A 61,122-nucleotide genomic window follows, 5' to 3' on the forward strand; every position below is an offset into this window, starting at 1 on the left:
ATTTATTCTCAATATCACAATGAGTACAAATTCAGTACAAAGTTGTACTAAACACGGCACTCATGTAGTACATAGTTAGTGCATTACGTGGCAGGGCAATGTTTGTATGTGTTTGTGTGTTAAATTAGTAGTCTAGAATAGGTTTTCCCGGCCAATTTCATCAAAAATCTATTCATTTTAACTCCTGACTCATTCAATCTAGTTTGAAAACGACTGCTCAGTTGAATCAGCATTCAACAGTCAAAAAGAGTAATTAAATTTTACTAGTTTAGCATTCACTGGTCAAATCAGAGTATTCAATTTCACTAGGCCGCAAGAATCATTCATTTTCGTAAAAGTCAGCAGCAAGACCTGGTCAACCATTCAATTTCATTTATTAGCAAACATTTTCCAAATTAACGTTTCCATTCATTTTTAATAGCGTAACAATTACACGCTAAATGTTTTCAATAGCAGTATACTGATTACACGTTGGCCCAATGTTGTACCCATGACGTACCTAAAATGTACCAATAGTGGGTCAGCATCCTATCAATGAAGGATTATAATGTTTCAAGCTTAGTCGTAGGGACATTGGTTGAAAGTTTGATTTAATTTAGTCTGAAAACGTTGGCAAAGCTTGGGAAAAATGGTTGCCGGTGTCGCGTGCAATTATGTCCTCTATGCAATACTATCCGGAGGACAGTACTGCATATACAATAATGTCGGCCGGAAGGTTTTGCATAATCATGCAATTGTGTCCGCCCGGACGCTGTTGCATATTGCAACCGGACACATTTGCATATGCAGTTGTGTCCGCCTCGTGCAAAACCGTCCTTGCAGTAAATTAAACGCCATTGGTCGACGGAACACGTTCGTTACTTTTTTTACAAGCTAAGTGCATGTGCCGTTTGGTTTTCGCTGCAATCATAAAATACGTGAATATTCACGCTGCATATTATACGTAGGTTCAGTGCATGCACGCTCGCTTACGCGCGCACATACATGGACAGTCATGTACATGTCCGCCGGGCGGTTTTTGCATAGCCCCTGACACGACTGCCTATGTAAAAGTGTCCGGATCGGACAGTATTGCATGGCGGACACAATTGCATCTGACACCAGTCTTACGTCCTACTATGGGAGCGTTCATTTTCGACAGATAGTTCTGCGACGGTAATTATAACGTTTGGCGTCATCTGCACATTCGCCGGCTTTGAGGACGGTCGTTCCTCAGTTTCTATGAATCTGCGATGTGCTGAAAACGACAATGTTTTGCTTGAAACTACTTACCGTCGCAGAACCATCCGTCGTCGAAAACGAAAGCTCTTGATAAATGAAGTCACAATGGAGTGTGGACCAATAGGTTTCGTTGGCGTACGTTTAGCGCTGCGACGACTTTTAGTGGCTGTGTCGTCATCACATAGTATATGCGCATGTTATGACGTTTTTCACAATCTGATTAAGTGTAAAGGTTTTCTCGACACGAGTAGCAACGGCAATACACGTAATAAAAAAAAATGAAACTTATTAAAAGTCTGCGAATTCCTCAAATATTTGAGAAGCAAAAACAAACTTACCAATAATTCATTTTATGAGGGTAATGTGATAGTTTTGGTTGTCTGTTTTGCCATTTTGAATATTGCGCTCTCTTTGTAGATGTAAGTAAACATAACCGGGTAGTCGTCGAAAACTGCACAAAGCTGCATCAGAACGGTAACTCGTATAACAGATAGCTAAAGGTTTAGTAGTACACTCGTATAACCGTACGCTAGCGATCGAAACCTCGCTGACATCCACCACAAAAGACATTGCCGACGTGGAGCCGACGGATGCGGCCTTTGCGAAAAATCATCGTTTACGGACACCTTTCCAACGATAACTGCCGACTGAAGCCCTACGTAGGGCCAACGTTGGTGTGTTACCTAGGTTCGGACTGTGCCATCAAATCAGGAATAGCTGGTGACTTGTGCGTGGTTATGATGACTTACTTTTTACGTGAACACCTAGGGTGAGAACAAATATTTTTAGAGGAGAATTGTTTATGGTAAGTCTGCTTTCAGTAGGGTTTGAAACTTGCTTGGTGGAAATACGATATATAAGTACTGATGGTGTGGATTAGCTTGTCTGGTAACGAATCTATACACTGCTTTAATTTACAGATCAGCGTTGATGACATACATATGCACCTAGCAAGTAACATGGAAGGCGTCAAGTTACGTCTTGTGGCTTTTGCTTTCATTTTGTGCGGGTGCATGAGCTCCGGTAAGTAGTATTCAAAACTGTACATGTTGAAGATAAAACGAAGTTAGGGTTTTGCAGAGACGCGATGTTTATATACGATGGGATTGCCTGTTTATGGAGCCCCTTAAAGACCCTGGACACTATTGGTAATTATCAAAGACCAGTCTTCTCACTTGGTGTATCTCAACATAAATAACAAACCTGTGAAAGTTTGAGCTCAATTGGTCGTCGTAGTTGCGAGATAATAATGAGAGAAAAAATACCTTGTCACACAAAGTTACGTGCTTTAAGATGCTTGAATTCGAGACCTCAAATTCCAAATCTGAGGTCTCGAAATCAAATTCGCAGAAAATTACTTCTTTCTCGAAAACTACGTCACTTCAGAGGGAGCCGTTTATCACAGTGTTTTATACTATATCAACCTCTCCCTATTACTCGTAAAAATCTACGGATGTGTAGTTGGTCGCAGCGTGTCGCGCACCGAACTAAGGCTATGATGCTTTAAGGAAGTGTGGGTTCGAGTAATGGTCTTGTGACACTTGTGTCTTTAAGCAATAACCCAACTATCGACCTTTCCTTTGCAACGTCACAGCCCGAGTTTTTGCCAACCCAGATTGAAAAACTATGGAAAGCCATAAGTGCAAATCTAGACAAGATCGCTATTTTGGTAACAATGTAACGAAATTTGTTGATTTTGTTTAAAACAAAACAACTTAATATGAGAGGTGTTTTGATCTAATTGAAAATTTGCAGAAATGTTGAATTTTGTAAAAACATCTGTTTTTACGATTAAGTGTTTAACTAATTAGGCCTACCCTGCCATCCAATGCGGTTGGTTTATCAACAAAAGAAAGGTCTAGTAATGCTTCGTCCCTCGGATGAGACGTAGAGCCAAAGGTCCCGTGTTGTTGCCCTTGTGTCTGTGGAAGTGGGAGCCGCCAGTGCGCCGCGGCACCAAACCCTCGTTGTGCTACAAATAGCCTTCATATTTATTAACCCCGTAACCTGTCTTAACAAGTGTGATGGTGAATTTGTGATTATCTTGTTTACGTTGGAGATTGCCTGTGACCAGCTGCATTGTCTGTAGTGTCCTGATAATACATGTATGCATTACATGCAATGTTTAGTATGCTATGCAAATGAGACCTATGCAAATTTGATTGACCTTCAAGAGTTTAGGGGACACAGTATACTGGGATAGCAGCATGGTCGAGGACCGGGAATAAAGCCGAGACATATTCACCTGGGATTCAATTCGTTATTCATTGGAGTTCAATCTGCCTTTACAATAATACGACATCCCCCCCTCCTTAACAGGATTTAATTTCATGGCCCTGCTTCACCGCCACGTTTCTGCGCTCGCTGCGTAGAAGCAGAGAATCGCTAGCCATGAAATGTGGCCACGTACAGCTGCTGAAGCAACGCATTCTGTTAAACATTTTCCTGCTTAAAATCAAACTAGCAGGTTATCACTCAAGTGGTGACTTTGGTATTTTGGACATGGTATTTTTGGCGTTTTGGCTGGTAACCTTATTCTGATCAGCATTATATTGTTGTGCATAGCTACGTTTTTTACAACATAGCAACTCTTTAACATTTTGGCCAAACTTAAGCTGTTAAGCAGAAAATACGGCTTGACATTTTTTTGGGCTTGGCAAAAATTTAGAAAGGCACCAGCCATAACAATGCAAACTTGAGGTAATTTGGGCTGGTAACCTGATTCTGCTATAAAGCAATACTATTTTGTGTTTAGCGAAATGTTGTGCTTACATCGTGACATTTTATCCTCGGTCGTGAACGAGGCCAACTGAGCTTTGTATTTAATTTGTTTTACCACTTTAGCCCAACTGTGTCCGAATATCGTCTCCCGAGACGTCAGCATCAATAGAACCCAAGCCGTCGTGGTATCCTCAGATGAAATAGACCAGCCACCAGCCAACTGCACATCAGCAACATTGGAACTGAATTTCATCATCAAGGATAATGATTCCGTGACGTCCTTAGACATTCTTGAACTTCGAAGCGATCATCCAGATCTGGAGCTAGTGGTTGAGTTGTTTCCAACTGGTTTCGATAACAACAAGTTGGTCGTGCAGGAGGACACCTACAAACGTTTCATCCTTGAATCAGAAAACCCGATGCCTAGATTTCGTTTGGCGCTCAAGAGGAGAGTGGTGGAAAGTCAAGTCAATGGCAGTTACAGTTTTCGAGCTGGAGTGTCGCTGATCAGCATTGCAGGTAATGCCAATGTATCCATAACTTAGTACCATTGTGGCCTCGCTATATAAACATCATTAAAATAGGCCTTGTCTTCAAAGCACTGGACACCTTTTTAGTAACAGTACTGTCAAAGACCGGTATTCCCACATTTTGGGCTCATTTGGCCATCGAAGTTGCATTTAGAGAATAATGAAGGAAAAACACCATTGCTGCGCAAATTACTGTTTTTATGAGGCTAAAGAAATAATCAGTATACCAGGCCTGGGCCATAAGCACCAATAGCTAAAGCACATCAAAATTGTGCTCACCAGAATAAACTTACCAACCAAAATTACATGTTACAAATTCTACCTTCATGGTCTCATGCACAATTTGTGACTCGATTTCTGCTCATTTCTGGTAAGTAGAATTTTGTTGGGCAATATTTTCTGCTTATAGGCAGCTCTATAAAATGGATTTAGCATGCAGGACACGGAGGTCAGGTCATGGTCGCGTTGCCCCTGGTATTGGCCTCGGTGCCCCTTCATAAAAATCACCCTATACTTTAAGACAAATGGCCTTGCCGATTTTTTTCTTTACCAATTATGTAATGTTCCTTTAACAGAAGATTTTGGTTGCCGAGGTTCGATTAATACAAAATGAAACTGCAACTTTATTGTAATTTAAATGTAAGCCTGTTTAATGTTGATGCCTCAAAAATAATCGTTTTCGTCCGCATGAAATCACTTGTTAAATTTGTATATATATATATTAATTTAGTAAAATGTCGAGCACCTATTTGGTTTGCGGTAACAGCGTGTGTTTATCTATTTGCTGGGTAGTTTTATATGCCCCTTTGAGAACTTATCTTGCTTTACAATTTTTTATGTATACCGCGGAGTAGTTGATTGGAATTCGGGAGACTTCATGAGATTTTATGAAAAACTTACAAAATTTCGTTAAATTCTGGTTACATTTATGGATGAGATTCAGTGTGTTTCTTTCTTTCGAATAAAAAAGTGTGACTCTGTCAGAATGACGACGCGTTTGTATAGGTTTTCTCTGTCAGTTTCGGCAAATGAGCAGCCAATTTGACCACCAAGCTATTCTATTTCGCGCGAAATCGAATGCTTCTGAAAATGGTCATTCGATTTCGTTTTATGATTAGTCAAATGAAATGTTGCGTCAATCGATTTAACAAAATAATCATTCAATTTAAAATTCATCAAAGCAGCATTCAAATTCGCAGACACTTCTTGTGTGTCACGAAAAAGAATGACGGTACGCTAATTTGAACAGTGCTAAAGGAGTTTGACTCGACTCTAAACGAAATTGAATTGCCGAATTCTGAATTTGAAACGCAGTAACAACTGGAGAGGCAAAACAGCTTTAATTCGAACGCATGAAAATGAAATTGATTGCTCATTTGCCGAATTTGACCGAGAAAACCTATATTAATCCGTTTAAAAGAGTTATCATCATAAAAAAAACGTATAAAAAAAGAAAACTCTCATTATTTTTCTAAGCTTGCCAGCACATAATACGAATAATTTACGACCGATTCCCGTTTAACAGCTTTATACACATTTCAATGGCAAGGGTGCGGTCTCGCGGTCGTTACCAATAACCGTGACGGTCAATGGCCATTGGTTAACCCATGGAAAGTTCAACCGAAAAAAAATAGTGGATACGACCGCGAAAACGCACCAATAAGGTACGTGATGCGTAGTCCACCAATAAAACGACATGGATCTGTGGCCCCTTTTTAAATCCACGGCTTCGGCATTGGATTAGGCTCCATCAGGCTCAGTCATCTCGTCTGAAGCCCTCAGCAAGTATACGCAAAGCACGCGGAATTGTCAAAACAACCGCGGGGCCAAGCTAGCCTGAGCCGAATCTCGAGACGAAGCCGTGGTTTCGAAAAGGGCCTATGTGTGGGGTATATCATACGTATAATATATTTTCCTATAAACTGAGTCAATTAAGTGTGTTTCTATAACTTGATGACTAGTTCCCAATGAATCAACCTACAGTTTATCCTGTAAGCAGGGCCCGATTTCATAGCTCTGCTTACCGCCGAATTCCTCCGTATTGATCACCATTCTCCGCTCGGCATCCAAGGCAAAACAGCCTATATCTCGAAAAGTTTCGAGCTGTCTTGCCATAAAACAGGATGAAATTGACAGAAGAGAATAATGCATTCACATCCGTGCCTCTTAAAACCTTTAAACCGAAAAGAAAAAAAAAATCTCTCAACTTACCCAGAAATTACCTTATAACTATTGATAAGAACCCACCATTTTATAGTTAGGCTGTTTGCCATTGAAGGGCCGCGGGTGCTGTGCACGCTGTAGTACTGAATTTCTGAACTAGCAGTAATTATGTCTATAGTAACGTTGAGTATGCTCTCGCAAATGCAAAAATTCCCTGCCAAACTGTGAAATACTGATTTCGTAAGCGCAAATTCTTTGAATACGGTTAGCAGAGCCATGAAATTGGTAGAACACATTGAAAAGCATTACGGCAGTGGCAACTTTGATGTATACAGAAAACAAAATGGCCGGCCGGCCATCATCACATATACCCCTACACTCTATGTTATTAGACCATTGATTGTTTGACTACATCAATTACGACTATACAGTGTATAATTGTGACCAAACTTCATGTTCATTTCTTTTTTTTTCACAGATTGTGGAGATGACTTTATTTGCCACCAGAACGACAGCTTGAAAGTTTGCCTTCACCCAAGCGCAGTGTGTGATGGTCACATTAATTGCAACATGGATTACTCTGACGAAGTCAATTGCGGTAAAAACAAAATTGTTGGTTTGATTTAGTATATTAAGGAAACCTAATAGTGCCATACTAAATACTTTAAATAAAGATATTTATTCGTCGATATTCAACCCATAATTGTTTTGTGAGCCATTCAAGACCAGGATTTTACTCCAAAAAGCCGTGTTTTGTTACCATTGCGAATTGTTTCTCCCAAAAAGTAAACGAAAATAAACAAAACTTGTTAACCTGAAATTTGTTGGCACATTTTGGGCGTCGTTTTAACACTTTCAGTTGGAAATAAGACATTTACAAGTAAAATTTGTATAAAGTATTGTACAATGACTTGCTTTGGCACAGGGGTACCGTTTAGATATGAATTCCTGGGAATAAAGACAGTTTATATTGTCAAATGGTGCGGGGCAAGCTCTTGCATCGTTATAGACCCCCAGATTCAGCTCATTCCCAGCTCATGCTAGACAGGGTCTTTTGTTATTGACTAACGCTGGCTTGGCGGTCGGGGCACCATACCCATTCTTCATTCTTCAACAGATTATTGCGGACAGACGAATTTTGACCTCGAGATCAACCAAGAGGTCAGCATTCAGAACCCAGACGTCACATCGTCTATTTGTGTCTGGCAGTTCAAAGCACCACCCTCTAGCCGGATGCTACTACAATTTACTAACTATGACGTAGTGTATTCGTCTGTTTTTGTAGTCTCTTTATCAAACGTTACCGTTGACGATGCTGTAAATGGCCGCAGCCATCCAGATTATATCGTCTATCAATCCTACTCTGCCGGTCCAGGGGGGAACATGGGCGGACCAAGCGTGCCAAGAGAAAGGGCAGTGAGAAATGAGTCTATATGGGTGATATTTGCAAACGCCATCTTCGAGGATAATCACTCACCGTCGGTATTTAGTCTACGTGTAACGGCACTAAATGAAAGCGGTAAGAATTATAGGATTTGAAACTTAGCATGGTGAAAAACACGACATAGTAAGGCTTGCGGGAACACTATGACACGTCTATGGACACCTACTTACAAGAGTGCTTTCAGTAAAACAGGCATAACCTTTCTTAGAAAAAAAATCAATTCTTTCCATTCCTTTTTTTGGGGGGGGGGTGAGAAGCAGGAAAATATGCTTGTTTAATAAGCCGTGCTTCACTGGGGGTTTCGAGTGTCAGTTGTTTGTTTTTAAGTCATAAATCTCGTTCAACTTCCTTTTGACTCGCCCTGTACACAATGGTTACTCAACATTTGTCAAGTATTTCGTGGACAGCATGCAAAATGAGTACCTTTATTAAAACACCCAAACTCCTCTTAGGATTGGTCAAATTTCTTTCATTCTTTTCTTTTCAAAGAAGCAGGAGCGAGGGCTTGCTAAATACAACTTTTGCTGAACTATTGAGTGTCATTTTTTTGTTTTAAAAAAAAACATCACCAATCCCCCGGTCAACTTCTTGTTTCACTCACCCTGTCTTACTATACATATTTTCTTGTGACAGTCACGTGTAGCGGAGATGAGTTTCTATGCGACACTGGCATTCAGTGTATATCGAGCAATACGAGATGTGATGGTCTGCCCGACTGCGACGACTATTCTGATGAGATAGGGTGCAGTGGTGAGTTAATAACGGATTCCATAATGACGGTCTGTAATTAATGGGAAACTTTACACTATCTGCCATTCACCAAGAGAGGGCGCTCTTCACCAGGTAATGTCAACAACTTAGGAATAGGAGAAGCATGAGTGACGGTCACTGACAGCAAATACCATGTGTTTTGCGTGTTTTTGATTTTGTATTTAGATTTAGCCAAACTGTATTTTGTTTTTCATAACACAATGCCAGCATAAACCGCACTGTTCTGGAACAGGACGTACTGGACACGAGTTCCCCTATGATAACAAGCGGTGTGCATGAGGTTTTGGGAGTGTTTCTTCTAGGGTAATTAGCAAAAATTCCAAAATGCTGACCTACAAAAATCTGAAGTTTAGTGTATGACAATGTATCTGATTTAGTTTTCAAGAGGCTGAGAGACTTCTAAATATTTTTGAGTATTTTTGAATTTGTATTGGTATAGGAGTTGTGCACCCTTACCAGGTAGGTCTGCTGCCCTCTAGCGGCAGAGCTTTCGAAAAGTCTCCCATTGGCCAAGTTCGAGCAGCTACCATTTTTGTCAACCGTCAAAATTCAATGATTACCTAGGTAAGACGTACATTCTAGGTACCAGGCAAAAGCGCCCAAATGGGCGTATTTTTAGCCCCTTGCTCTACCTTGACCAACGTGTTGCTAACCACAATACCTTTTCAAACCCAACCAATAGATATGTGCCAACCCACGGAGTTTGCGTGTAAGCAAAATACTGTGAAGGAGTTTTGGCTGTGTTCCTCTCCAATCATCATCTGTGATAACATCAAGCAATGCTACAATCTGGAGGACGAAATAGGCTGTGGTGAGTGGTAGGGTAGGGTTAAGTTTAGGGTTTGGGTTAGGGTTAGGGTTTGGGTTAGGGTTAGGGTGAGGGTAGGGGTTAGGGTTAGGTAGTTATGGTGTAGGTTAGGGTTAGGGTTAGGGTTAGGTTTAGAGTTAGGGTTAAGTTTAGGGATAGGTGTTTTAAAGGATTGGGTACTTTTTGTACGACACAAAACACAATGTTCACAGATTTACATTAAACTAACACGCTTTGAAGATAAGGGTGTCAGAAGATTTCCCATAAAAAGGTTACTTGCTGAGTTGCTGAAGTTTTGGAGAAAATGAGTAAAAACAATGGCACAAAAACAACTAATTACAAAAATCAAATATGCGTTAAGATTCATGAAATTCGGCCCATGCAGTATTGAGTCCGTATTTTGACCATTCTTTTTTTGTAGCCCCATCATGTGGGAGTCACGTCATTCATCTACAACAAGATCAAACTCATCAGCTGCTATCTCCAAACGCTCCAGCTTCATATCCTAACAACACCAACTGCATCTGGTTCATCACGGCTCCTCCGGGAACTGCAGTTTTTATCCAAACCGTCAAATTCAACATCTACGATGCAATTCTAAGGGTAGGAAACGGTCGACTGGTCAACCAGAATCGTATTATTTGGGAAAGGAGGGGAGGGACAGCACTCCTTACTGCTTCATCAGAGGGGAACGATGTTTGGGTTACCATGGAGGTTTCTAGAAACAATCTTGTCGATGATGCGTACTTCATTCTTGAACTATCTGTACTTGATCAGTTAGGTAAGATGGTCTAAAACTAACTGGGACTCCTGGGGATTCGGCGGATGGGGGAGAATTCGGCAGGATATGCTGGATCCCGGCGGAACCCCGGCTAGTGGGAATCCCGGCAGGATAATGATTGGATTCTGCTTGTATTTTGGCATGGTCCTAGCGGGATTCTGATGGAATCTCGGTTAATCAAAACGGAATCCCGGTTAATTCAAACGAAATCCCGGTTGATCCCGGCAGAATCCCGGTCAAATCAACCGGAATCTCTGCTATTACTACGAGAATCCTGTTTGATTTCGGAGTAATCCCGGTTTTTATTCTGCCAAAATCCCAGTTATCGACCGGAATTCCGGTTGATCCTCGTGGAATCCCGGTTTACTCAACTGGGTTTTCTATGGGGATGGTCTAAAATGCTGAAACAGTTTTCAGTATAGACTCTGCAAGTCTACCACGTCTTTTGAACATGAGTGCCTGTTAACCATATACAAAATGTATTGCTTACTTAAAGTCACCTGGAAATAGATTTGTTTTTTCTTTCAAACATAAGAGTATACGCTTACGAACAATAAAACAATTTTTTTAGTAATTGTTTGTCACGATTTATATGTTTAAAAAATATATAAAGTTGTTTGGGGGGCTGACTCCGCCTACCCCTTTTGTAACGTCAATCGAGGCAGACAATGCAATGCGTATAGTAAACACACGTGCAAAGTACATGTACGTCCAAGTCGTGAGTTGGTACATTTCAAAAAGTGTTTTTCTGCGTTCAGCAGCAATACACCCGGTCGGCATTGCCGGAAAAAAACCAAAACATTTTTTTTTGAAACGTACAAACTCACGATTTGGTCCGTACATGTACAAAATGCAATTGTTAAATCTACTACTCTTGGGGATGATCAGGGTCGCGTTCTATTTCACGAACAGAAGGCTAATAAAAAAAATAGCACAAGATAAAAACAGTAATTATTTGTGTGACAACACCCAATATTTTGGCCTAGAACTCATCATGGCACCAAGAAGTTGCTGTAGCTATGCGTGCAGTACATCGGTTGCTACGTGATAGTACGTTGGTTGCTATGAGATAGTTCATTGTGCTGCATAACACGTCATAATAATAATATCGAAGTCTTATATAGCGCACGTATCTACCAAACAAGGTACTCAAGGCGCTGAGTATATACAAACCTTTCAGAAAGATAGGTAATTGCAGTGATGAATTCTGAGACCCAATTATTTAGCACCTAATAAGGGTTTACAAGGTGCTACGGCGCATACAGCAGCCACAACCAGGAACACCGGGGCGAACCCCTTCTCTTTTCGATAAGTGCACTGGGTTCTTTTACATGCGTTACACAACACATTGGACCAACGGCTTTACGTCCCATCCGAAGGACGAAGCAATGGTTAAGTGTCTTGCTCAAGGACACAGTGTCACGGCTGGGGATTCGAACCCACACTCTGCTGATCAGAAACACCAGAGTTTGAATTCGGTGCTCTTAACCGCTCGGCCACGTCATGTTCGCACGATTGTAGTAAAACAATAAATTTGCATTACCAAAACCACCATTTCGTATTAATCTTATCGGCTGCAAGATTTTATTTTTGAAAGTACATAAAGTTACGGGTTTTTGATTTTAAATTTCAGAGGCTGTGGTTTAACGTTCATTATTTGGAATAAGGCCAGAAATTTGTAACGTGTTTTACACAAAATAATTGAAGGACTTTTGTTTTTCTTTTTTTTTCCCACCATGCAGTGAACTGTTCCGGGGAATACGAAGTCGCTTGTAAGAGCGGGTACCAGTGTATCAACGAATATAATGTATGTGATGGCATATTTCACTGCTGGGATAAATCTGATGAGCTATCATGTGGTACGTAGGCCTACAATGTACATAAAATATGACAAAGAGAGTGACATTATTGAGCGGAGCTGTGTATAAACCCTTTCTTTTGTGACGTCACGTGGTTGTGCTGAATGCCATTTTCAGTCCAAAAGGTAGCACATTAACCCAATGGGCAGACTAGTCTGGAACCCAATGGGCAGACTAGTCTGGAACCCAATGGGCAGACTAGTCTGGAACCCAATGGGCAGACTAGTCTGGAACCCATGTGTGCGCCCATTCCTTGCTCTATCATTGCTGCCCATGGTAGCGAGTCTGTCAGTAAGTGGACTGTTTTGGGCTAGTGACGTCATGTGCATCATAGTAGGCCTACTTGCGATTTCACAAGCGCGTGCTTAGTATCCAAAAGCGCAATACAGTGACAAGAGGTATCACTACGTGCCTGCTGCCCATGGTAGCGCAGTGAGTCGACTGTTTTGGGCTAGTGACGTCATATGCAAGGGGTCTTTGCTTTGGGAAGTGTCGTGGCCGAGCGGTTAAGAGCACCGAATTCAAACTCTGGTGTTTCTGATCAGCAGAGTGTGGGTTCGAATTCCACAGCCATGACACTTGTGTCCTTAAGCAAGACACTTAACCATTTCTTCGTCCTTCGTATGGGACGTAAAGCCGTTGGTCCCATGTGTTGTGTAACGCATGTAAAAGAACCCAGTGCGCTTATCGAAAAGAGAAGGGGTTCGCCCCGGTGTTCCTGGCTGTGGCTGCTGTATGCGCCGTAGCACATTGTAAATCCTTATAAAGGTACTACATACTTGGGTCTCATAATTCATCACTTCAATAACATGTTTGTCTGAAAGTTTGTATATGCTCAGCGCCTTGAGTACCTTGTTTGGTAGATGCGTGCGCTATATAAGACTTCGATATTATTATTATTAGTCTGGGGTCATACGCCATTATGAAGTGTGGTGGACTAGTAGGTTAATTTTGGGGTCAATTTCTCTGTTTACACCCAATCCAAACAATGCACTCCTCTAGTGTCCGCCATATAATCAAGAAGGCTAATGAAGCGCCAGCCGTGTACAAAATGTAACGCGAGCCTATAATGTAGACCAGAACCTAATCCCTATAAAGGACTCTTCCTCTGGGCTGTTCACAGATACTGTAGTATAGTACAAAAGTGCAAGGCCGCCAGGGCTACCCAGAACCTTTATGTATAGCTCTTGATTTTCGGACAACATTTAGGTACTGCATTCACCTCAAAAGTAGTCACATTATTTGAAGCGAATTCTGGATCAACGCTGACCCGGAAGTTTTTGGAGTGTAACATCCTTGACGCTCAAGTAATCCTCTGTACATTTTGCCATGCTGTGTATAATAGGTCAGTGTGACTCCGGCCTACAGTGTAACCAGTTCTGTCTTCCGGAGAGGTATATCTGTGATGGACACTTTCATTGCAACAACTTTTTTGACGAGGTATCATGCTGTAAGTAAAGTATTAATGAACGGGAAGAAAACAGAAAAACAGAGTCTGATCAGAACTGTTACGGCAAATTTGAGAATCCTTGAAATATGAGGGTTATATCACACGAGGCAGTTTACAGGCAAACCAATTCCTTCATGAAGGAACGGCATTCTCATTTGAATATTCACTCTACATTTTGGGGCATCGTAACACATTGTTCTGAATAATTACACGTTCTATCCAATGGTCCGTAGAATGAACTGCAGTTGGTTGCCTTGAGTTTCCTGTAAAAGTTGCCATGTATCACACGAGGCAACTTGCAGGCATCTGGTTCCAGGCAATCTCCATAAAGGAAAGGTCATAACATTTGATTGTTTAAGTTTTAGTCTTGTAGATCGTAAGACATATTTTGAAAAATAATACTCAAGTGCTAGCTACCAAAGTGATTCCGTAGCATGCAACGAACGCAGCTGGTTCCTTCAAGTTGCATGTAAAAGTTGCCTTAAACTCGATCATGTCATCTGTTTGTTTTCTGTAAGATTTATTATGTTTCATGCCCGTTAATCCCTTTCCTAATTCTTTCTTTCTGCAGCAAGTTCATTTTGTGGAAGTGAGAGATATATCACTCTTGAAGACTATCCAGATAGAACGTATAACATTTCATCCCTTGAAACGGGAATTCCACCACACACTGCCTGTCTCTGGATCTTCAGTGCAAGGCCCGGATACAGGTGAGCTGTTTATAAAAGAGATAATTTAATTATATTTTTTATTATAATTAACAGAATTTTAATAGAAAACCCCTTTTCTGAGCGGCTACAAAGCGGTACAACAAAACAAATTAAAACCATAAAGGAAATACATTATAAAACATAGGAGTGAGTTTTTAGATGTTTTGTTTTTAACTGGGAAGTTGATGCCACACAATTGCTTACGAACCAGGTACTGATTTCTAGAGTGTATGAGTTACGGAAATACACATTCAAATCAAAGACTTAGGGATTGGGAAAAATGGCACCAGGACAGTCAAAACTACAATTTTTTATGTTGGGAAAAACTAAAGGGAACATCCAAACCATGGGACAGCAAATGAAAGTACTATAAAGTTTAATGTGGTGTGTTTTGAACACTTGGTGACACCATCATAGTAAACTAATACACGCTTACCAAAACAGTAAATTTTTGTTTTAATGATCTGACAAGTACTTCAGGACGATTAAGTAAAATGTAAAAGGTTCTCACATGTGCGTTGGAGCGTATGAGATATATGTAACAAACGGAAGTGTTGAAGCTTATTATAATGATAACACACATGGAGGATATTACACTTTTCAACATGCCTTTCATCGATTGTTATAAACACCCCATACCAATATTTTGCCTTTTCATTGGTTTAGAGCGCGTCACGTGATATTTTTACTAGACGACGGCCGTGTGATAGTGCATCGGTTTGCCGTGCGCTATAGTCTGAAGACTATCACACGGCGTGCAGTACCCAGACGTCCGTTGCGTGTATGATGATGATAAATTAATAGTCTTTTACCATTTCGGATTACATGACACTTCATGCAGCACAGTAACAGTTTTTTCAATTTGCATTCGCGTCGTCCGTGGAATTGTAGCATTCAGGTCTTTAACTTAATAGTACAGTATTTAGAAATGTTTTGGGTGTTATTTCGCCACGGGAAAAAAAGTACGCTCCGGGGATCACCTCGGGAGTCATAGTTTTAACCATAGCACTCGAAGTACTCAGTATTTGTATAATATCAAACATCAGATGGTAGGATTTGACTTCATAATACATCTAGCAACCTATCTGGAACAAATCTATTAATGACAAGATCGATTACATGCAGGCCGGGGTGACAGTATCAGAAAAACCTGACACACTTCACTATGGTACTATTTTAAACAGTACCTTTTTAACATAGTCTGGTGACATTTTGTACAATGCCTATTGGCATCCATAACTGTTTTGGATACAAGGAACATGACAACGATTATGAAAGTATATTGCTTTCTCGAATGATAAAGGATTCTTCTAGACGTTAAACAACAGAACATAACCGATGGCACCTTTACGACTGTAGGGAGTGGCGTAGACCCAACAGTTATATCATCTCAGCTGAAGTCTCTTGGTGGGTACTCACAACCGCTGTTGATCGCCTCCGTTGAAAACTCAATGTGGTTGACACTGGGACAAGGAGGACCATTGTGGTATCAAGTAAGGGAGTTCGACGACTCGAGTAAGTAATTATAACGTTGACACTTACAATCACTCTTTAAAGAAACTGGACACTATTGGTAATTGTCAAAGACAAGTCTTCTCACTCGGTGTGTCTCAACATATGCATAAAATAACAAACCTGTGAAAATTTAAGCCCAAAATTGGTTGTTGAAGTTGTGAGATAACTGTGGAAGAAAAAAATACCCTTGTCACGCGAAGTTGTGTGCTTTCAGATGTTTGATTTCGATACCTCAAATTCTAAATCTGAGGCCTCTAAATCAAATTCGTGGAAAAACACTTCTTTCTCGAAAACTACTTCACTTCAGAGAGAGCCGTTTCTCACAAAGTTTTATAATATCAACCTCTCCCCATTACTCTTTACCAAGTAAGGTTTTATGCTAATGGTTATATTGAGTAATTACCAATAGTGTCCACTGCCTTTAAACTGACCGACTGCCCTTGCATGCTACGTCACTAGTCCCCTTACTAAGGTGAATGAAGGGCTTTCATTGGCTTTTAACTTCCTGAGAAAATAGTTATAAACTGGAACTTCAAAAACCTCGAGTTCATCCACATTGGTACACGTCGCTGTTCGTGAACGGACACCAGCCCTCAGAAATCTCAGAGACGATTCCAAAACTGTTTACCAGATTCAAATGTTTGTAAGTGAAAATAAATTAGCAAAACCATAATAATTATTTCCTTTTCCATTTCCATTGCCAACAACTGTCAGTCGTATCATTTAAACGCCATTTTAAGACTTGTCTTTTTAATATTCGTTTAAACCACAGTGACTTGCTAGCGTCTTTGATTGGTCATCCAGATACTGTGCGCCAATCTTTGATCTTACCTTTAAACTAAAATAATGTTTAATTGCACTGTACTATAAAATAAACATTTAAGAAATTTTGAACACTCAAAATATGACCGATTGCGTTGTTTTTATAACACAAACTTCTTACTATTTTTAGTCCCCTGTGAGGAAGGAAAGTTCAGGTGTGAATTGTCTAGTCTGTGCATACATGCTCGCTTCCAATGTGATGGCATCGCTAACTGTGGAGACCTCAGCGATGAGCTTGGTTGTGGTAAGGTTCCATACCCTTTTGTCGTCGCAATGTTAAGCTATTTACGCCCTCTCTTGACTTTGTTCCGTTACCGTGTAGTGCACGTAGCCTGAATACCTGACATCACACTTTGTGGCCTGTGAATCCTACATATTGTGTATAACAACGTTTCATTCATTTACATGGTTACAGATAAGCTTGCGTCACTGAACACTTATCCAGTGACACGATTGTATTTAATACAAATTTTGGGTCTGTAGAGCTAGTGCCTGGCCCATAGAAAATGAAGCTTTAATTTCGCCAGATATCTGCCAGGATCCTGCTGGGAATAGAGAAATCCTCGCATAATCCTGCTGGGGATAGAGAAATCCTGGCATAATCCTGGTTTCTAATTAGGATCCCGGTTTAGGTCATTCGGAAGAACTGGGATTCCGGGCAAAATAAGTCACAACCGGGATCCCGGTAGGATTTATGTCAAACAGGAACGTGGTGAAATTGTTCTTCATAGATTTGTCTTCATTTGAATTTTTTACTAGTTTAAATACTTTATTTCCCACCGTGGGAATCACGCCGGTAATCCCCATAAAATTGTCTTAGAAGACCGGGAACCAGTCTATACACGTATAAGAATGCAGAACAGTTAGCTTGGAAGAGTAGGGATCAACTCCGGTTTGTCTTGTTCATACCACAGGTGTCCTTGTTTACAGGTTTCCTTGGTTTAATAACCAGAAAAATAATAAGATGATCGGTAAATGGCTCAGAATACTCACTAAACAACCCCTGTACCATGTTTAAGAATTGTTCTTGTTTGTTAAAAACACATGCTTAACTCTAATGGGTGTTTTAACGCGGGTAACTAAAAGTAAGCTTTGCATACCTGCTTGAAGTTGGACACAAGGTTTATACAGTGACTACTAATGTATACGCATCTAATGGGTTTAACGGCTTTCGTAGTTTCGGCCCTACTTAGGCCACCACCTGCCATCATGCAAGGGGCAACGTTATTAAAAAGGATGAGACACTTTTTTAAATGGTCATGATCGATTTTATTTCCTGGGGACGAATTGCCAATCGTTGGTATTCTGTAAATTGGCAAATGCCTTTCATTGAATGGTTACCTTACCTGTTTGCAAAACAAGTGTTTTCTTTGTCGCATTGAAAGCCAAATTTGTTTAAAGAATTCATTAAAATATCGTCGGGATTTTTGATGGCATCCCGTTGAATCCAACCGGAATCCTGGTTAATCCAACTGTAATCTCAGTTAAATCAGTTTCCAAAGCGGCTGATGATCTTCTGCGTGACTATCAAGTTATTATTATTGATTATCAAGTTATAATAAATTATAGATTGATTAACAACCAGATCCATTAATCCAACAGATGTCTGCAACGGTCAATCAACAATCAACATTACCGACGACTTAGTTCATACTCTGCATGCTGACATTGTAGAAGACTCGATCAAATTTCCCAATGGCAAATCGTGTATTTGGCAAATTTTTGCCTCTGTGGGACACCGTATTCAACTCACCATAGTTGAACTGGACTTGAATGAACCTTCCGGGAACGTACTTGACTTGGGCACAGAAAAACCAGACTTCATTTTCAGCGATGGGACTCGGTTTACACTTGGACGGGACACCTTCCACACGGAAAATGATGCAGTTTCAACAATAGCTGTAACGTCACAAACAAACAATGTACTGGTGTTATTAGTACCCACTTACAGCTACAGCACTCGGTTTACCGTGGAACTGGAGCAGTTCGAACCATTGGGTGAGTAGTTTATGCAGACCAAAAAACCATGTTGAATGGTTTTGATACCTTTTGTAGATCAAGTTTTTGGCCATGACATAAATCAACTTTGGATGAAGATATAAATTATGTAATGTATTTTACTTGTAGAAGTTTCAGCTTCATTAGTTGTCAAGTTGGGTTTTTTTTAGCAATGTTTTCAAGAGAGTCGCGTACAATACATTGTGTATGCTGAAATGGATTTTGTGAAATTGTTCAATTATTTTTGAAATACTACAGCACATCAGCAAGGATTGTTTTAAGGGTAACTTTCTGTCATCATTAATGTTCAAAAGGTGTAAGTTTAATGTTAATCTGTGGACATTGTGTCTCGTGTCGTACAAAAACCCTTTCATGCTATGGACTAAAGTCATGATTCAACGATTGCAATGATAAGATCTAGTGCTTTTTTTTTAATTAATTACAACTGTTACCAATTTGCTGCAGCAGGTAGGACCAGGTAAAAAGTGTTTTAGAATAACGCTGAAGATCATTTAGAGTCTTATCTAAAAACCTACCGATAGCCCATTATGACATGAAACATAGGGCGCCCTCTCAAATAGGCCGAAAAGGTTCCCAAATTAACCATCCTACAGCGTGCTTCACCGTTTTATTGACACCGTGGCTCCTATGACGATTGCGTCAAGATGACGTCATTGCCTAAACCTCACACGTATCAAACATCTCTCGTACTATGTGTTCCACTGTACAGTTTATGTGCAAAGAGAAACAAACTCACACAATGGGTCTACGGTCAAAATGTGCACGTTTTTGTATAACCTGAAACAGGAACCGAGCTCTTTCTTGTTTCTTATCATCAAATAAACACAGGTACAGTGTGAGCATTGACCACATAAATTGCCTCCTTTCCCCAACCATATGGTGCGTTCGTTTAGCTTCCCCGCCGGGTCAACTCCGGTGTGTGGTGGATTTTTTCCAGGACAAAAGTGTGCAGATAATTACGTTCATCCTGGCAAAAAAAAACGCCACACATCGGGGTTTACCCTGGGAAGCTAAACGAATGCACCCGTAATAGGGGACTTATTTGACCTTCCCTGTCCGTCGCTTAGATATAAAGAGAAGGAAAAAAGACCTATCGTTTAATGTTGTTGTTTTTTGTGGTCATTGTGGGTTATGGTTATCACCCGTTATTGTCTGTCACCGTCGTGTGCTTAAAAGAGGATCGGCACTTCTTGGGTGTTTAAGTAAGAAAACCTTTTTTTGAACACTGTTTCTTCCTGCATCCTTTTTTCAGAATGTGGAGAGGGTGATGTTGTCTGTCCATCTGGCCTGGCTTGCATAGCTCAACATGAGGTGTGTGACGGTACACCACAATGCCCGCTACTAGGTGACGAGGTCGGCTGCGGTAAGTTACTTATTGTGTCGGGCAGTGATAAGAGCAAAAACTACATATAGCGATAAAGGTCGGTTTGGTGGTGTATTTCCTCGCATTATGCCTCTTGGACCCGGTTCGAATCCAACCGGGGGTACCATGTGGATTGTGTTTTCAGTCCCTACTTGACTGCGTGGGTTTTCCCTGGAATAATAATTCTCTGGCGTTTTTATCCCACCTCATTGTTGTCCATAACTGATCCTGTTCAAAGAGATTGTGTGTCTCCATTTATGTTCTTACATCGTCCTATCATATTTTATAATTTTCCTAGTTTGTGGAAGCCACCCAAGTTTTGTTGTACACCATTTGTTTTGCGGGCAGTTTGTCCAGCTCTTCTCTATTTTAGCTACTTTTATTTTCCTTGTGATTTCAACTTTCGAAACTTTCGGGAAATTACAGGTCATTAACTATTGTTTGTAGATACAATATGAACAAAGGGAATACAAAATAAATTGTTTAACTTACGTTCAATAACATAACGCCTATTGCACCAAACTGCCTCAGTGTACTGATGGGTTCATTTGCAGTGTGTATGCAAATTAAAGTTAAATATTTTCTTAGCAAATATTTGTTCTTCCCTTCCCCGATTTGCAGGTAATTGCAGAAGTGAGGATTACCGGTGCGACGATGTATGTATAAGCACAATGCAAAGATGCAATGGATTTCGAGATTGCGCAGATTTTTCAGACGAGTATAATTGTTGTAAGTATTGAAACAGTATAGTACTGGGCCGTAAAACTTGAGAACTTTAAATATTACTTGTCCATTCCTAGGCTCCTTTGGTTTTAAAATGAGTTTGAGGAAATGAGAGTTTATTGGCTTTATTGGAAATTGTATACATGAACAAATATGGACTAGAATAATATTAAAGGCAGTGGACACTATTGGTAATTACTCAAAATAAGTATTAGCATATAACCTTTCTTGGTGACGAGTATTTGGGAGAGGTTGATGGTATAAAACATTGTGAGAAACGGCTCCCTCTGAAGTGCCATATAGTTTTCGAGAAAGAAGTAATTTTCGACGAATTTGATTTCGAGACCTCAGATTTAGAACTTGAGGTCTCGAAATCAACCATCTAAACGCACACAACTTCGTGTGACAAGGATGTTTTTTTCTTTCATTATTATCTCGCAATTTCGATGACCGATTGAGCTCAAATTTTCACAGGTTTGTTATTTTATGCATATATTGAGATACAGCAAGTGAGAAGACGGGTCTTTGACAAGTACCAATAGTGTCCACTGCCTTTAACTACAACTTTTATGAAGTGAGTTTTTAGCTTTTTAAACAAAAACACAAGTAATTTTTTAAATTAATTGTATTGAAATAAAATCAAAGCTGTAGGTTAAGAATGCTGATTAAGCGTTAAAAAATGTTGTTGTTTACCCTTAAACGCCTTTATAATGTGCGACCACTAAACAATTACAGCGTGATGCAGTTCATAAACCTGATGCTTCGCCGTTTTCCAGCCACCATCTTAAAGAAGTAAACGGATGAAGGAAAGCACAGGGCCAAATTTCATAGAGCAAAAAAAATCCTTGCTTAGTAAAATCAGATTACCGGCCAAGACTCCACTCAATTGTTATGCTAAGTTAGCATTAGCTAAATAGCAGTCACAAGCAATGTATATGGCATGACATTTTTGCCCGTAACATGTGTAAAATAAGCGAGCTATTTTCATGCTTAAGCAAATTTGTTCCTGAAATTTGTCCCTGATTTGTACACGCAGCGCACAGAAATCCACAATGAACAACCTCCTTTTGATTATTTGTATAACTTATAAGGCGTCCTTTTATTCATTGCCTGAAATGTATAGGACTAAAAATACGCTTAACTGGATTTATTTAATAACAACTCCCCTGTTACTATTTGAAATACTTTTAAAACTCAGTATTTTACTGAGTTTTAAAAACATTTCAAATAGTGACAGTGACGACAACATTAAATCTGTAAAGATATGCATATATGCTTATATAAGAAGAAACTATATACAAATAGTAAACTTGCGGGTACAACCATGTGTAAATCTCTTAGGGTGAATGTTGGCTCTGAAAGAGCCGGTTTGGTCTCGACGTTTCGAACAGTATACTCTGCTCGTCTTCAGGAGAATGTCGCTTAGATAATAATGCATCTTTATCATTCACAGTGCCATGTGGGAAAACTGAAATTGTGCTGCAGAACGGAACCCAAACTTCGTCGCTCTTGTTATCACCAAATTATCCAGAGAACTATCCGAATGATCTTGCGTGCTTCTGGCTCATCACCGCCGAAGCAGACGCCGTAATTTCGTTCGAATTTCCCCTCCTTGACCTGGAGCTACACCACGACAACCTCCTCGTTGGCAACGGGGCACATGCCCCCGACGAGGCATCCACCATTGTGACGTTAACGGGCAGGCTAGGCAGCGTCCGTGTCCTGACCCAAACTTCAGAAGCCTGGGCTTATTTCCAAAGTGATGAATCCAATATTCATCCTAAACAGGGATTTTCATGCACGATATCGCAGATAAATCCGAAGTGTGAGTATTAGCAATACTGTGTATAGTAGCGTTTTCAACAGACACATGTGGTTTACCCTCTGGGGCCTTTATGGTAAAACAGCTTAACTCAGAAGTGTTGTTTCCTATATTATCATCATTTCTTTGCTAATTGAGCTGATTTTTCCTTATTCAAAGTATCAAGGGGCATACTATGTATGTGAAATATAAACACAATTTATTTTATTTTCTCCGAGAAGGGCTTCGGGCATGTTGCCTTCCCCTCTTCGGGCAGCTGTGAGAGGAAACACAATTCTATGCAACAGAGGGTGTCTTTTCTTCCATTGTTTTTTTTTTTAACTTCAATGACCATGTCAGCCAAACATTTTCACGAGTTGATTTTTGATGTACTATTGGGGGTACACAAAGTAAGGATACGTCCCTTTGACAATAACCACAATTATATTCTGCATTTAAAAGTGGAAATCAAAAAGGAGAAGAGTGTTGTGCTCACATTAATGTCGTCATATTTAACCAAAAGAATCTGCGAATAAACAAATAAAATCAACTGAAACGTCGAGTGCTTAATGATTAATACTTTTTAATTTGTTTAGGGGTTTGCAATTTTGTTACTGTTATTGTCTCTATGCATATTGTGCGCATACTGTTTATTTGTTCGTTATTGTATGCCTATGTGGTTTTAGGGTTTTCTGTATTTTTTGTAATTTTTGATTGTTAATATTTTAAGACTCGCAAGCCGAAGTGAATTTCACTGTATATGTATTTATATGTGTGACAATAAACAATTGAATTGAATTGCTTGTTATTGAGGATTTTATCTTTTGAAAAACAGCAACAGGTGTTTGTCGAAACGATGAGTTTTCCTGCAATGATACTTCAGCTGGCACTGTCTGTCTTGGCATGGAGGAATTGTGCAATGGGTACGCTACTTGTAAAGATAAGTCTGATGAGCAGAATTGTGATTACGGTGAGTTGAACAATATAATGGAATACCATCTCCTTGTGTGGGTTTGTTGTTTTTACTATTTTATTCAAGACTGTGCCAGCATTGTTAAAGGCACTGGACACTATTGGTAATTACTCAAAATAATAAAAAAAAACTCCGCTGGAATAAAGCAACAGTGAGCTGTTCATATTGAAACACATTGTGAGAACGGCTCCCTTTGAAGTAACATAGTTTTCGAGAAGGAAATCATTTTGTACTGAAATATTTTAACTTTGATTTCGAAACCTCAGAATTAGATTTTGTGGTCCCGAATCAAGCATCTGAAAGCCCACAATTTTGTGTTACAAGGGGGTATTTTCTTGTTTTTTATTAACCTCGCAACTTCGGCGACTAATTGAATTCAAATGTTCACAGGTTTGTTATTTTGTGCACAAACAAACTCTGTTGACGTTTTGCTTGAGTTCGATTGGATGCTGTGAAGATGTATTGTTTCGGTGGATGCCAAGTGACTTTACACTCTATACATGTTCTGTATTGACTTAGCCTTGCTCAAGGCAGTCGAATTATTCACTCCGAAAAAAGACCACCGCTGTATAAAAACCCACCCGTATTCACTGTGCGTAACATCGCACGACACGATGCCCCTGTACACTATCCGCATGCGGAGGCCGTCAGGCCGACAGCCTTGTAGGGTCTGTGTTGAAGCCACTGACCTCATTACTATAATAAGCGAAGAGTTCCCACGGTCAGCTCATTACCATAATGCCCGCGAAAGACGAAACATGTTTACATCACACACTACTACCACTACGGACGCATGATAGGGTCCAAAGGTCGTGATAAGGGAAGTGCGTGATTGGACGTGAAAATGAATAATTCATTTGCCTCACATCCTGTGTTGTCTGATAGGTCTGACGAAAGATATACATATTCATGGCTGCATACTAGCATATCCAAAAGCCCCCCAATTTCGTCCACTATTGGAATTTTTTCAATACAACACATTAAAACGGGAAGATACAGACCCGACAAGGCTGTCGGCCTGACGGCCTCCGCATGCGGTTAGTGGTACGAGTGCGATTACTTGTGTGAACAGTATTCGTACGATGTGACAGTGTGTATACGGGTGGGTCATGCGGTGTGATCGCACACACCATGCACAGGGTATACGGGTGGGTTTACAGCAGCGTCTTTTCGGAGCGAATAATGCGACTGCCTTGAGCAAGGCTAGTATTGACTGAACATTTTAAAATAAATTTCAGCAATGGTTGCCGCTTTCGTTCCAGTGGGTCTTCATTACGACACTAGCGACAGCCTGGTTTATGTACTTTTACCTTGTCATTTACAGTCTGATAAATAAACTTTCATCACAGAGTTTCAAGACATTTGGGTGAGCAAACTTATAGATTCTAAGACAAGAAAATAATCAATCGGAAGACAATTTCTAAATTCTACTTTAAGGCAGTGGACACTATTGGTAAGTTTTCAAAATAATTATTAGCATAAAACCTTTCTTGGTGAAGTAATAGGGAGAAACGGCACCCTTTGAAGTGCCCTAGTTTTCGAGTAAGAAGTAATTTTCGACGAATTTGATTTCGAAACCTCAGATTTAGAACTTGAGGTCTCGAAATCGTTTACCGCTCGATAGTCCGAAGGTTCAATAGTTCGAAGGTCCGTTAGTCCGAAGGTTCAATAGTTCGAAGGTCCGACAGTCCGAAGGTTCGATAGTCCGAATGGCCTGTTAGTCCGAAAATAGGATAAGGTTAAATATTCCGAAGGTTCGATAGTCCGAATTGACAATAAGGTCCGATAGTCCGAATTGACAATAAGATCCGATAGTCCGAATTGAACCCCGGTTTCATTTTTTATTGGCTTGACAACAACTGGTTCTGAAATCTCGGGCATAACAATTTTGTATGTTGTGTTTGTGTTTCAGGCAACTGTGGAGTCCAGATAATTTTTGTCTTCGAAAAGCAAATCAATTTCACTTCTCCTGCGTTTCCAAGCCCTTATCCGTTAGGCACTCTCTGCACATGGGACGTCACTTCATTTACGTCGTCCTCACTGGTCTTTAGAGTTGTGGAGTTCGCTCTCGAAGACGGATTTGATTTTGTGAGATTTTACTTCGGGGACTTCCCTGCTATAACGGACGTGTTCGTACTTACTGGTACAGATATCAAGATTAGGAGGCTTGTCTTTAAAGGCTCTGTCCGGGTAACCTTCAGCAGTGACCTGTCGGGGGCTCATCGGGGATTCTTCTTCTTGGTACATCATCTCGATGTAGATAAGGAAGGTAAGCTGTTTGAGGTGTCAAAGCCTAAGGGGTGTTGAGCCAACCTCGCTACCATGGGCAGCGCGCCGTATCCGCTAGCTCTGCGTACGTGTATTCCAGGAGTGCGTTTTGGCGACCCCAACCAAAGCTTAACCAACTCAACAAGTCGGTTACCGGTTGGTCTGAACAGCATCGTCAACGCTCAACCGATAACCAATGTTTCTGGTTGGTGTCGCCAAAACGCACTCCAGGGGTTATGATCGAGCAAGGCGTGCTGGGAAAAAATGGCGCGGCGAGATCGATCACCCATAGGAACGAGGTTTGTGCTGAGCATATGAAATTCCCGTGGAAAACATCTAATCGGTTCCTGATGAAGTGATGTCAATGTCAAAATAGTAAGAAAGCAAATGGTATCATTTGGTGGTTTTTATTAGTTACAGATTGCAATGTGGGTGTTTTGATTGTGAAAATGCATACCAATGGCTCTGGTAATTCAAGTTTGAAGTGGCAAACCTGTTGTTAGTTATGGGTTCACATGAAAACTGATGTCAATGTCAAAAACAGTAAACAAGAAAACAACTTGTGACTAATTCGTGTTATTGATTAGTAACAGATTGCAATGCGGCTTATAACTTTAATTGTGAACACGACATTCCCGACGTTGCCCTATAGTCAAAAACGCAAGGTTTAAATGGCAAACTTTTAATCAGTTACTGATTTACACGGAAACTGACGCCAATGTCAAATCAGTAAAAAAAAAGTATAACAATATTGTTGAGTATTACGTATGAGTTACAGATTGCGATGTGGACGACTTTGATTGTGGTAATGGGATCTGCATCGACCCGACCGCCAAATGCAACGGTTTCAACGATTGCCGAAATAACCGAGACGAGTATGATTGCGGTAGGCCATTGAAACATTTCACTTAAAGACAGTATTGGTAATTAATATATATAGAAATGTGTTTTTTGCGTAAAAATTTACTTTGTAACAAGCAATGTAGTAGTGCAACACATTGTATCAAACGGCTCCCTCCGTGAAGTAGTTTTTAAGAAAGAGGACATTTTGTTTTCATTCAAATATAAAAATAAAACTCATCTGAAGCCTTTTATTATGCATTTGATAGCACACGCACAAGGAATGTTTGTTCTTCCATTATTCTATTGCGAAATCGGTGACCATTATTGAGACCAACATTTTTCAGGTTTGTTCATTAATTATGCATACATTGGGATAAGCTGAAGTGAGAATACTGGTTCTTTGACAATTACCAAATGTGTCCGGTGCCTTATTAAACTCAAACTAGATTCAGTGTAGGTTGCAGAGAGATATGATCTAGAGTAAAGATGGATTAGACATTAGTTTTGTTATTTTCCTTATTTAAAAAAGTGTTACATTTCACACCAGCAAAACACTTCAAAAAGCTTACCAAAAGTGCAATTCACAAAATAGAACTTTGACTGAGCAATACAAATGAATAAAAAATAAAATAATTAAAAAAATACTAGCCTGTGTTCTCATAATTTTTTGGGGCAGGTAGAACACTCCGAAAATTACTCCCACCACGAAATCTGGAAATGTTAAAATAATAAAACATTGTTGGAAACGACTCCCCTTTTTGAGAAATGTATAGTTTAAGAAAGAAAAAAAACCTGAACATTTTTAATAAAAGAAAGCTCGGGTCATATGAAGCCTTTCTCAGACATCTGAAAGCACTCATTTTGATGAAATGAGGGTGTTTCTTTCATTATTTTCTTTCTTGCAATTTTGATGACCAATTAGGCCCACTTTCCATAGGTTTAAAATTAATAATATGTTGGGATCACCAAGTGAGGATATTGGTCTTTTGTAATCACCAAAAACAGTATTCCCTGCCTTTTCAATCTATCAGATGATGTCGTGTGTCCCGATGCATACAAGTGTGACAGGCTTTTGTCTTCGTCCGTAATGTTATCACCCGGAACATCCTTGCCGTCGACACCGAGTTCCAGTTTAGACAGCAGTAATAGTTTACTGTTCTCACCATCCCCGTCGCCATCACCAGATGGTTACATCAGCAGCTCTCGATGCGTGTCTGTAGCGAAGGTCTGCGATGGCAATTTCGATTGCCCTGCCATGGACGATGAAACTGAATGCGGTAAGACATAGCATCAATGTAGACAAGTATACGAGTACTTTGGCCCAAAGGGTCAGGGTACTTTTTGTAGGACACAAAACACAATGTCCACAGATTTATAATAAAGGCAGTGGACACTATTGGTAATTGTCAAAGACTAGCCTTCACAGTTGGTGTATCTCAACATAAGCATAAAATAACAAACCTGTGCAAATTTGAGCTCAATCGGTCATCGAACTTGCGAGATAATAATGAAAGAAAAAAAACACCCTTGTCGCACGAAGTTGTATGCGTTTAGATGGTTGATTTCAAGACCTCAAGTTCTAAATCTGAGGTCTCGAAATCAAATTCGTGGAAAATTACTTCTTTCTCGAAAACTATGGCACTTCAGAGGGAGCCGTTTCTCACAATGTTTTATACCATCAACCTCTCCCCATTACTTGTTACCAAGTAGGGTTTTATGCCAATAATTATTTTGAGTAATTACCAATAGTGTCCACTGCCTTTAAACAGCTACTTGAGCGGAATGTTTTTTAACGGAACTTCTATTTTAACTTGTTGTAACACGTTTGTTCACCATTTAAATGTAATTTTGATATGTGTACACCTCTTATTTTTCCGTAATTTTCGATTAAAAAATCAGGCCCCAACCTCAAGGTTTTGAAAAACTAAACACACTTCTACCGTTGACGGTGCACGTCAAAAGGACAATGCTTTGACGTCATGTCTGGAAGTTTGCTTTGTTATACCTCCACGCTACAACAAAGCGGCTATACAAATTGGAGCTCCTAACTATGACGTAACATGAGTGATTACGTAACGGAGCTTTTCGCGAATCTTTCAGAAAAGCCCTGGATAAGGGTATACAAAATGATTTTTTTTTACACAATTAAAATATATTTATAGTCATGTGACTCGATATCCTTATTGATTGAAAACATTCTAAATGAAATCCACGACTCCATTAATTTCGTTTAAGCAGGTCTCTCACACAGTTTGCAGATAATGGTGTTAGAAAGCTGAATTGAAAAATAACTTGCTGAGGTTCTGTAGTTTTTGGGAAATGAGTAAAACAAGTCACACACAAAAATAGTGTTGTCTCATGAGACGAACATTATTTCAGCATGTAAAGCGTATTAATTTTGTAAAATTGTTTTGCTCAGGTCTCAAAAATTACAGCACCTCATTAAGTAATATTTTAAAGTAACATTTCTACTTTTATCCTCAAACGGTATAAGTTTAAGTAGGTAAATCTGTGTACCAAGACTCTTTAAAGCAGAAAGTTTTTATCATCTTTTTTGTTTTTTACCCGTGTCACTACGTGTGTTTAGCACTGTACATTCAGTATACTTTCCCGGGTTCTGTGAAAAGAATCATAGGCATATAACTCGGGTTGGATTCAAACCAACGACTTCTGCCATTCTAAAGCATTAATAATAATAATAATAATAATCGTATTTATAACGCACCTTTTGCCAAAGGACACAAAGCGCCATAAATTATTACTGCAAGGAGTTGGGCGAATTTTGAGCTGTAAGACCTAATCCCTAAGCACCTTGTAATGGTTTACAAGGTGCTGTGGTGCAATATGCTGCCAATCCAGCCAGGAACACCGGGGCGAACCCCTTCTCTTTCGATAAGTGCACTAGGTTCTTTTACATGCGTTTACACAACACATGGGACCAACGGCTTTACGTCCCATCCGAAGGACGAAGCAATGGTTATGAGTCACGGCTGGGGATTCGAACCCACACAGTGCTTTACATATATGATTGTACATTTGAAGCCAATCGAAATACCACATGATATTTACCATAAACTGAATCGATGTAAATGTTTGACTATTCAATGTCTCAAATTTACTCCTTGAGATATGACGTCAAAAGATAAAACAGCTCTCTCACAGTGGTCAAAGGCAGACCTACCATTGGTTGAGAGTTGTCTGTGGCGCATGGCCGCTACTGGCATGTGTCCATTGTTTGATCTATATTATGTCTCTTGTATTGTACTTGGTTTTTCTTCTCTTTTCGTTCTGCCGTAGATGTGAAAAAGTGTCCTGCTGATTGCGAATGTAACTACCGGGAGGGTGAGTTGAACGTCACATGCGCAAATGGATGGAACAGCAACAGCACACTTTTGTCAGGAATCGCCGTGACCACAAAGTTGTTGTAAGTAGATGAAGGGTCGCGTGGTCCATCCAGAAGTGTAGCACTTTAAGGCCGTTTTTCAGCATCCCTGCGCTTTGTTATATAGTTTTTGTTTATATTATTATTATTAATATTAATTAATACTATTGTTTTATGAAACACAATGCTTTTCCCCCTATTTTATTTTCATAAAGGCAACTATCTGGAGTAAACATCTTTTCGCTTGAACCAGGAACTTTTAAGGCATTGAGGAACCTCAAAGTGCTGTAAGTGTTTAAAACAAATTAATGTTAACTCATTTTTACAGAGCTCCTTAACCTTGCATGATGCCATTGCCGAGTTATTGAGATGGGTTTTTATGCAGTCAGTGCTCCACCCATTTTTTCTTCGTTAAAGGGAAGGTTCACGTTTGGTAATTAATCAAAACAAATATTATCTTAAAAACTGACCGGGTAACAAGCATTGGAGAGCTGTTGATGGTATAAAACATTGTCGGGAACGGCTCCCTCTGACCTAGCATAGATTTTGAGAAAGAGGTAATTTATCACTAAAATAATTAAAGACTTCTAGCTAGAAGTCATTTATTCCTATCTGAAATCACACAAATTCGTCCAACAATGGTGTTTTTTTCTCTCATCATTTTCTAGCAACTTCAATGACCAATTTAGCTCAAATTTTCACATACTTGTCATTTCATTATACACCAAGTGAGAAGACTGGTCTTTGACAATTACCAAACGTGTACCTTCCCTTTAAAGAAATAAAAGTTTCATTTTTGTTTTTGCTGAAGACTAAATCATTCACTGACCAGCTATTAAGAAATTTCCATAGGAATCGTACAGCAATTATCTTTAGCCTTGTTGTTTACAATATCGACTTCTGTTCTTCGGTATATTGGTACAATAGCTGCAAGCAGTGCCCTGGTTGTTTATTTGGAAATGAGTGGCGTGGTGTTGATAATGATAAGTCAGACCATGAAGCTCAATGTATTGCACGCTAATATAAACCAAATGTTGAAAACGGTCGTAATGTAAGCATAATATACATTTCTTAAAGGCAGTGGACACTAGTGGTAATTACTCAAAATAATGTTTGCCCTCATTGGTAATTGTCAAAGACCAATCTCCTCACTTGGTGTATCTCAACATAATGCATAAAATAACAAACCTGTGAAAATTTGAGCTCGATTGGTCGTCGGAGTTGCGAGATATTTATAAAAAAAACGTTGTCACACGAAGTTGTGTGCTTTCAGATGCTTGATTTCGAGACCTTAAATTCTAAATCTGAGGTCTCGAAATCAAATTCGTGGAAAATTACTTCTTTCTCGAAAACTACGTTACTTCAGAGGGAGTCGTTTCTCGCAATGTTTTACACTATCAATATCTCCCCAAGTGAGGTTTTATGTCAATATTTATTTGAGTAATAATTACCAATTGTATCCACTGCCTTTAAGACAATGAGGGCAAAAACGTGTCATCTGCGTACCAACTCACAGAAACAACACTTGTTGTATTGTTCTTTTAGCAAAATTATGCGTAAGTGTAAGCACGTTGTTACGTTCGCCAGAGCAATTTCTTTCTCCATACAGAGTTTTGACCTCTGGTTTCTTTTATCCTTCAGCAGCATTAATCTGTTCGCACTATTCACAAAAAAGGGGGAAACATTAAAACTATTTACCTTTCTTTCAAATGTACGTACAGGTCTTTGAAGAACAACGGTATATCTGAAATAACACAAACCACCTTCACAGGTTTGGACTCTTTATTGTGGTTGTGAGTATTACATGATACCAGCACTATAACAAACTAACTAATTTTTTTTATATTTTTTTTTATGTTTTTATTATTTTTTTACGTGTACTGTGAAACCGCAGTAAAAAGACCCGGTCAAACAGGCCCGATAACGAGAACGACAACCAGAACGATAACCAGTACGATAAAAATGCACGCCCTCGATTGGTTGAATTGCTCCACGCAGAATACGCCCACGCTCATTCAACCAATCGGGGGCGTGCATTTTTATCGTTCTCGTTTTCGTTCTCGTTATCGGGGCCTGTGTGACCGGGCCTTTACACGAATGCCCTAGTGTACTGCAGCGTAAAGTGAAGACAATTTTTCCTATTAAACTGGACATTCCGAAACCACGAGTCTCCAGCCGTGACACTTGTGTCCTTTAAGCAAGACACTTGAAACCATTGCTTCTTCCTTCGGATGGGTCGTAAAGCCGTTGGTCCCATGTGTTGTCCGAAGACGATCAACAAAATTGCTTAAAATGTAAGCGTATTGCACAGGTTAGCAAGAACATTAATCAGCCAACCTGAGCGTTCACCGTGGTTTTGCATTGTTGCTCCATACATTTTCATTAGCAGTAGGGTGCATTTTCTTGTGCTCTGAGCTTTATTAAAGGCAGTGGACACTGAATTGGTTATATGACTCAACATAATTATTATCATAACACCTTACTTGGTAACGAGTAATGGAGAGCTGTTGATAGTGTAAAACACTGTTGGAAACGGCTCCCTTTTAAGTAATGTAGTTTTCAAGAAAGAAGTTAATTTTCCACGAATTTGACTTCGAGACCTCAGATTTAGAATTTGAGGTCTCGAAATCAAGCATATGAAAGCACACAACTTCGTGTGACAGGTAGTGCTTTTCCTTTTGTTTTATCTCGCAACTTCGACGACCGATTGAGCTCAAATTTTCACAGGTTTGTTATTTTTAGATGCACCTTGTGAGAAGACTGGTCTTTGACAATTACCAATAGTGTCCATTGTCTTTAGGTAGGCCCCAAGTTTGATTTATACCCACAAATGACAATGATATATTATGTATACTCACAGCTATCATGATCAATCATGGGCAATATATTGTATTAGACAGTCGCCCTTTTTAACCTGTTGCATGTGGTGATAACGTAACAACAAGCTCTTCTAAGACGTTGAGCACCTAATAAGAAGAAATCGCTAAAAGATAAAAAAAAATATTAAAAAATAAAACTTGCAGGTACTACCATGTATTAAATCTCTGTTGTGGGAGCGTTGGCTCCGAAACCGGGATTGTCTCGGTAATTCAAACAGTTTCGAACAGTGTTTTCTGCTCGTCTTCATTCTGCATCAGACAAAATAGGCTACTGTTTGAATCTTCGAGACCACACCTGCCAGCTCTTTTCACCAGAGCCAAAACTCATACAAAAGAGATGGGTGCATTCGTTTAGCTTCCCCGCCTCGACCCCGGTCTGCCCCGGTAGGTTTGAATAGCTTTGACGGGGCTCACCTGGGTCAGCCCCTAGTGCCCTGCTTGTGGAGTGTGGAGTGTGTCACTTGGGGGTGACCTGAGGTGCATGCCGTCACCACGAGAGGGCGAGTGTGATCGTTCGATTAGCTCTTTTCAGGGGCTCACCGAGTGAGCACTGCGGGGTCGACCCAGGGAAGCTTATCAAACGCACCCAATACACGGTTGTTCCCACAAGATTACAGTACAAATATATGTTGTTAAAGTTGCTTCTTTTTTTGTTTTTCACACCACGAAAAGCTTCAAACACTACTCAAATAAATGTGTTTTTTTAATTCCCCTTGATCGCAGTTTAAAGCCATTGGACACTTTCGGTAAAGAGTATTGTCCAAAGGCCCAAACCTCGTGTATCACAACTTACATGTTTATATAAAATAACAAACCTGTGAAAATTTAGGCTCAATCGGTCATCGGAGTCGGGAGAAAATAACGGGAAAACCCACCATTGTTTCCGCACGTTTCGCCGTGTCATGACATGTGTTCACTATAAATCCGTAATTCTCGATGTCGAGAATTGATAATTGTTTTAACGTTTTCTCAAAAAGTAAAGCATTTCATGAAATAATATTTCAAGAGAAGTTTTTTTACCATTACCTTCTTTAAACCCTGTAAGTTATTTGTAAATCTGTAAAATTTTATTTTATATTTTTCTGTTCCGAAAGTGTATAATGGCTTTAATGTCTTTGTCAACAGAGATCTGTCCAACACGTCATTGATTGAGCTGCAACACTTTACATTTGTTGAAATGCGCAGCCTAAAGGGGATGTAAGTTCATGTATCTTTTTGGTATTGGATTCAAGCGATCCTCAGTAATTTCCCGAGTTATGTGATATAAATGATTGTATTCTTTATCCCCGATACAAAGCTAACATCTATTAAATATTTGCGGTGCCCGCTGCTTAAAGGCAGTGGACACTATTGGTAATTACTCAAAATAATTATTAGCATAAAACCGTACTTGGTAACGAGTAATGGGGAGAGGATGATAGTATAAGACATTGTGAGAAACTGCTCCCTCTGAAAAGACGTAGTTTTCGAGAAAGATTTCAAGACCTCAGATTTAGAACTTGAGGTCTCTAAATCAAGCATCTGAAAGCACACAACGTCGTGTGACAAGGGTATGTTTTTTCTTTCATAGTTATCTCGCAACTTCGACGACCAATTGGGCTGAAATTTTCACATGTTGGTTATTTTATGCATATGTTGAGATACACCAAGTGAGGAGACTGGTCTTTGACAATTACCAATAGTGTCCAGTGTCTTTAATCACAATATTATGATTCAAACCGCCCCTAGCCACCGGGCTGTATGTGGCTAGGTGGTCCAGTTGTAATATATCTGATCAAGCAAGCGATGGTCATGGGTACGAATCCTGGTTAAGTGACTTGTCTGTAGATTTTGTAAGAACTCGGGAAAGTACCGACTGGGGCCTCAGATCTAGAGGTGACAGAAAGGGCGTTCATTAAAGTAAATCCGCTAGTGTTGAAAGTGTTTGGTTCATTTAACTTCAGGGAATGGATAAGTTTTAAAATTGTCTTTTTTTAAAATTCTCTTCCGTTTTTTGTTTTATTGTTTGAATACTATTATTTGTGTTCTATTATTTCCTATTCTAGAACTATATTTGATGTTCCACTGGAAACAATTCGAAATTCTGCATTTTTTGGACTAAGTCAATTGGATACTTTGTGAGTATTTTATACACTTATAGTTGTACAACCAACTTCTATCTCCGAACCTTAAATGTGGATTTTATTAGTCTGTCTCCTCGTCCAAGTCTTGTTTGTCGGTGTGGCAGGAGATCCTGTCCCTCAAAGGCAAACTGCGTAACGACATTTCTTCGTATAGCGTCCTCTTTTGAATCGAGCTCCATCAGCCCTAGCCTGAACGTCTGACGTCATTCTTTGAGGCTCGTGAATAGACCTTCCTTTTGTTGATAAACAAACCGCCTTAGTTGGCGTGGTCGGCCGAATGTTAGTAAAACACTAAATCTTAAAAACAGATGTTTTAACCAATTCAGCATTTTCTGCAAACTTTCAATTAAATAAAACACCTCTCATAATTATTTGTTTTGTTTTTAACAAAATCAACAAATTTGGTTACATTGTTACAAAAAATAGCGATCTTTTCTTAATTTGCACTAACGGCTTTCCATAGTTTTCCAATCTGGGTTGGCAAAAACTCGGGCTGTGACGTTGCATAAGAGAGGTCTATAACGCCAGAGACCGGCCTCAAAAATTGCAAAACCGGCGTGTAGTTTGACCTTTGACCTCGGTCATTTCACATAATTTTTATAGATACGCAGTCAAATTCCATTGCGGACTTGAGAGCAGTGACTATTTGGGCATCTTTGGGTGCGTTCGTTTAGCTTCCCTGGGTCGACCCCGCGGTCCTCACTCGGGTGAGCCCCTGACAAGAGCTAATCGAACGATCAAACTCGCCCTCTCGTCACCACAAGAGTGCGAGTGTGATCATGCACCTCGGGTCACCCCCAAGTGACCCACTCCACAAGCAGGGCGCTGGGGGCTGACCCAGGCGAGTCCCGTGAAAGCTATACGAACGTACCGGGGCAGACCGGGGTCGACCCAGGGAAGCTAAACGAACGCACCCTTTGTCAAAGCACGTATCCAATGATATCATTGTATCCAATGGAATCACTGGATTTATAACACCCCTTGCAAGTGTTCTGCCTGCTCATTGGTTTAGAGCGCGTCACATGACATGTCTTAGTTTTTCTAGACGACGGCCGTGTGATATTGCGTCGGTTTGCCATGCGCTAGTCCGAAGACTAGCACACGGCGCCGTTCGCTAGTCCGACAGACTAGCACATGGCATGCAGTACCCAGACGTCCGTTGCGTGTACGAGGATGATAAATTAATAGTCTGTAACCATTTCGGATTGCACGACACTACATGCAACACAGTAAGTAAAAGTGTTTGCAATCTGTATTCGCGTCGTCCGTGGATTGTAGCATTCAGGTCTGTAACTTAATAATAATAGTACAGTATTTAGAAATGTTTGGGGTGTTATAAAACAAATATTGACTGCTTTTACTCGTGCAATGGTTAAAAACTATGACTCCCTCGGTGATCCCCGGAGCGTTCTATTTTCCCTCGGCTTCGCCTCGGGAAAATAGAACGCTCCGGGGATCACCTCGGGAGTCATAGTTTTAACCATAGCACTCGAAGCAGTCAATATTTGTATACTAGCGGCAGCGACCTGTCTTTATTCTTGCGGATAAAGACAGGGGCCCAGTCTACATCAGCCCATGCTAACTTTTTAATACGCTGAACATCTGACGTCACACTGAATAACGCCAGATAGGCCTACCAGCCTTAAGGTGCTTTGAAATAAGTGGTTTTTCTTTACACAAGCACCCGACAACAGCTGCAATGTTTCTTACAAGCATTACTCTTTAATTAGCCAAAAGGCGTTCATTTTGAGTGTTTCCTTCCCAGGGGTTAGTGACGAGAGGTATCAATACAGGCCTGGATTTTTTTTCCTTTTAAAGGCCAAGGCCATTTTCATTGTGAAAAGGGCACTTCCGATAGATATATGAAAGTCAACGGGAGACTTTTGAAGGGGCACCAAGGTCAAGACTGTAATTCCAGGTCTGTCGACATGGCGCACTGCCCATAGGCTGCCTGTCTTTATCCTTGCAGAAAGACGGAGGGACAGATTTGCCTATGACACTGGATCTAATGAATATAGCGCGAGTGTACAATCAAAAATGTAAAAGGAAAAACAATTTTGTTCTTAGTTTTAATCAAGCGTCGTCTGTAAATAGTTGCATTCTTCTTCTCTCTTTCCTCGTTTATTTTTTCTATAGAATTCTTGTGCGACAAGACAACAATTTACCTCAACTGAAGTTTGACCGTTATGCATTTGAAGAACTTGTAGGCCAGCCAAATCTAAAAAGTTTGTGAGTATTTTTGATAACGGGGAAACAATACAAATATAATCTAAGAAAGCAAATACAGGACCATTCAACAAGCTTATAGTCTTTCAACAAAAATGTAACAAGCGTGGTGTTACCTTTCCCCCCCCCCCCCCAAAAAAAAGGAGACGACGGAATTGAGTTGAAGATATTTTTACAAGATCTGCAAAGGATAAAAGCGTCATTGTTTAATTTAAAGGCACTGGACACTTTGCGTATTCAAAATAAATGTTAACATAAAAACTTACTTTGTAACAAACAATGGAGAGCTGTGGATAATATAAAACAATGTGAGAAACGGCTCGCTCGCTCCGAGGTAACTTAATTTTCGAGAAAGAAGTAATTTTCCACTAAAATAATTGTTTAGATTTGATTTCGAGACCCGAATGCAACTATCTGAGAGCACACATCTTCGTGTGACCAGGGCGTTTTTCCTTCAGAATCCTCGCCCCTTCTACGACCATTGAGTTCAAAGTTTCACAGGTTTGTTATTTTGTGCATAATGTTGAGATACACCAAGTGGGAAGACTGAACTTTGTCAACTACAAAAGGTGTCCAGTCTGTAAACATTGATGAATTTAACAGCCAAATACTTCCAGTGGATAAGCATTGTAGAAACCAATTGTATAATTGAGTCATTGTCCCGTCCCGTCTAAGTGTTTTTGCAGGTTATGAAGACCTTAACATTTTTTTTTTTCAACAAACACCTGCAAAGAAGAGTCATAATAAATTTGAAAAAAAAGTTTATATGAAAGTGTTATAAATGAGCTGGTTTTGGGTTGTTACAACCAAAATTTAGGACAACGTGTATACATGCTGAACATTGTGTGCATTGTTTTTCAACATTTTCTGGGTCAAACCCAAATTTCCACGGGTTTAGTATTACATATACACAACAAACATGGACACTGTATGCGACTAAATTGTAAGCTTTACCAATCCTGTAAAAATTCCTGTATTAAAATTGTTTACTTCAAGATTATTGCCCCAATTGGGTCTACATGAACGTTGTTTACTATTTGAGGGGATGGCGTAGTCGATATATAGCACGTCCAGTCACAGTGCCAGTCCGATAAGGAACCATTTTGTATAAGAGGAGACCAAGGAATCAACACCCAAACACACTCACACAATACACACCAGTCAAAAAAATTGTTATAATTGTGATAAATTTGTAAAGCCTTCTTGCTTTTGACTCGAACTCCGATTTGTGTGGCCTCTCGGGCGTATGCATTGGGTTACCACTGATGACGAAAGTGGCGCGATATGACACAGGGGATGCGGGTGGTGTCGCCAACATAGCCGTTGAAATACCGAACGCTGCTGGCAGAAGTCATAAGCCAATCATTCTTCTAAAAGTTGTCACGAATCATACGATAGGTGGCTATTGTTGTGCCATTTGGTTGTGACCTCATACCACTTTTGGTCTAACGATTAAAAATTCGGGTGATTTCTAATTTCAATGAAACGAGTTTGTGAATTGTTTTCCATAGGTACGTAGATGATCATCGTATTTGCTGTTTCTTCAAAGATGAAAACGTTGAATGCAAGACGCTAGAACCGGAACCTCCCTTGTTCATGTGCAGCAATCTCATGCCAAACCTTGTCTTAAAAATCTTCATGTGGATCTTGGGGATAAGCGCCCTCGTCGGCAACATATTTGTCATGATCTGGAGATGCCGTGAGGAGACGGAAGGTCGAGACAGTCGGAAAGTTCACTCGCTTCTTGTGTTTAACCTAGCCGCCTCCGATTCTCTTATGGGCTTGTACATGATGATCATTGCAGTTGCTGATGTGCATTTTGGTAACACTTATTTTGAGAAATCTTCGGAGTGGCAAACAAGTGTCCCTTGCAGGTTAGCTGGCTTTATTTCCATTGTTGCGAGCGAAGCTTCGGTATTTTTCTTGACTCTGATTAGCATTGAACGATTCCTAGCCATCGTGTATCCTTTTAGCAGCAGACACATTCGCCCCAAGATGGGTCGCATTATTTCCGCTTTGATATGGATTTGCACCCTGATTGTCGGCGTGGTTCCCACCATACTTGCTTTTGATTCGAGCTCAGATTTGTATGGCCTCTCTGACGTATGCATTGGGTTACCACTGATGACGAAAGTGGCGCGATATGAGACAAGAAGCCAGACAATTGATGCGGGTGGAGTCGCCAACATAACCGTTGAAATACCATACGCTGCTGAATATCGCGCCTCTTGGTTTTTCTCTATCGCGCTTTTTCTTGGCGTCAACCTGCTCTGTTTCGCTGTGATTCTCATATGCTATATTTCCATATTTGTCAGCGTCAAGATGTCAATGAAGCGAGTTCGACGTCACAAAAGTAGAGACGATGAAGTTCGCATGGCAATCAAAATGGCGGCAATAGTCATGACTGATTTCATATGTTGGACACCAGTGATAGTCATGGGTATCCTGTCTCAAAGTCGCATCGTGGAGATACCACCCGAAACCTACGCCTGGGTTGTCGTCTTCATCCTTCCCATAAACTCCTCCCTCAATCCTTACCTCTACACCATTGCGGATCTTTGCTCCAAGCGTCGACGTTTTGCCTCAACCCAGAAGAAGGACACCTCCAACGAAAACAAAAATAGCAACTCCACCATGAATACTGTTTTTACTATTGATGTTGCGAGCAAACAGGAGTAACTTATTGTTCAATATTAATATAAATATAAATGCACAATTAATTATAGCCTCTATGTTAACCTGCCATTGATCGGATCTCGATGCTTGGCATTAACCTTTTGTGCTTAGCCGAAATAAGCAGCTCAGGATAACAGTCACAGATTGTATAACATAAATTATTGTTGTTTGGCTGGTAACCTTAAAGGAACACGTTGCCTTGGATCGGACGAGTTGGTATATAAAAAACGTTTGTTTTGAAATGCATATGGTTAGAAAGATGTTTTAAAAGTAGAATATAATGATCCACACAAGTATCACTCAAAATTGCACAGTTTTCTTTTTACTTTACAAACTAACACGGTCGGCTATTATGGAAGTCAAAAAATTGTCTCCCATAAATGGCCGACCGTGTTAGTCGACGAGTTAAAGGCAGTGGACACTATTGGTAATATTGTCAAAGACTAGCCTTCACAGTTGGTGTATCTCAACACATGCATAAAATAACAAACCTGTGAAAATTTGAGCTCAATCGGTCATCGAACTTGCGAGATAATCATGAACGTGTTCCTTTAATTTGGTAAGCAAACCCTCGTTGTGCTTAGCTACTTCTGAAGGTGTATAATGGAGCTGCTTTTACAAATTTTAAAAATGAGTTTGGTTTAATTAAAGTAGCGTCAGTAAGACATCGTAGAACTTTGTACCATTCATAAATGCAGAGCCCCCTTTCAATTCTTGTAGTGTTTGGTACAAATATTTTATTATATCCATAACCAATAGTCTTTTTTATGCAATAATATGACCATTATGTATCGATGGTTTCTTGCTTAACTATTGACTGTTTTTACATGTATCTACATTTTGTCAAATAGTTTTAGAGGACCTACACAACAGTGGCCTTTTGATAGGTCACAATAAACCTTTAAAGCCATATACCCTTTCGGTACAGGAAAAAAAAGTTCGCAGATTTACAAATAATTTACAGGGTTTACAGAAGGTAATGGTGAAAGACTTCTCATGAAAATTGTTACATGAAATGCTTTACTTTTTGAGAAAACATTAAAGCAATATAAATTCTCGTTAGCGAGAATTACGGATTTATTTTAAACACATGTCATGACACGGCAAAACGGGCGGAAACAAGAATGGGTTTTCCCGTTATTTTCTCCCGACTCCGATGACCGATTGAACCTAAATTCTCACAGGTTTGTTATTTTATATATTAGTTGTGATACACGAAGTGTGGGACTTGGACAATACTGTTTACCGAAAGTGTATAATGGCTTTAAGTTATTTTCTTCGGAAGTACTCATTAAGGGGAAGGCATTCGTTTGGAAATTATTGGTTAAAGAAGCCTACAGAGCTTTCAGTAGTATAAAGCATTTTTTTAAGAGAAATTTTACTTCAAATTATTGTGGTTTTTGTAAAAAGAAATCAGTTGAGAAGCGGTACTATCGTAACGCTTCTCAGATTGTGTATTCCAAGGATTATTTTTCAGCGTGATATCTCCTGAAAAACGCGACCACTTGTAAGTTTTATTGTATATACCGTAGGTCTAGTGTTAAAACACTCGAACGGTTCCAAAAACCATAGGTTATTTTATGCTTATTTGTCATCTTATTTTGTTCGATAGTAGCAGTGGTAGGCCTACATCCGTCTCGAAAGGCGATGGACTTGTAACTGGGGGACATTGTTAGGCTAGGGATGGCACTTGCGGCTGTGGCTTGTTCGATAAAGTGTGTACTTTCAGATGCATGAGAACGGCCTGATGCCCGAAGGCTTTCCTATAAAATTTATAAACTTTTGTGAAAAATCCTTTCTTTAATATGGATCACTTCAAAAGCGGTTGTTTCTACAGGAGTGTACAATATCAACAGCTCACCGTAGCTTTTATAATTAGTTGTATTGTCACTCACTAAGTAGGTATATAGATGCCGTTATAATATTAAACGGCAGCACTTGCCAAATAAAACTTAAATTTGATTTTAGAATTCTTGATCGTTGACATCTATTTTTCACAAGATCTAGAAAAAAGGAAGTTACTTTGCTGTGATTACCAACACACCGTTTATGCCCCATGCTAACTAGGCATACAATAATGTCACTGCAATACAAGCAAGGTGTGTACTGCATCATAATCTCCTTGCTAAAGTTTCGAACTTCACCTAAAGGAACATTACAGAAGTGGTAAGAAAATAATACGTCTAAGATCACAAATTTACATAAGTCGTACACAGTCTATTAGATAATTATGGTATAGTACATTGTAGAAAACATCCCTTGAAATATTTCTGTCTTAAATGTCATTTGAATAAAATTGATGAGAATTACATATAAAACTAATTTCCCCTTTAGAGTTTATCGCTAGTGAGCGTTTTATTCATTTTGTTTTAAAGACAGTGGACACTATTGGTAATTGTCAAAGACTAGTCTTCACAGTTGGTGTACCTCAACATATGCATAAAATAACAAACCTGTGTGAAAATTTTAGCTCAATCGGTCGTCGAAGTTGCGAGATAATAATGAAAGAAAAAACACCCTCGTCATACTAAGTTGTGTGCTTTCTGATGCTTGATTTCGAAACCTCAAATTCTAAACTTGAGGTCTCGAAATCAAATTTGTGGAAAATTGCTTCTTTCTCGAAAACTACGTCACTTCAGAGGGAGCCGTTTCTCACAATGTTTTATACTATCAACCTCTCCCCATTACTGGTAATCAAGAAAGATTTTATGATGATAATTATTTTGAGTAATTACCAATAGTGTACACTGCCTTTAATCTATGTCATGCCAAAAAATTATATTATGCGAACTGACGGTGGTGGCCATGGAGTCAATATTTTTACCCCCACAAATGGTGTGCCGTGTTGAATCACGACGTCGGGAAACCGTCCAATTTCGAGGCATTTTTGTGTGGATCACAGTATTCTTTTAAAAACATCTTTTTAAAGGCAGAGGACACTATTGGTAATTACTCAATATATTTTTTTTTCATAAAAACTTACTTGGATGCAAGTAATGGAAAGCTGTTGATATAATAAAACATTGTGAGAAACGTAGTTTTCGAGAAAGAAGTAATTTTCCACGAATTTGATTTTGAGACCTATTTAGAATTTGAGGTCTCGAAATCAACATCTGAAAGTACACAACTTTGTGTAACACAGGTGTTTTTTTCTTTATTATCTCGCAACTTCGACACGACCAATTGAGCTCAAATTAAATTTCACAGGTTTGTTATTTTATGCATAATGTTGAGACCCACCAAGTGAGAAGACTTGTCTTTGACAATTACCAATAGTGTCCAGTGGATTTAACCATAATATGAATGTAAACGTCTTTGTTTAGACCAACTCGCTCTATGTATGAGGCTATCGTCGTCATGCATAGAACTTAAACAACACACGAGACTGAGTCGCTGAGATGGCAAGCTTGTACAACAAAAACTTCGCCCTGGATGAGAAAGACGATGGCAATACCGCCCTCTGCTGTCAGCATGCTTTTAGGAAGGGGAATTCCCGCGATGTGTAGCCTGAACATGTCATGCATGTTGTCACACTTCGAGGCTCGCGGATACTACACTGTAGTCTACAGTCTACTTGATGGAGCAACGGAATCACGTTCACGTAGACAACACTTTTAATTGGTGAGTCAATTTATCTGCCGACTTTAAAGAGTAATTTATTTGAGAAGAGTGCGTTTATTATTATCGGGTGAATGAAAACCATGTACAGCGGAATAAACCTTGTTTTTTCATTGAAGTTCCAGGACTTGTTGTGGGGATAGGAGGGTAAGTTTATTTTAAAGAGTAGTCTGTTTAGTTTGAAGGAGTCGAGGGCATGTCACACGAACTAACACACACTGCTACAGCACACCAGATTGTACTTTCTGTTGTTCCTGTATTGAGGCAATTCCCCTTGGTTTTGTACACGAATGACTAGTTAGGACACCTGAAAACGAATTGTCCCTTTTATTAATAATAATGTCATCGGACGTAAGACAATACAAACACACAGTCACACGCAGTACATCTTTACAAGTATTTTATCTGTTCTGTTGGCTTTTTTTCCTCTCGGATTTCTTGTTGTGTTTGATACTTTTGTTTTACTGTTTGCTTTGTAAAAACTGGTTTAATAACATTGACTCCTTACAATAGAACTCTGTGCACTAAAAGAAGATCAAAATATAGTTCATTTTTTCAGCATACATGTATATCAATATTTTTTACAATTCTTTCACAAGTTTTGTGCTTGATCTTCTCCAGCACCGATAAAAATGGCGGAGGCAAAGAGACCACGAAACACACGAAACAGGAGGCGGTCAAGGAAGAATGGTTCACGAAGAGAACTTCCAAAGCTTACCCAAGAGGTAAAGGTAACTCAAATTACAGATGAAAGATCCTCAGCTTCAGGAGAAGCCTCAAGTCCAACAAGTTCTTCATCAGCTGATCAGGAGCTGATGGTGGCACCTTCATCCAGGCTAGAGGTTTTCTGTTTCTACTTTTAGAGAAAAATGCCATTCACATCAGAGGAACATGGGACCCAGGTACATTGTTTGCAACCATTTCAGTGGCAGGTTCTAGAAGCTAGGACGAAGAGTAAGTCTTGGCTGAACCTATCCAAGCAGGCCAACAGTCATCTTAAAAAACTCTTCTGTGATGTCAACAATAAAGAGTACACTGGGGCCATCCTCGTTCGGTAGGATATTTACTACTTTGCTGTCGCGGCTAAAATCCCATTTGTTTCTTCTTTCCCTTACATTGCAAGGGATATGTTACTATATCCATCATTGATTTTTGGGGGAGAGTTTCCTATGTATAAAAACTAAAGCAAACAACCACTCTGTGAAAATTTAATCAAATGGTGTCTTTACAAATTCTAATGATTATATTTTTGGTTTAATAATCAATATTATTATAACTTGATTCTTGAAAAAAAATAATCAAATTTGACTGCTATACGGCCCCTTGGGGATTGGTTTATATAATTAATGTTCATAGCACACATTGCTCAGCTTTGTTGAAAGTTTTTATCACTTGGTAATTTGTGTTCGGAACCTGTTTATCAACTTTGTACAACCTACTGATGACTTTGTGAGTTTGAAATAATAACAGTCCAATTTTCCGATGCGCTGTGTAACCCATGTAAAAGAACCCAGTGCACTTAAAATTGAATGCTCCGTAGTGCCTTGTAAATGCTACATTTGGGTCTCAGAATTCATATAGGCCTAGGCCTAACAATCAATAACCAATCTAGGCCTAATCAATCAATCTTTCTGTATAAATATACTTTAAGCTTGAGTACCTTGTTGGTAGATGCGTGCGCTATTTAAGCCTCACTTTGATATTATAATAAATGAACAACATTTTGATTTAAGACTGGCATGAACTGAAGATTTAGCGGCAAAAAAGTCAACACATAAAAACTAAATTTAGTTGTAAATGTATATTAAGACTAATTGAGTCTGTATCAAAACCAGGGTTTCCTTCTGAACTTGACCATTAACTGAGTCCCAAACATCAACATTTTTTTTATTATTTTTTTTCACGTTGGAGTAAATGTCATGGCAGAGCAGTCTAGTAGATAATCATATATATTTTCTTTTGTTATCAACAGAGAGTGGGTTGGAATCCCGGCTTCGATGTCCAAACCTTGTTTCCTTTTAAAGCAAGTGGTACTTTAATCACTTTGTCCTTCACTTGGAATTGGGGCGTATTATAGGTCCTGTGTACTTTGAAAGGTTTGGAAGTTCACATTGAAGAAGCTGGAACACTTATTATTGCAAAACACTTATTATTGCAGAGTGCCTATTAGGGGGGTACCTTGATGCTTCTGGTTTATTACAAGAAGACTTACTTGTTAACAGGTTTCTTAGGGTTTTTTGAGAAACTAACAGTGATTTTTTTTATTTTTTTTTTTTTTGAGGCAGTATTTGTCATATGACAATGTAACAGTTATAAGAATTTGATAATAATAATAAAAAGTGTATTCATTTTATTATGCACAAGTTTCATAAAAAAATATGTACAGATGCGCATTACAAAAATATACAGATATTAACAATAATTGTAAAATGGACAATTGTAAAGTAACATATTTTGTGTCTGTGCTTTTCTCATCAGTAAGAAAACCATGATGGTCGTCATGCATCACGTTACCATAACGTTTGGTAAACACTCCTTCACAAACCACGATGGATTCAACCAGGTTTTTGATGCGCGTCGTCTTTCGACCCTCTCCTCTACTCGGGCAGGAGGCTGGAGGAAGGAATACAGCACTCATTTGGATGTGGTATTGGAAGGACGGAACCAAGAAGTAGAGGGAATACCCAAAACAGGTATGATATTGCAGCCATGATAGTTCAAAGAGCCAATAAATGACTCCTTGCCCATGATCATATATGCCCCCATGCCCCCATGCCCCCTGATCATTGTTGCCTCCATTCCTTATCCTTAGTCATAATTGCCTTAATGGTCCGCTCATTATTGCCTCCATGCCCCTGGCGTATGTCCGTGGGCATAAATGCCTCTATGACCCTGCTGATCATACTTGCATCCACTGGTCATAACTGTCTCCATGCCCTTTACTTGGTCATATTTGCCTCTATGTCATTCATAATTGCCTCCACTTGTCATAAGTGCTTCCATGCCCCTGGTCATAAGTGCCTACAAGCCCCCTGCATCTGTTCATTAACGCCTCCATTGCCCTGGTCATAAGTGCCGGCCTCCATGCCCCTGGTAATTATTGCCTTCATGTCACGGGTCATGCCTCCATGCCCCATGTCATAACTGCTTCCACTAGTCATAAGTGTATCCATGCCCCTGGTTGTAATTGCCTAAATTCCTCGGTCATAATTGCCTCTATGCCCCTGGTCATAGTTGCCTCCTTTCCTCTGTCATAATTGCCTTAATGGCCCGCTAATAATAGCCTCCATGCCCCTTGTGTAATTGCCTACATGTCCGGGACATCATTGCCTCTATGCCCCCGATCATAATTCCATTCATGCCCCAGGTCATACATGCACCTTGATCGACTGGTCATGCCTCCGCGGGTCATAATTGTCTCTATACCCCTGGTCATAATGGGCTCTATGAATGCCCCTATTCATAATTGCATCCACTTGTCATAAGTGTTTCCATGCCCCTGGTCATAAGTGCCTACATGCCCCTATGCCCCTGTTCGATTATACCTCTAGGCCCCTAGTCATAATAGCCTCCATTGCCCTGGTCATAAGTGCCAGCCTCCATGCCCCTGGTCAGATTTGCCTGCATGCCCAAGGTCATCAGTGCCTTCGAGACCCTCGTCATAATTGCGTTCATGTGCCTGGTCATAAGTGCATCCTTGTCCCTGGTCATAATTGCCTCCATTGCCATGACCATAGGTGCCATCCTCCATGCCCCTGGTCAGATTTGCCAGCATGCCCCAGGTCATCAGTGCCGCCGAGACCCTTGTCATAATTGCCTTCATGTCCCTGGTCATAAGTGCATCCTTGTCCCTGGTCACAACTACCTCCATATGCCCCTGGTCATAACTGCCACCATGCCCCATGTCATAATGGCCTCCACTGATCATAAGTGTATCAATGCCCCTGGTCCTAAGTGTATCAATGCCCCTGGTCATAATTGCCTCGATGCCCTGATAATATCTGCTTCCACACCCCCTGGTCATTAGAACTTGTCTCAATACCCTGGTCAGAATTGCCTCCATGCCTCTGGTTATAAGTTCCCACATGTTCATTGTAATAATTTCCTTGATTCACCCCTAATTGCTTCCAGTCCCTTAGTCATAATTGTGGCGCCCCATGCCCCTGGTCATAAGTGCCTCCCTGCCCATGTCAGACATGCTTCCATGCCCGTGATCACAAGTGTCTCCTTGCCTCTGGTTGTTATTGCCTCCATTTTCCTGGTCATAAGTGCATCATGCCCCTGACCATAAGTGCCCCAATACCCCATGGCATAATTGCCTCCATTCCTCTTGCCATATTGGCACTGGTCATAGTGCAGCCTTGCCCCTAATCACAAGTGCATCCATGCCCCTGGTCATAAGTGACTCCATGTCATTGGTTATCAGTTCATCCATGCCCCTGGTCATAACTGCCGCCATGCCTGAGGTCATAATTGCCTCCACTGGTCATAATTGCCTCCATACCCCTGGTCATTAGAACATGCCTCAATGACTGTTTCTAAATTGCCTCTATAAAAACTGGTCATAAGTGCCTCAATACCCCTGGGCATAAGTGCCCCCATACCCCTGGGCATATTTGCCTCCATGCCCCAGGTCATAATTGCCTCCACTGGTCATAATTGCCTCCACACCCCTGATCATTCTAACATGCCTCAATGCCCCGTCATAACTACCTCTATGTCCCTGGTCATAAGTGCCTCAGTGTCCCTGGTCAAAAGTGCATCCACGCCCTGATCATAAGTGCCCCCATGTCCCTGGTAATAACTGCCTTTATGTCCCTGGTCATAATTGCCTCCATACCCCTGGTCATTAGAACATGCCTCAATGCCTGATCTTAATTGCCTCTATGCCCCTGGTCAAAAGTGCCTCCATGCTCCTGATTAGATTTGCCCACATGCCCCTGGTCATAAGTGTCCTCATGCCCCTGCTCGTAACTGCCTCAATGCTTCTTGTCATAATTGCTCTGTCTTGTGCTTTATTATATTCTTTTATAAACTGCGCCAATAAAGTATCTAAACACTTACAAATGGTCAGATATATCGGAACCTGAAATAGTATGCCAAAAAATAATTATTCATTTCTATTCACCGTTAATTTCTGCACATTTTGACACATCTTGTGTTGCGCTACGATGTTGTTTGGTGGATTTCTGGGCACTTGAGTGGCTTAAGGTCGAATTTCAAAAGTTGCAAAAGCCCCTATTCAAGCTAAATCGTTGTATTGTGACGAGTAAGATCAGCGTTTCTTTTGCCCGCCCTTTATAAATGATTTGTTTGTCGCGTTTTGGATAAATCGGTTGCGATGAACATCAGCAATAATTGTCAGTAACCAAGCAAAGGGGTCAAAGATGGGAGGCATACAACAAAATGGGTTAAGAGCCAGAATCCCTGATTATGGTAAGACAGGGAAAGGTGTTTCAAGATAACAGGAAAGATGGCTCAACTGACCAAACAGGAAAGAGGACGGATCGTTGGTTTGATAGAAGCCGGTATGTCGATTCGAGCTGCAGCTCATCAAGTTGGAACGTCACCAGCGACGGTCAGTAAAATGGTGGAATGGCTACCAAGCTCAGGGAAATGTGGACAACCTGCCAAGGAGTGGCCGCCCGAGTGTGGCTTCTGCAGCAGAAGAAAGTGAACAAGTCCATCAAGCCTGACACCACTCTCGAGGGATTGCGACGCATCCTGATCAGGAAATGGCAGGGGATTGACCAGGGACAGATCAGATGTCTCGTTTGGAGTATGAGAAGACGACTCCTTGCCGTTAACAGTGATGGAGGACACACCAAGTATTGAGGACAGGATATCAGCAGTTTTAGAGTTAAAGATACGGCCATAAATTTCATGGTCAAGTAAACGAAACGAGTTTGTGTCTTTTGTCTTGATTTTGTCTGAGTGTGATGCTTATGTGAGTTCCCTTCTGGAATTGGGGTGAATAGGGGCTTTTGCAACTTTTGAAATTCGACCTTAAGCCACTCAAGTGTCCATAAATCCACTAAACAACATCGTAGCGCAACACAAGATGTGTCAAAATGTGCAGAAATTAACGGTGAATAGAAATGAATAATTATTCTTTGGCATACTAATTCAGGTTCCGATAAATCTGACTATTTGTAAGTGTTTAGATACTTTATTGGCGCAGTTTATTTTTAAGTAGAGGTTAAAGACATATCATTGTGTCCCAAAAATGCCTTCCTTCCTTCCTTCCTTCCTTGTTGAGTGCAGCCTTCAATTGATTGAAGATAAGTACTGTTTGAAGCTTTGCATGGTGTGGAGAAATAAGAAGAAAGTATAAATAAATAGTAAGTGAACTTGCGGGTACAACCATCTCTTAGTGTGAGTGTTGGCTCCAAAAAGAGCCGGTTTGGTCTCGAAGTTTCAAACAGTACACTCTGCTCGTCTTTATTCTCCTGAAGACGAGCATAGTAAACTGTTCGGAACGTCAAGACCAAACCGGCTCTTTCCAGAGCCAACACTCACATGGTTGTACCCGCAAGTTCACTATTTATTTAAAGTTTCTTCTGATTGAAAATAGGTGTATCCTGGTTTTTTTTTTAAATATGCATTTATGGTACAAGTGGGACTTACTGAGCACTTTTGTATTTGCCCATCTAAAGGCTGAAGCTTTGGTTTGGATTTGATCTGGGTTTTTTTTTAGTCATTATTTGTGAAAATTTGTATCATCTTCAGCAATGACAGAAACTTCCATTCTGATATGACCATCCAATTTTATGTCAGCCCCATGACCGGTATTATGGATTCCGGATAGCAGGTTGATGTCCGGAGACTGGGGACAGTGTCAAGCGTCCCAAAGAGTAACAGGGAAAAAGCGTTTTGCATCGAGTGGATTTGGTACTGGCTGGTTGAAAGACAACGATGGAACTTTTACTCAAAGCAGGTGGGTGTTTTATAATGATAATAATAATAACTCAAATAATAATAATAGTGGCTTCTTATATATAACATCACTCCGTCATGTAGTGACGCTTATGGCGCTCCAACATTATTACCCCTGGTCACTGGGCCTTAAATCATTTCTTAAACCTCAGCTCCCTGGGGAGTAAACAGCCTTGTCTTTTTCTTTGTGGCTCAGGTTCTAATAGGAGACACAATCAAAGGAATCTCCTCTGACGTAAGACCTCGGCCTAAAGACTCGAAAGATCCACATGGGGAGCTGTATGACTCCTGCGTCGATAAGATGAGTAACCCTGATCTGTTGTCTTTGAAAAAGCACAGGTGTATCCCAAGTATTTGATCAAGTATAAATTGAAGTCTTCATTTAATGCGGCTAGTGCAGGGTACATGAGCCAATGATCTTCATGCACCATACAGTAATTCAATGTTTGCCAATCTGATTGAAAAACAGTGGGTCTCGCTGCGAAAGTTTCCCCCATCCACTCATGGACTCAAAGAGATGTGTTTAATACGAAGAGAAACGTTGGTGTTACAACTTAATTAAATCCATAAGACCATAAGTCCGTTGTTCCATGGTGGTCAAAGAAACGAACTCTCGCCAAGCTTTGCTGTCAAGAGCTGTATGTCGTTAGCTCATGCATGGTATGTCTTTTCAGTGCTTAATTTTGTCAGTCCATCTGGATTTCGGTGTCCCTCTTCCAGCGCCACCATAAACACGTTCTTCCATGCGCTGCTCCTCAAGATACCCCTCCTATCTCCTTGTATTAAGCCCAAAATAGTGGATACCACAAGCCAGTAAAAAGTACTCAAAAGGGTGAGCCTTGCTGTTCATTCCTTTTGATGTTTCATGTCATTTTGAAAAAAAATTACAAGGGGTAAGCCTTGCTGCTCATTTCTTTTGATGTTTTATGTCAGTTTGGCCTCAACTACAAGGGGTAAGCCTGCTCATCCCGCAGATGTTTCATATTTTGTTGGTCAACACTTAAAGGGGGTAAGCCTTGCTGTTTACTCTTTTTGATGTTTCGTGTCATTTTGGCCAATATTACAAGGGGTTGTTGAGCGAAAAGTTGATGAGGCTATAACCTTGTACCATTTTTCGAGCAAACAGTTCACAAGGCTTTTTTATAGCCTTGTACACTTTTTTGAGCAAAAAGTTTACAAGGCCTTGAACACTTATTAAGCGAAAAGTTCATATGGCTTGCCTTGTGACCTTCTCAAATTTTGCCGAACAAGTGTTATACAAGGCTATGAACTCAGCAAATTTTACTGCAAAAGTGTACAAGGCTATATATAGCCTTGTGAACTTTACAAATTTTGCCGAAAAAGTGTACAAGGCTATATATAGCCTTGTGAACTTTTCAAGGTTTGCTTAAAAAAGTGTACAAGGCCTTGTTAACTTAGCAGGTTTTGCCAAAAAAAGTGTACAAGGCTATTATAGCCTTGTGATCTTTGCCAATTTTGCCGAAAAGTGAAACTAAGCAAACTTTGCCAAAAAAGTGTACAAAGCTATAGCCTTGTGAACGTTTTAAATTTTGCCGAAAAGTGTACAAGGCCTTGTGAACTTTTCAAATTTTGCCAAAAAAGTGTACATATATTGTGAACTTTGCAAATGTTGCCAATTTTGCTGGAAAAGTGTTCAAGGCTATAGCAAATTTTGCCTTGTGAACTTTGCAAATTTTGCTGAAAAAGTAACAAGGCATATTATAGCCTTGTGAACTTAGCAAATTTTGCCGAAAAAGCGTACAAGGCAAAAGCCTTGGGAACTTTGCTAATTTTGCCAATTTTGCTGGAAATGTGTACATCAAGGCCTTGTGAACTTATATAAGCCTTGTGAACTTTTCAAATTTTTTCTGAAAAAGTGTACAAGGCCTTGTTCAAGGCTTATATATAGCCTTGTGAACTTAGCAAATTTTGCCGAAAAAGGGTACAAGGCCTTGTGAACTTTGCAAATTTTAAGTAGGATTTGAAACTTTGCATGGTGGAAATAAGATATAGAAGAGTTTGCGGTAACACCATGTAATAACAATCTTTAAATGAGTTGGGGTGGTTTTGAAAGAACTGTTGGATTAACTCGACGTTTCGATCAGTATGCTCTGATCGTCTTCTGGAGAATGCTGGACTCTGATGCTGCATGCCAATTTTGCTGGAAAAGTGTACAAGGCTATATATATAGCCTTGTGAACTTTGCAAATTTTCCAACTTTTGCTGGAAAAGTGTACAAGGCTATATAATAGGCTTGTGAACTTTGCAAATTTTGCCAGTTTTGCTTGAAAAGTGTACGAGGCTATAGCCTTGTGAACTTTTCAAATTAATTTTGCTGAAAAAGTGTACAAGCCTATAACCTTGTTAACTTTTTAAAGTTTGCCGAAAAGGGGTACAAGGCTATAGCCTTGTGAACTTTGCTAATTTCGCCAATTTTGCTGGAAAAGTGTACAAGGACTTGTGAACTTAGCATATTTTTCCGAACTTTGCAAATTTTGCTGGAAAAGTGTACAAGGCAGCCTTGTGAACTTTGCAAACTTTGCCAATTTTGCTTGAAAAGTGTACGAGGCCATAGCCTTGTGAATTTTGCCGAAAAAGTGAACAAGGCTATATATATAGCCTTGTAAACTTTGCAAATTTTGCAAATTTTGCAGATTTTGCTTGAAAAGTGTACAAGGCTATAGCCTTGTGAACTTAGCAGATTTTGCCGAAAAAGGGTACAAGGCTATAGCCTTGTGAACTTTGCAGATTTTGCCGAAAAAGTGTACAAGGCTATATATAGCCTTGTGAACTTAGCAGATTTTGCCGAAAAAGGGTACAAGGCAGATTTTTGTGAACTTTGCAGATTTTGCTGGAAAAGTGTACAAGGCTATAGCCTTGTGAACTCAGCAGATTTTGCTGGAAAAGTGTACGAGGCTATAGCCTTGTGAACTTAGCAGATTTTGCCGAAAAAGGGTACAAGGCTATAGCCTTGTGAACTTTGCAGATTTTGCCGAAAAAGGGTACAAGGCTTTATATATAGCCTTGTTAATTTTGCCGAAAAAGTGTACAAGGCAGATTTTTGTGAACTTTGCAGATTTTGCTGAAAAAGGGTACAAGGCTATAGCCTTGTGAACTTTGCAAATTTTGCTGGAAAAGTGTACAAGGCTATAGCCTTGTGAACTTTGCAGATTTTGCTGGAAAAGTGTACAAGGCCTTGTGAACTTCGCAGATTTTGACGAAAAAGTGTACAAGGCTATAGCCTTGTGAACTTTGCAGATTTTGCTGGAAAAGTGTACAAGGCTATAGCCTTGTGAACTTAGCAGATTTTGCCGAAAAAGGGTACAAGGCTATAAGCCTTGTGAACTTTGCAGATTTTGCCGAAAAGTGTACGAGGCTATAGCCTTGTGAACTTTTCAAATTTTGCCAAAAAGGGTACAAGGCTATAGCCTTGTGTACTTTGCAGATTTTGCCGAAAAAGGGTACAAGGCTATAGCCTTGTGAACTTTGCAGATTTTGCTGGAAAAGTGTACAAGGCTAGCCTTGTGAATTTTGCCAATTTTGCCGAAAAAGTGTACAAGGCTATAGCCTTGTGAACTTTGCAAATTTTGCTGGAAAAGTGTACAAGGCTATAGCCTTGTGAACTCAGCAGATTTTGCTGGAAAAGTGTACAAGGCTATAGCCTCATGAACTTTTCAAATTTTGCCGAAAAGGGTACAAGGCTATAGCCTTGTGTACTTTGCAGATTTTGCCGAAAAAAGGGTACAAGGCTATAGCCTTGTGAACTTTGCAGATTTTGCTGGAAAAGTGTACAAGGCTAGCCTTGTGAATTTTGCCAATTTTGCCGAAAAAGTGTACAAGGCTATAGCCTTGTGAACTTTGCAAATTTTGCTGGAAAAGTGTACAAGGCTATAGCCTTGTGAACTCAGCAGATTTTGCTGGAAAAGTGTACAAGGCTATAGCCTTGTGAACTTAGCAGATTTTGCCGAAAAAGGGTACAAGGCTATAGCCTTGTGAACTTTGCAGATTTTGCCGAAAAGTGTACGAGGCTATAGCCTTGTGAACTTTTCAAATTTTGCCTTGTGAACTTTGCAGATTTTGCCGAAAAAGTGTACAAGGCTATAGCCTTGTGAACTTAGCAGATTTTGCCGAAAAAGGGTACAAGGCTTTATATATAGCCTTGTTAATTTTGCCGAAAAAGTGTACAAGGCAGATTTTTGTGAACTTTGCAGATTTTGCTGAAAAAGGGTACAAGGCTATAGCCTTGTGAACTTTGCAAATTTTGCTGGAAAAGTGTACAAGGCTATAGCCTTGTGAACTCAGCAGATTTTGCTGGAAAAGTGTACGAGGCTATAGCCTTGTGAACTTAGCAGATTTTGCCGAAAAAGGGAACAAGGCTATAGCCTTGTGAACTTTGCAGATTTTGCCGGAAAAGGGTACAAGGCTTTATATATAGCCTTGTTAATTTTGCCGAAAAAGTGTACAAGACAGATTTTTGTGAACTTTGCAAATTTTGCTGGAAAAGTGTACAAGGCTATAGCCTTGTGAACTTTGCAGATTTTGCTGGAAAAGTGTACAAGGCCTTGTGAACTTAGCAGATTTTGACGAAAAAGTGTACAAGGCTATAGCCTTGTGAACTTTGCAGATTTTGCTGGAAAAGGGAACAAGGCTATAGCCTTGTGAACTTTGCAGATTTTGCCGAAAAGGGTACAAGGCTATAGCCTTGTGAACGTTGCAGATTTTGCTGGAAAAGTGTACAAGGCTATAGCCTGGTGAACTTAGCAGATTTTGCCGAAAAAGGGTACAAGGCTGTAGCCTTGTGAACTTTGCCAATTTTGCCAATTTTGCCGAAAAAGTGTACAAGGCTATAGCCTTGTGAACTTTGCAGATTTTGCTGGAAAAGTGTACAAAGCCTTGTGAACTTTGCAGATTTTGCTGGAAAAGTGTACAAGGCTATAGCCTTGTGAACTTAGCAGATTTTGCCGAAAAAGGGTACAAGGCTATAGCCTTGTGAACTTTGCAGATTTTGCCGATAAGTGTACAAGGCTATAGCCTTGTGAACTTTTCAAATTTTGCCGAAAAGGGTACAAGGCTATAGCCTTGTGTACTTTGCAGATTTTGCCGAAAAAGGGTACAAGGCTATAGCCTTGTGAACTTTGCAGATTTTGCCGAAAAAGGATACAAGGCTATAGCCTTGTGAACTTTGCAGATTTTGCCGAAAAGGGTACAAGGCTATAGCCTTGTGAACGTTGCAGATTTTGCTGGAAAAGTGTACAAGGCTATAGCCTTGTGAACTTTGCTGATTTTGCTGGAAAAGTGTACAAGGCTATAGCCTTGTGAACTTTGCAAATTTTGCCAATTTTGCTGGAAAAGTGTACAAGGCTATAGCCTTGTGAACTTTGCAGATTTTGCTGGAAAAGTGTACAAGGCTATATATAGCCTTGTGAATTAAGCAGATTTTGCCGAAAAAGTGTACAAGGCTATAGCCTTGTGAACGTTGCAGATTTTGCTGGAAAAGTGTACAAGGCTATAGCCTTGTGAACTTTGCAGATTTTGCTGGAAAAGTGTACAAGGCTATAGCCTTGTGAACTTAGCAGATTTTGCCGATAAGTGTACAAGGCTATAGCCTTGTGAACTTTTCAAATTTTGCCGAAAAGGGTACAAGGCTATAGCCTTGTGAACTTTGCAGATTTTGCCGAAAAGGGTACAAGGCTATAGCCTTGTGAACGTTGCAGATTTTGCTGGAAAAGTGTACAAGGCTATAGCCTGGTGAACTTAGCAGATTTTGCCGAAAAAGGGTACAAGGTGATTAGCCTTGTGAACTAAGCAGATTTTGCCGAAAAAAGTGTACAAGGCTATAGCCTTGTGAACTTTGCAAATTTTGCCAATTTTGCTGGAAAAGTGTACAAGGCTATAGCCTTGTGAACATTGCAGATTTTGCTGGAAAAGTGTACAAGGCTATAGCCTTGTGAACTTTGCAGATTTTGCTGGAAAAGTGTACAAGGCTATAGCCTTGTGAACTTTGCAGATTTTGCTGGAAAAGTGTACAAGGCTATATATAGCCTTGTGAATTAAGCAGATTTTGCCGAAAAAGTGTACAAGGCTATAGCCTTGTGAACGTTGCAGATTTTGCTGGAAAAGTGTACAAGGCTATAGCCTTGTGAACTTTGCAAATTTTGCCAATTTTGCTTGAAAAAGGTACAAGGCCTTATGAACTTTGCAAATTTTGCCAATTTTGCTTGAAAAGTGTACGAGGCTATAGCCTTGTGAATTTTGCCGAAAAAGTGTACAAGGCTATAGCCTTGTGAACGTTGCAGATTTTAGCCTTGTGAATTTTGCCCAAAAGCGAACAAGGCAGATTTTTGTGAACTTTGCAGATTTTGCTGAAAAAGGGTACAAGGCTATAGCCTTGTGAACTTTGCAAATTTTGCTGGAAAAGTGTACAAGGCCTTGTGAACTTAGCAGATTTTGACGAAAAAGTGTACAAGGCTATAGCCTTGTGAACGTTGCAGATTTTAGCCTTGTGAATTTTGCCCAAAAGCGAACAAGGCAGATTTTTGTGAACTTTGCAGATTTTGCTGAAAAAGGGTACAAGGCTATAGCCTTGTGAACTTTGCAGATTTTGCTGGAAAAGTGTACAAGGCTATAGCCTTGTGAACTTTTCAAATTTTGCCTTGTGAACTTTGCAGATTTTGCCGAAAAAGTGTACAAGGCTATAGCCTTGTGAACTTAGCAGATTTTGCCGAAAAAGGGTACAAGGCTTTATATATAGCCTTATTAATTTTGCCGAAAAAGTGTACAAGGCAGATTTTTGTGAACTTTGCAGATTTTGCTGAAAAAGGGTACAAGGCTATGTGAACTTTGCAAATTTTGCTGGAAAAGTGTACAAGGCTATAGCCTTGTGAACTCAGCAGATTTTGCTGGAAAAGTGTACGAGGCTATAGCCTTGTGAACTTAGCAGATTTTGCCGAAAAAGGGAACAAGGCTATAGCCTTGTGAACTTTGCAGATTTTGCCGGAAAAGGGTACAAGGCTTTATATATAGCCTTGTTAATTTTGCCGAAAAAGTGTACAAGACAGATTTTTGTGAACTTTGCAAATTTTGCTGGAAAAGTGTACAAGGCTATAGCCTTGTGAACTTTGCAGATTTTGCTGGAAAAGTGTACAAGGCCTTGTGAACTTAGCAGATTTTGACGAAAAAGTGTACAAGGCTATAGCCTTGTGAACTTTGCAGATTTTGCTGGAAAAGGGAACAAGGCTATAGCCTTGTGAACTTTGCAGATTTTGCCGAAAAGGGTACAAGGCTATAGCCTTGTGAACGTTGCAGATTTTGCTGGAAAAGTGTACAAGGCTATAGCCTGGTGAACTTAGCAGATTTTGCCGAAAAAGGGTACAAGGCTGTAGCCTTGTGAACTTTGCCAATTTTGCCAATTTTGCCGAAAAAGTGTACAAGGCTATAGCCTTGTGAACTTTGCAGATTTTGCTGGAAAAGTGTACAAAGCCTTGTGAACTTTGCAGATTTTGCTGGAAAAGTGTACAAGGCTATAGCCTTGTGAACTTAGCAGATTTTGCCGAAAAAGGGTACAAGGCTATAGCCTTGTGAACTTTGCAGATTTTGCCGATAAGTGTACAAGGCTATATAGCCTTGTGAACTTTTCAAATTTTGCCGAAAAGGGTACAAGGCTATAGCCTTGTGTACTTTGCAGATTTTGCCGAAAAAGGGTACAAGGCTATAGCCTTGTGAACTTTGCAGATTTTGCCGAAAAAGGATACAAGGCTATAGCCTTGTGAACTTTGCAGATTTTGCCGAAAAGGGTACAAGGCTATAGCCTTGTGAACGTTGCAGATTTTGCTGGAAAAGTGTACAAGGCTATAGCCTTGTGAACTTTGCTGATTTTGCTGGAAAAGTGTACAAGGCTATAGCCTTGTGAACTTTGCAAATTTTGCAGATTTTAGCCTTGTGAATTTTGCCCAAAAGCGAACAAGGCAGATTTTTGTGAACTTTGCAGATTTTGCTGAAAAAGGGTACAAGGCTATAGCCTTGTGAACTTTGCAAATTTTGCTGGAAAAGTGTACAAGGCCTTGTGAACTTAGCAGATTTTGACGAAAAAGTGTACAAGGCTATAGCCTTGTGAACGTTGCAGATTTTAGCCTTGTGAATTTTGCCCAAAAGCGAACAAGGCAGATTTTTGTGAACTTTGCAGATTTTGCTGAAAAAGGGTACAAGGCTATAGCCTTGTGAACTTTGCAGATTTTGCTGGAAAAGTGTACAAGGCTATAGCCTTGTGAACTTAGCAGATTTTGCCGAAAAAGGGTACAAGGCTATAGCCTTGTGAACTTTGCAGATTTTGCCGATAAGTGTACAAGGCTATAGCCTTATGAACTTTTCAAATTTTGCCGAAAAGGGTACAAGGCTATAGCCTTGTGTACTTTGCAGATTTTGCCGAAAAAGGGTACAAGGCTATAGCCTTGTGAACTTTGCCTTGTGAACTTTGCAGATTTTGCCGAAAAAGGGAACAAGGCTATAGCCTTGTGAACTTTGCAGATTTTGCCGAAAAGGGTACAAGGCTATAGCCTTGTGAACGTTGCAGATTTTGCTGGAAAAGTGTACAAGGCTATAGCCTGGTGAACTTAGCAGATTTTGCCGAAAAAGGGTACAAGGCTGTAGCCTTGTGAACTTTGCCAATTTTGCCAATTTTGCCGAAAAAGTGAACTTTGCAGATTTTGCTGGAAAAGTGTACAAAGCCTTGTGAACTTAGCAGATTTTGACGAAAAAGTGTACAAGGCTATAGCCTTGTGAACTTTGCAGATTTTGCTGGAAAAGTGTACAAGGCTATAGCCTTGTGAACTTAGCAGATTTTGCCGAAAAAGGGTACAAGGCTATAGCCTTGTGAACTTTGCAGATTTTGCCGATAAGTGTACAAGGCTATAGCCTTGTGAACTTTTCAAATTTTGCCGAAAAGGGTACAAGGCTATAGCCTTGTGTACTTCGCAGATTTTGCCGAAAAAGGGTACAAGGCTATAGCCTTGTGAACTTTGCTGATTTTGCTGGAAAAGTGTACAAGGCTATAGCCTTGTGAACTTTGCAAATTTTGCAGATTTTAGCCTTGTGAATTTTGCCCAAAAGCGAACAAGGCAGATTTTTGTGAACTTTGCAGATTTTGCTGAAAAAGGGTACAAGGCTATAGCCTTGTGAACTTTGCAAATTTTGCTGGAAAAGTGTACAAGGCCTTGTGAACTTAGCAGATTTTGACGAAAAAGTGTACAAGGCTATAGCCTTGTGAACGTTGCAGATTTTAGCCTTGTGAATTTTGCCCAAAAGCGAACAAGGCAGATTTTTGTGAACTTTGCAGATTTTGCTGAAAAAGGGTACAAGGCTATAGCCTTGTGAACTTTGCAGATTTTGCTGGAAAAGTGTACAAGGCTATAGCCTTGTGAACTTAGCAGATTTTGCCGAAAAAGGGTACAAGGCTATAGCCTTGTGAACTTTGCAGATTTTGCCGATAAGTGTACAAGGCTATAGCCTTATGAACTTTTCAAATTTTGCCGAAAAGGGTACAAGGCTATAGCCTTGTGTACTTTGCAGATTTTGCCGAAAAAGGGTACAAGGCTATAGCCTTGTGAACTTTGCAGATTTTGCCGAAAAAGGGAACAAGGCTATAGCCTTGTGAACTTTGCAGATTTTGCCGAAAAGGGTACAAGGCTATAGCCTTGTGAACGTTGCAGATTTTGCTGGAAAAGTGTACAAGGCTATAGCCTGGTGAACTTAGCAGATTTTGCCGAAAAAGGGTACAAGGCTGTAGCCTTGTGAACTTTGCCAATTTTGCCAATTTTGCCGAAAAAGTGTACAAGGCTATAGCCTTGTGAACTTTGCAGATTTTGCTGGAAAAGTGTACAAAGCCTTGTGAACTTAGCAGATTTTGACGAAAAAGTGTACAAGGCTATAGCCTTGTGAACTTTGCAGATTTTGCTGGAAAAGTGTACAAGGCTATAGCCTTGTGAACTTAGCAGATTTTGCCGAAAAAGGGTACAAGGCTATAGCCTTGTGAACTTTGCAGATTTTGCCGATAAGTGTACAAGGCTATAGCCTTGTGAACTTTTCAAATTTTGCCGAAAAGGGTACAAGGCTATAGCCTTGTGTACTTTGCAGATTTTGCCGAAAAAGGGTACAAGGCTATAGCCTTGTGAACTTTGCAGATTTTGCCGAAAAGGGTACAAGGCTATAGCCTTGTGAACGTTGCAGATTTTGCTGGAAAAGTGTACAAGGCTATAGCCTTGTGAACTTTGCAAATTTTGCCAATTTTGCTGGAAAAGTGTACAAGGCTATAGCCTTGTGAACTTTGCAGATTTTGCTGGAAAAGTGTACAAGGCTATATATAGCCTTGTGAATTAAGCAGATTTTGCCGAAAAAGTGTACAAGGCCTTGTGAACGTTGCAGATTTTGCTGGAAAAGTGTACAAGGCTATAGCCTTGTGAACTTTGCAGATTTTGCTGGAAAAGTGTACAAGGCTATAGCCTT

At 40.0% G+C, this 61,122-nt stretch overlaps 1 protein-coding gene and 1 long non-coding RNA gene across 2 annotated transcripts; both read left to right on the forward strand.

Annotated features, from left to right (window-relative positions):
- The first annotated feature begins 2,180 nt into the window (after positions 1-2,180).
- On the forward strand, positions 2,181-40,074 carry LOC139945262 (uncharacterized). Its single transcript, XM_071942593.1, has 27 exons — positions 2,181-2,244; positions 4,066-4,461; positions 7,114-7,233; positions 7,753-8,154; positions 8,713-8,829; positions 9,533-9,661; positions 10,080-10,439; positions 12,182-12,298; positions 13,644-13,748; positions 14,320-14,458; positions 15,762-15,973; positions 16,926-17,039; positions 18,398-18,793; positions 20,067-20,177; positions 20,799-20,906; positions 22,354-22,725; positions 23,537-23,671; positions 25,587-25,943; positions 26,721-26,828; positions 27,817-28,062; positions 30,083-30,209; positions 30,383-30,454; positions 31,889-31,960; positions 34,172-34,243; positions 35,092-35,163; positions 37,306-37,398; positions 38,907-40,074. Exons 1-27 carry the CDS (start codon positions 2,181-2,183, stop codon positions 40,072-40,074), a joined length of 5,784 nt encoding a protein of 1,927 aa, XP_071798694.1.
- Positions 40,075-46,192: 6,118 nt separating this feature from the next.
- LOC139945252 (uncharacterized) lies at positions 46,193-51,904 on the forward strand. The gene is made up of 3 exons (XR_011787064.1): positions 46,193-46,382; positions 50,419-50,626; positions 50,822-51,904. It is a non-coding gene; the product is annotated as an uncharacterized lncRNA (long non-coding RNA).
- The last annotated feature ends 9,218 nt before the right edge of the window (positions 51,905-61,122 follow it).

This window comes from Asterias amurensis, chromosome 12, assembly GCF_032118995.1.
Source record: "Asterias amurensis chromosome 12, ASM3211899v1".
Taxonomy (NCBI): domain Eukaryota; kingdom Metazoa; phylum Echinodermata; class Asteroidea; order Forcipulatida; family Asteriidae; genus Asterias; species Asterias amurensis.

What these genes read in the sequence shown, in the direction of transcription:
- LOC139945262 (XM_071942593.1), top strand. Translation starts at nt 2,181, where the DNA reads ATGGAAGGCGTCAAGTTACGTCTTGTGGCTTTTGCTTTCATTTTGTGC. An exon ending in TTGGACTCTTTATTGTGGTT is followed by an intron (nt 31,961 to 34,171) that starts GTGAGTATTACA and finishes CTTTGTCAACAG; the next exon opens with AGATCTGTCCAACACGTCAT. An exon ending in CTAAGTCAATTGGATACTTT is followed by an intron (nt 35,164 to 37,305) that starts GTGAGTATTTTA and finishes TTTTTTCTATAG; the next exon opens with AATTCTTGTGCGACAAGACA.